Source organism: Citrus sinensis, chromosome 4 (genome assembly GCF_022201045.2).
Source record: "Citrus sinensis cultivar Valencia sweet orange chromosome 4, DVS_A1.0, whole genome shotgun sequence".
NCBI lineage: Eukaryota > Viridiplantae > Streptophyta > Magnoliopsida > Sapindales > Rutaceae > Citrus > Citrus sinensis.
Window position 1 is genome coordinate 28,856,274 of NC_068559.1, and position 60,131 is coordinate 28,916,404.

The 60,131-nt window shown below is 34.8% G+C and overlaps 11 protein-coding genes across 17 annotated transcripts; 4 read left to right on the top strand and 7 right to left on the bottom strand.

Annotated features, from left to right (window-relative positions):
- Positions 1-3,568: 3,568 nt before the first annotated feature.
- Positions 3,569-6,877, bottom strand: LOC102612882 (agamous-like MADS-box protein AGL15). Its single transcript, XM_006482888.4, has 8 exons — positions 6,364-6,877; positions 5,541-5,616; positions 5,089-5,153; positions 4,881-4,980; positions 4,731-4,772; positions 4,411-4,452; positions 4,133-4,305; positions 3,569-3,786 (listed from the first exon to the last, which is right to left on the bottom strand). The coding sequence occupies exons 1-8, from the start codon at positions 6,543-6,545 to the stop codon at positions 3,699-3,701; spliced, it is 768 nt and encodes a 255-aa protein (XP_006482951.1). The 5' UTR covers positions 6,546-6,877; the 3' UTR covers positions 3,569-3,698.
- An 8,973-nt stretch (positions 6,878-15,850) lies between these two features.
- Positions 15,851-19,329, bottom strand: LOC102612582 (potassium transporter 5-like). The gene is made up of 8 exons (XM_006482887.4): positions 18,844-19,329; positions 18,524-18,749; positions 18,150-18,401; positions 17,997-18,047; positions 17,605-17,865; positions 17,345-17,512; positions 16,996-17,250; positions 15,851-16,894 (listed from the first exon to the last, which is right to left on the bottom strand). Exons 1-8 carry the CDS (start codon positions 18,991-18,993, stop codon positions 15,987-15,989), a joined length of 2,271 nt encoding a protein of 756 aa, XP_006482950.1. The 5' UTR covers positions 18,994-19,329; the 3' UTR covers positions 15,851-15,986.
- Positions 19,330-19,761: 432 nt separating this feature from the next.
- Positions 19,762-23,136, bottom strand: LOC102611693 (uncharacterized). 3 transcript variants are annotated; one of them, XM_025101344.2, is made up of 9 exons: positions 22,730-23,136; positions 22,217-22,330; positions 22,038-22,106; positions 21,886-21,905; positions 21,705-21,757; positions 21,432-21,462; positions 21,261-21,342; positions 20,758-20,890; positions 20,205-20,364 (listed from the first exon to the last, which is right to left on the bottom strand). In XM_025101344.2, exons 1-9 carry the CDS (start codon positions 22,911-22,913, stop codon positions 20,349-20,351), a joined length of 702 nt encoding a protein of 233 aa, XP_024957112.1. In that variant the 5' UTR covers positions 22,914-23,136; the 3' UTR covers positions 20,205-20,348. The 3 variants fall into 3 exon arrangements, with proteins under 3 accessions (XP_006482946.1, XP_024957112.1, XP_052295953.1); XM_052439993.1 differs by lacking the exon at positions 20,205-20,364 and adding an exon at positions 20,378-20,624; XM_006482883.4 differs by lacking the exon at positions 20,758-20,890 and having other exon boundaries at positions 19,762-20,364; positions 22,730-23,133.
- A 1,641-nt stretch (positions 23,137-24,777) lies between these two features.
- LOC102611594 (glyoxylase I 4) lies at positions 24,778-25,851 on the top strand (the record flags this gene model as incomplete). Its single annotated transcript, XM_025101568.2, is given in 2 exon segments — positions 24,778-25,119; positions 25,369-25,851. Coding segments are annotated over 2 exon segments (630 nt in total), but the record flags the coding sequence as incomplete, so codon positions are not given.
- A 2,510-nt stretch (positions 25,852-28,361) lies between these two features.
- LOC102611220 (protein transport protein SEC31 homolog B) lies at positions 28,362-36,906 on the top strand. 2 transcript variants are annotated; one of them, XM_006482881.4, is made up of 22 exons: positions 28,362-28,901; positions 29,492-29,549; positions 29,671-29,793; positions 30,196-30,292; positions 30,417-30,453; positions 30,560-30,665; positions 30,752-30,809; positions 31,074-31,171; positions 31,319-31,438; positions 31,956-31,998; positions 32,254-32,363; positions 32,455-32,582; positions 32,689-33,247; positions 33,355-33,447; positions 34,002-34,187; positions 34,273-34,486; positions 34,668-34,768; positions 34,883-35,047; positions 35,277-35,411; positions 35,502-35,781; positions 35,914-36,152; positions 36,275-36,906. In XM_006482881.4, the coding sequence occupies exons 1-22, from the start codon at positions 28,585-28,587 to the stop codon at positions 36,368-36,370; spliced, it is 3,363 nt and encodes a 1,120-aa protein (XP_006482944.1). In that variant the 5' UTR covers positions 28,362-28,584; the 3' UTR covers positions 36,371-36,906. The 2 variants fall into 2 exon arrangements, with proteins under 2 accessions (XP_006482944.1, XP_006482945.1); XM_006482882.4 differs by having other exon boundaries at positions 34,883-35,038.
- Positions 36,907-39,796: 2,890 nt separating this feature from the next.
- LOC102610915 (serine/threonine-protein kinase-like protein At3g51990) lies at positions 39,797-41,968 on the bottom strand. The gene has a single exon (XM_006482880.4). It carries the CDS (start codon positions 41,446-41,448, stop codon positions 39,985-39,987), a length of 1,464 nt encoding a protein of 487 aa, XP_006482943.1. The 5' UTR covers positions 41,449-41,968; the 3' UTR covers positions 39,797-39,984.
- A 4,774-nt stretch (positions 41,969-46,742) lies between these two features.
- LOC102610604 (acyl-CoA--sterol O-acyltransferase 1) lies at positions 46,743-48,316 on the bottom strand. Its single transcript, XM_006482879.4, has one exon. It carries the CDS (start codon positions 47,924-47,926, stop codon positions 46,823-46,825), a length of 1,104 nt encoding a protein of 367 aa, XP_006482942.1. The 5' UTR covers positions 47,927-48,316; the 3' UTR covers positions 46,743-46,822.
- Positions 48,317-49,132: 816 nt separating this feature from the next.
- On the top strand, positions 49,133-49,915 carry LOC107177604 (E3 ubiquitin ligase BIG BROTHER-related-like). The gene has a single exon (XM_015531658.3). The coding sequence runs from the start codon at positions 49,133-49,135 to the stop codon at positions 49,913-49,915; it is 783 nt and encodes a 260-aa protein (XP_015387144.3).
- Positions 49,916-50,298: 383 nt separating this feature from the next.
- Positions 50,299-52,232, bottom strand: LOC102609773 (structure-specific endonuclease subunit slx1). Its single transcript, XM_006482876.4, has 3 exons — positions 51,927-52,232; positions 51,268-51,374; positions 50,299-50,649 (listed from the first exon to the last, which is right to left on the bottom strand). Exons 1-3 carry the CDS (start codon positions 52,154-52,156, stop codon positions 50,474-50,476), a joined length of 513 nt encoding a protein of 170 aa, XP_006482939.1. The 5' UTR covers positions 52,157-52,232; the 3' UTR covers positions 50,299-50,473.
- Positions 52,233-52,379: 147 nt separating this feature from the next.
- On the bottom strand, positions 52,380-55,686 carry LOC102610088 (pheophytinase, chloroplastic). Of its 3 annotated transcripts, none has more exons than XM_006482878.4 (5): positions 55,466-55,686; positions 53,993-54,996; positions 53,680-53,871; positions 53,417-53,573; positions 52,380-52,855 (listed from the first exon to the last, which is right to left on the bottom strand). In XM_006482878.4, exons 2-5 carry the CDS (start codon positions 54,973-54,975, stop codon positions 52,613-52,615), a joined length of 1,575 nt encoding a protein of 524 aa, XP_006482941.1. In that variant the 5' UTR covers positions 54,976-54,996; positions 55,466-55,686; the 3' UTR covers positions 52,380-52,612. The 3 variants fall into 3 exon arrangements, with proteins under 3 accessions (XP_006482941.1, XP_006482940.1, XP_052295546.1); XM_006482877.4 differs by having other exon boundaries at positions 55,460-55,686; XM_052439586.1 differs by lacking the exon at positions 55,466-55,686 and adding an exon at positions 55,152-55,384.
- Positions 55,687-57,886: 2,200 nt separating this feature from the next.
- LOC102609311 (basic leucine zipper 24) lies at positions 57,887-59,866 on the top strand. Of its 2 annotated transcripts, none has more exons than XM_006482874.4 (2): positions 57,887-58,094; positions 58,609-59,866. In XM_006482874.4, exon 2 carries the CDS (start codon positions 58,654-58,656, stop codon positions 59,455-59,457), a length of 804 nt encoding a protein of 267 aa, XP_006482937.1. In that variant the 5' UTR covers positions 57,887-58,094; positions 58,609-58,653; the 3' UTR covers positions 59,458-59,866. The 2 variants fall into 2 exon arrangements, with proteins under 2 accessions (XP_006482937.1, XP_006482938.1); XM_006482875.4 differs by lacking the exon at positions 57,887-58,094 and adding an exon at positions 58,113-58,285.
- The last annotated feature ends 265 nt before the right edge of the window (positions 59,867-60,131 follow it).

The window sequence follows — 60,131 nt, forward strand, 5'->3', positions numbered from 1 at the left end:
CATTTGGGAATTTCATTGTGTTGCCTAAAGTTTGAACTCATAAAAGAAAAAAAAAAAACTTTATAAGTAGATACCCTGTTCTCAAAATTATTTATACTCGTTATCTAAGATTGAATGCCATAGAAAAAAAGGGTATTTTCGACATTGTGGGGTAATATAATTAAAAAATGGGGGTTTTTAAATGATCTTGAAAGGGTGTCGATATAGTTCAAGTGGTCAAATTTTCTTCTTTTTATTTTTTTAATAAGAGTTCAACTCTATATATATATGTGTGTGTGTGTGTGTGTGTGTGACCCATGCATGTATATTTGCCACGGATGCTTTTAAAGATATGTTTGGCCGAAAGCAGATAAGAAGATATCATACAAATTTCAATTCAATTTAGTATTTTGTTTTTTTTTATTTTTAATATTTAAAGGGATGTTGTGCTTTAAATTGAAAATAAAATTATTATATGTCTAATGTGAATAAATGTCTGCTGAATAAACATAACCTTTGAAGTTTACAGATTTTATAATTTATGGAATAATTAGCATTAATTTTCATATTTTTATATTACACTGTGAGAAATAAAATTATGTAATTAACTCAGTTTTCATCAAACACTTATAAGCACAATTACCGAATCACATTGATGAAGTCGCACCTATACGGATCTCATACTTGATGTGCAACTGCTCCAATGCTTTGATGCAATTCTAATTATAGGAACCCATTACCATTAGGAGGACTTGGTCCTTAAAAAGCCGGCTCGCAGTAGAAGAGTGCACCTCAACTTATAGGCCCCCACGCACCAATATCTAAAGGTGGGGTTTTGTTAAATTACATCATATATAATTCGCAACAAACCAATGTGTGGTCACTCATAATCTTTCATTTCTTCTTTCATTTCTCTTACAAGCTGTCGTTTTCTTATATTAAGTTACTGCTTTTGAGTTGTTGTCTGTAACTTAACAACGGGTATGCACTGCCGTACAGAGCTTCCATTAGCTTCCCCTATAATTCAGGCTATTGACTCTGTAGTCTGTACCATCCCGCGTGATTTGCTCCAAAAATGAATTTGATTTTCCACATGACGCAGCAACTAATTCTGCTGCTACTGATTATTTCTCAAATATCTTTTCAAGTAGGAGATCTTGTTGCTTTCAAAGTCAACGATACATTCATTATCTTCCTAATCCGGAGATGCCATAAAAATGTAGCACGAATTTGAAGCATCTTGCACGCGGCATCTAGAAACAGGTTTTGATACTGGACCAACTGACCCCAAATTATCATTCTTTCTTCCATTCAATTAAAACCCAAAAGTCTAAGAAGTAAGAACGATTATAATAATAGCATAAGCCGACAATGGATACTTGAACCGATTTATAAACGAGAAACACATGCCGGCTGCAAGTGATTGCTTCGTTGAAACTACAGCAGACTCAACATGTGCTTAGCTTTCACAATCACAGACAGAGTCGCCAAAATATGTACTCACCACACCATTTCACCAATGTTGTAAATTGAGTGTAGTGACAAATTGAATATCCGTACAAGCAAACCCAACTAAAATTTTCATACTATGTTGCCTCTTCAATCACTCAAACTTTAGATGTAAACATTTGACTAAAATCAGTGGGCGTTATTAACTATTAATCTAGCCAGCCCAACAAAAGATTAATTTCTCTTCTGTTTTAAAATATTAACATCAAGCAACTGGCAATGAATATTTATTTAATGGCTGAAAATAGTTGCCATGTTTTGCGACAGTAGAGATCCGAAAAGGACCAAGGCAGCTTTCTTCAAAGTCTATCCAAAATCCAAAAGTTATGCAATTATTAAATGGTTAAAATTAATCTTTCTACCCACCTTCCTATCTTATCTTGCTTAGACTACAAGGCCGGGCCACAACAAGTGGACCCAAATGTCTCGAAGCGTGTGTGACTAAAATTGCAGACAACAAAAAGGAGATAAAGAAGCACATAGCCCATTGGGTGGCGGCCAATTGTTTGGAATATTCAAAGGGCCTAGCCGCGTTGTGAAACATAAGCTATTATGACATCTAATATAATATAATATAATATAAAACTATAAAGCCAAGCGTGAGCAAAGCTAAGCACCGAAACTGACCGAAACCAAAATAAAGCATTCGAAGGCAAAGCCGCTCTTGTAATTTTGTTTGTTAATTGTCATGGTACTCTTGGTAGAAAGGCTTAGCAAATTATACTGCAAACTGGAGGGTCATCTTCATCACAGCCATGAATCTGAAGCTTTACAAGCTTCTTTCCAAGCTTTTCAATCTAATCTCTCCGTTTGCTTGAACCAGCTGTCATTTACCACCAAACCCGGGTCAGAATTCTTCTCATTTCCGTGGATTCAACAATGTTTTGAGCTGCTACCGTCAATCAACAAGGCTTTTGCAAAGCTGGTGGTGGATATTGACTATCCGATGAGCAAATGGGAAGCTGATTCTGTTGAGGAGTATCTTAACTACAGCTTGTGTTTGTTGGAGCTTCTCAATTCAATTACCTCCACTATTTCTCATCTGGGACAAGCACGGCTTGCGCTGTCTCATGCCCTAGGTCTAGTGGAGAAGTCCCGTGCTTTGGCTATCAAGCGTTTGAGTGCAATTCAAGTGAAGAGTTCAAGTCCAAGAAAAGAGTTGAAGGAGCCAGAGGACAAGGAAGGTGACGAAGCGAAGGCTTTTGCAAACAAGGAAAGGGTGATTCATCAAGCTTTGATCGAAATAAAGAGCATCGGATTCTGGGCATGTGGTGTTATCTTGGCTGGATTATCAGGTGATGCTGAACACTTCTTAAAGATGAGAAAATCACAGGGGTTTTCAAATTCTGCTTTGAGCAAGTTGGATTCAAGTATCTGTGAAGTTATTAAGGGAAAAGGGGGCGTTTTGAAGGAGGTGAAGGAGTTGAATGATTCAGCTGCTTGCCTTGCGGCTGCAGCCGATACCAGCAAAAGCAGAGGTGTAGCAGAGGAACTGCAGAGAAGATTAGACGTGTTCGAGAAACTGCTTGACAGCTTAGGGAAAGAGGTTGATCATCTCTTCTCAAAGCTTTTGGCTGGAAGAAATGAATTGCTTGATGGAATTCGACATCATAACAAGTAAAAATAATTAGTTGCAATGGTAATTACAAACAATTGTGTAATTTTCTTTCTCTACTAAGCATTAGAAATATGTTTTATTATTTGTACATAAATTATGAGATTTCAATTTCTCTTTGTGGAAGTTTGTATGCGAACATTTGCCAGTTCTGTTCAAACGAGAAACATTTCTGCTGTAGAAATAGAGCAGTTATGAAGGTGTCCTTAATGATTCTTAGTTTGTTTCTAAAAACCGAGGCAGAATCCATGCTTCCTGGTCTCACTCTTCACATGGAAAATGAAGGATAAAGTTGCAAGAAAAGACAATGGCCATTTTTGTGAAGCAAGCGAAGAAAAGAAGGCCTTTGGTAACTGTTTGCAATTTTCTCTGACCATTACTTCAAAACATGGTAAGAGTAACTACAACATGTCTAATAACCACCATCTTAAAAGCTTATAATTTCTCCTTACAAAGAAACATATACACCGCCACTATCATGATTTTGCACTTTCAGCCAAACTTTTTGGTTCAGAAAACTGCTAAACTGTGAAAAAACCATTTCATTTCTGCTGTTTCTATCCAAAGCAAAGCAGAAACTCCAAGCAGCAAAGTATCACAGCACGCCCAATTGGCTCCTGGAGTCATTTGAATTGGTTTCCCTTTCAGGTGCCTTCCTCTTGTGGTAAAGATTGCTAGGCAGTCTACGCAACACGGAGAATACACATTAGACTAGAGAAAATGGATGAGTGGCGACAATTCAACAAAAACATCCAATTTCATTCATCAGTTCCATTAGTATGCTAGTGAAAAAAAAAAAAAAATGCCCCATACAATTTCCAAGGAAATGTAACTAGAAAAATCAAGAACTTTATGTCGATTCTGCATAAAAGAATCTCAATTACCTCAAAAGATTTGACTGTTGTATGTATTGTCTAAGTTGAAATATATTCAGTTTTTCAATTATCTTCGAATGCACAATGACAAAAGGGAGCAAGGGTTTCACAATTTAGTTACAGGTTGCATTTATATGTAGGAAAAGTAAATTACCCTAAATGCAGGGTAGTGTCCGAATCTCCTTTCTCAACCGCGCCATCAGAGGCAACATCAGGGGTTGCAGAACTGTGGTTCATAAGAGAATTCTTCCTTCCTAAAGGATAGTACTCGAGGTATGCTGGGACGGAGCATTCAGTGGGTGGAAAGAAACCTCGAAGTTCCTCAACCTACCGTGCCCAAAAGAAAATTTTAAAAGATCAGATTACAAATGTACTTATAAAAGAGTAATAAAATGAAAGTGACTTGGTTGCACAGAGAATGATATATCTTGCCTGTCTACGCAAAGTTTCATTCTCCAGGATAGCCCTCTGTTCCTGAAATCAAGATATTAGAGAAAGTGATTACTCATAATGAAGGGGCGAAAAGAAAGAGAGACAGCTTCATTAATGTAAAGTGGTACCACCAAAGATGCAGAGTGCTGCCAATGATGGCATCAAGCCCAAAGGCATAAAAAGTTGAGGGTTTTTGCATTAGGTTCAGAAAACTTTCGGTTGTATATCTCAGCTAATCATAGTTCTTTTTTCTCTCTTTTTCAAGTGTTTGATCACAGTCTGATCTAGTAAAGACATGCAGTCTTAATAATCATATGTACCTGTACCCTTGATTGCTCCAGTTGCTCCATCAGTAATTTCTCCTGAAATTGTGAAAGTTAACTACTACCACTGAATCTAGTAGTTTTCTGTTTGCAGGCAAATGCTGGTTTCAAAAGGCAAAAGAGAGATGAAAGGAAAATTATTTTAACCTTTTTTTCCTTCACCAACAACAACCCTTCATTTAGATCCTGTTCTAGGAGCTGCAACTCTTTCAAGCTCAAACCATTGAGGTCCTTACCTAACAGTCGTCTGCCATATCAGAGCAATGATCAGCATATTTATATAAATCTGTACAGGCAAGTTATTCTCAAAAAATTCTATATGTTGAACAATACTCAACTGGAATAAAAGACTTACAACTGCTTCATTTGTAGCTTTGCAATTTCATCTTTTAGACCATCCACCTCCTTTGAGTCTTGCTTCTGTGGAAAAAAGGAAAGAACAGTTGGAAACATCACTCACAAAAATGAATTTCTTATCATAACATCAATAACAAAAAAGAATTTCTGATCATCAGAAATGGATAGTGGAATAACAAAAGCTCTTCGTGCCTCGTAGTGTATCCCTTATCCCATTCCCCTTAAACAAGAAGAACATAGCAAAATGGACTTTTGAAATATCTCAAAGAAATTATTACCTAGTATGAAAAAAATTCTACACGAGCAGTTTCTTGATCAATATACTACTGTGAAAGCTAGAACCTAGAAGCCATTCTTTCATGAATGCTTCATTTTCGTGATACAGAAATATGTACCCAGTGCCATAAGTAGAACCAGCTTTCACAAGTGTAATCATGTATCAATTAGTACCTCTGTTTTGTATTCTGCCACAGCGGCCTCGGAAAAATCCAAACACTTGTTATATCTTGAAAGCGTTCTCTTCATACTACAAAAATAAGAAGAAATAAAATAAGTCAAATCTTCTTTAAAAAGACTCAGACAAATTCCCCCTCTTCTGTGTGCAGCCACCTTTCTCAAGCCTGTTTTTGAGATCCTGTAGTCCTTTTACTCGATCTATGATCAAATTATTTTGCATTGATTTTAACATTAACAATTCAGATCATCTCCTCCGAGAAATGCCCCACCATCAATTAAAAGACAATCGATAGACATGATAGAAAATAACTTTGAGAATTTCCCGAGTAGAGTTTATCAATAGAACAGTTCTGACTGAAGGGCACTTATACACGACAATTTCTATTGCAGTGGAGTACTAATTAACATGTATAATGATTTTAAAACAGCAAAAGACAGAGAAAGAGACTGAATTTGTTCATAGTTGTTGGACAAGATCGCAAATTCCTACAGCAATTTTCTTATTAACATAAGAATTTCTCAAATAAAATCCAGAAACACATACAAAAATTTAAGCAATTTTTCCTTAAAAAAACCCCAAATAATCTTAGTAAACTTAAAAAAAAAATCGACACAAGAAAATTAAAAATATATATATTACAAATTCATAACTGCACATGAACATTGTTAAAAAAAATGGAAAAAATCTAAAAGCGAAGAGAACCCATGAACAAGTAACATTGTTAGGAAAAAGGGGCAAATCTAAAAGCGAAAAGAACCCATCAACAAGTACGACCAAACACACACATGCAACCAGAAAACAAAACCCAGAACGTACCCAGAACTCGAAAACTCAAAAAGCTTGCCAGTGTTTGAGAAGATAATAACGGCAACCTCAGCATCACACAAAATAGCCAATTCCTGAGCCTTTTTGAGCAACCCAGCTCGTCTTTTAGAGAATGTAACTTGCCTACTGTTTGCGTTTTCGATCCTCTTTATCTCTATCTTCCCTCTGCCCATCTTTTATTTTTTTATTTTTAATTTCTCCAATTGATCACGAAACCCGGAAACAAAAAACCCAACAGAAACCAAAATTACTTCTCTTTGTCACAGTTCATAAATTTGTGTCAAATGTCTTAGGTTCTTGTCCTTGTGAAACATTTATGAGGCAATGGATCAATGTGGAGGAAAAGAAAAGGATTGCCAAATTTAGAGATGATAATAACGTGAGAGTTTTTTCTTTAAATAAATATATATAATTTTATTTAAGCGTTTTAAGGCTAGAAACGGCAAGTTTGCATGGCCGATGGCGCTGTCTGTTTGCTCTGTTTATTCTATTTTGGAGTGTTTACTGCGTTTGCATGAATTGATTCCTTATTTGCTTTTGCCACATTTGGAGTGTTTGGGTGCTCATGGGTCCCATCTCTCGTGGGCCCTACTTACCATTTTCTGACTTTCTTAGGTATCATGCGTGGGTCCCACTTAGGGCAGTTTCAGTTCTAAGACTTTGTCTTTTTAGGATTGTTTTATTAATTTGGCTTAGTGATGTGATTTTTTATCATCATTATCCTAGTGGTTTCACTGGCTACCTGTGGCAGCTGATTCTTTTGCTACATTTAAAATGGGGCTTGGGATTTTATTACTTTTACTGGGTTTTTCTAATTTTATTTTGTTTTATTTTGTAATATCTAGTCTAATTATATCTCTGTTGCCAGTTATAGCAAAAGAGTACTGGCACACTGACAATTTTAGAAGAAGAGATTTTTTTAACTAGTTCTTTTGCCAGATTTAGAACGAGGGCTTTGGTCTGTTGGGGTTTTCAGGAATCAAAATGGGTTTTAGTAAAGTAATTTGTTAATTTTAGAGTATGGGCTATTTTGACCAGTTTTGCTGGTTTTGTAGGGTGGTATTTTTGGTCTTCGGTGGGCCCCATTTGCTAGAGTTGGCAAAAGGATATTTGACAATTTTAGAGAAAGTTAGTCCCACTATTATATTGACATACCTTGCTGTTTTGGTAGATTTGATAAAGGCATTGCCAAAACTAGAAGATGGTTGATCTTTATAAATGGGTTATTGAGTTTCCATGTGGGCTTAAAATCTTTTCTAAATTTAGTGAGGGATTTGAAGAGATATGGTCAAGGATTATCAAATTTAGAGCAAGATAATGACTTTACAATTGCTTTTTGCCGTTTCTGAAGGATGAAATGGAAATATATGTGTATTCAAGTTTATAAAAAATAAGAAATAATTATCTTTTTATTAAAATATTAAAGTTATATTAGAAATTTTTAAAAAGATTGATAAATTATTTAATAAGTTTCTTATAAAAAAAAAGTTGTTGTCAAAATGTAAAAATTATTAAATGAGTAGCTTTTAAAAAATTTACCAAACATTATTTTTATAAAAAATTATGAAGTAAACTACTTGTTAATGTCAAAATCCGGTTGAGTTGGTTGGTGACTTGATATCAAATTCCTACATCAACATTATCGTCAAAAATGCCCTACGACCACTCGTAAATAACCTTCGAACACCTGAAATCACAGAGAACAATAAGAGGCGCTAGAAGTTTTTCCGGCATGAACTCTCCTACGCTCAAGTCAATTTATGGGTTTATTAGAATAAAAATAAATAATATCTATTTAAAACAAAAATAGAGATCAAAAGCTCCAAAAAAGAGAAAACCCAATACCCATCCCCTGACTAGATGTTATCCGCTTGGCCCAATCATCCTCTTAGAATTCTAAATAAGACCACTAATTTTCAGCCCACTAAGAATGTGGTCCCTAGTATTTCGGAGAAGTTTTGACTGAGTCTTGCTTCCTGGTGACTTAGTCTAATGTCTCTTCAAAACCCATCTAGTCGAGATAATTGAAATTACCTTCTAGTTGAGGTGACTTGCTCGAAATCACCAAACTCATCTCTCCTAGTCAAGGTGATGTGCTCAATTCATCAAATAACATCCTGGTCGATGTGATCTGCTTAAAATCACTAAATAACCTCTTGGTCAAGGTGACTAAATATCTGCTCGAGATCACTAGAATTACTTTCTGATCACCTATCAGCTCTATTGTTAACTTTTTACTTTTAGGAGAGCATGATAATGTTTGAGCAAATACCTTATCATGGTCACCATATTTCAATCCCCAAACACAAATCCCCTAATTTCTAGTGTTGAGAGTTTTAATGAATCAAGATTGGAAACTATATAAAGTTTAAAGTGACCTCAAGGTGACTTCTATGAGTTGACTCGAGGTTGCTGAAATTAACCTCGCCAGAGGCCAAAAAAGTTGAGCAAATTTCAAGTTTTGACGTGAGGTTTTGAGCTTATAAACTTTTACTCACTTAAGCAATTTTAAGCAACTCTTGTCAGTTTAAGGTTTTTTGCCTTATCTATAGCACATTTCAAGGCTTTTAACCTTCAACTACTTAAGTAATTTTAAGCAACTCTTATCAGTTTAAAGTCTTATGCCTTACTTATAATATGTTTTAAGGTGTTTTGACCTTGTAATGACTTATCAGTCCACTAAGAATGCAATCGCTAGTATTTCAGAGAAGTTTTGACTGAATCTTGCTTTCTGGTGACATAGTCTAATGTTTCTTCAAAACCCATCTGGTCGAGGTAATTATAATTACCTTCTAGTCGATCTCCTAGTCAAGGTGATGTGCTCGAGTCATCAAATAACTTTCTGGTCGAGGTGATCTGCTCGAGATCGCTAAATAACCTCCTAATCGAGGCTGTCTACTCGAGATCACCATCATTATCTCCCGTTCGCCTATAAACTCTTTTGCTATCTTTTTACTTTTAGAAGAGCACGATAATATTTGAGCAAATATCCTATTGTGGTCACTCTATTTTAATCCTCAAACACTATTTATAGTATTTCAACCTAAATTCTAATTGGGGTTTAAGTTGCAATCCCCAAATATGATGTGCATAATTGGAATCTAACATTTTATCTTGATTTTTTTAAAAAAAATTTATAGATAGACCTTTAACATACTTGGATAGAAAAAAAGTAAAAAAATGTAATGAAATTGCCATAATAAGATAATCATAACAACTAATATATATTTCTATAAAAGAAAAGCTACATATTTATTGATAAATTTTTAGCCATTCAATATCCTACACTTAAGTCGTGACTTTTCTAAGCTTAAAAGTGAGCAAGTTGTTCACCAACTTGATACTAAGTGATCATCTAAAGCTCATAAGTCATTCCCACTTTGAGCATGCGTTTATGAGGAATATCAAACACTTTGTCACTTTGTCTCAAATTTTTCTTCAAAAAACTGTATGCATAATCTATTATAATCCTCTTCGCAATTCCAGCTCTTTTTGCTGCAACCATTTCATTCTCATCAATCAAGTGAACAACACCAGCTTGCCAATCTTTTTCAATTGTCTCAATCTCTTTCCCCATGTCCTCTTTTTGTTTCTCTTCATGAATCATCACATCCTCACCAGGGTCACTCTCTTCATTATCGAATGCAACAGCCAAGTCTTTAACACTTGATCGTTGTTGATAGCTTCCTGATAGAAACCATAATCGTCTTTAATAAACTCCTTTAATTTTTCAACTAATACTCCCTCAAAAGGACCTCGCTCGTTGTGAACGTCCATGTATCCGTGTCTTGTAACACAACGATACATATTAATCTTCTTTGGTTCCATTATGCAGAAAATGAACCACTTCTTTTAGCTGAATCTTGCTAATAAGTAGAGATTTGATAAAGACGAATACAAGGATAGAGTGCACTGCAGGTATATTCTCAATGTAATGCCTAAAGATGAGTGGCACACCATGTTCTCAAATTTGTAGAGAACTGAAGTAAAATAAACAAACTCGACCAAAGCAATGATGCCAATATATAAGATTACGAATATTATGTGAGATTTCCATATCATTATCATGACAAGTACTAGGAAGCACGATGTCAATACCATCATATATACCACAACAAGCACTGTATTCATATACGCATATAGTTAATTAAATTTATCAATTGTTTCAAATGTCATTATTTTAAAGAGGCTAAAAGAAAAAAAGTTTTAAAAATTACAGGTAGAATCATTACTATATGCATTGTTCATCTTTTCAGAACTCCTGAAACTGAAAATAACGCATACACAAGCAAGCATGAGCAGGTAATTAGCCTCGGGAACGTAAACTTAACCTTTGTGTCTAGTTGATGTATGCACAATTTTGACTCAGGGGAAGCATCCTAATGCCAGGGATTGTTGGATTATGGAGAACGTTCTTGAAATTAAGAACTAACTTGCTATGATTGCCGCCAATATAGCCATCACAACCATCGACCAATATAGAGGATCTGAAATGTTTTACCACACACCCTTCCAAATCAAAATATATGCATATATAATTTGTAAATGATTAAGGAGCAATTAAGCTGAGCAATGCGTTGCATATAAGATATGAATCACCTAGCACAGATTTGTACAAGGCATCACTAGCGTATTCTGGGTGCTTTACAAGCACAAAAGCTTGTCCGATGTATTGCAAAACAAGAGCTGGGTAAAACATACAACAAGTGCTGATTTGCATGGAGAGAACAGTAAAGTGGCCAACGTCCGCAAATAATGCTTTGGCTCATGGTTTAATTCATTTGAAAAAAGTATAAATTCGCAAAAAATTGCCAAATTATGATGAATCAAAATGCTATTAGCTAGAGATACATGTAGTGCAGAGTATAGTGCCACCAAGAGTCATCCAAGCTGCTTTCTTGTTCCTTCTGAAATAATCAATGATAAACCATGGATTATAGCTCTGAGTATGGTTGGGTCAAAGTGTGTGATATTGTATAAGCCGATGCAAGCAATTAACACGAACCAAGTGAAAAGTATGGGACTAAATGTGTATCCTATTTTCTGAATTCCAAATCTCTTAATCATGAAAAGGAAGACCAAGTATGGGACTAAAGTATGGATGCTGCTATTCAAACAATTTTATCTGTATACAAAGAGAAATTTGGAATTCAAAGCCTAGATATTATCAAAATGCAAAATGTGTGCACCTGAGAATTCTTATCAAGTAGAGTAAAAATACCATTTGTGATTGTGGATGTTGCTTTTTTTATGCCTCCCACAGCCGATAAAACTGGCGGATGAAAATGTAGCAGAGAGAGAGAGAATGAATGTAATGTAATGTACTTCAAGGATGAAAATAATTAATTTTGCAAGCCAAATATTTGAGACGCAAGGAGTGAGGATACCATCTCCAATCAGTGTTGAAGTACCAAGCAAGGTAGTGAAGAATAGGAAATGCTTGGCAAAGCGACTATTCTCTAACTTTAAGATTGTAATTTTATTTATGGATATTTGTGCTTTGTTTTCAAAGTCTTCCATTGGAAAACAGTAAAATTTAATACATAAAATTTCCAAGATGCTTCAGTAAATTTTGATAGATAATTTTATATTTTTAAAATGTGTTTTATCATTATCGCATTGGTGATAAAACAAACTTTCTCATCCTTATTCTTTTTCGGTGTCCGCATGCATTCAGCGTTGGATATTAAAATTTTAAAATCCTGACAATTATGGATTCAAGCGAAAATTTAATGACATGCTGATAGAGATGGCCAATGGGCTGGACGGCATGAGGCACGACACAACACGATACAAACACATTTCGGTAGGGCATGCAGTACGACACGGCACGCACGTGGGCCATGCCGAGCCTAGAATTTTGGGCACGCGAAAAGACACATAATAAGCACGCTTCATTGGTGGGCTAAGCATGCGGCCCGTGTGCCATCAATAGCACGTGGGCCAAAGTATTTCAAAGTAAAATTTTTTAATGAAAAATAAATATAAAATATCATGATTTTACAAATATCTTAAAATTAAAATTTTTAATATATTTTTTTAGCATAGGCTTTTAAAAATTAATTTAAGTCCTAGTTTAAATAAGTATTCTAATTTTTTTATGTTTATAATTTATTAAATGGATAAATAAATATCATGACTTTATAAATGATAAATAAAAAATTTTACTACATTAATATTTCATTTATGAAATTGTAACTTAGTTAATAGTTAATGGAGATATGTTTCATTTGTGAATGAAATATTTTCATATTTATGCAATTATTAAAATAAAATTATGAACAAAATATTTTTATGATAAATTAAAAATTACATTTTTATTCAATGGAGTTCAAGTGCAATTATAATATTAGTAGTTCAAATAAAATTAGGTGTAATTGTTATTTTAGGATTGTAATTTTATTTTTCATTAATCATTACTATGATTTATGAAATTATTATTATTATTGGTGGGCTTAAAAAATCACATTAAACACGTGGGCTTGAATAAAACACAGCAGCCATGTTGACTTTTTTAAGTATACTGGACATGTGAGCTTAAAGAGGAAAAAATGGTTGGTGGGTTTTTTTTGGGCACAACAAGAGTGGGCTCGTGCCATGAGCCGTGTTGGGCCCTTATAAAAAAAGTGGGCACAACCCACTAAATTAGCGGGCCGTGCCGGCCCATGAGTCCGTGTGGGCCGATGTTGTCGGCACGACTTATTAGCCATCATTACATGCCGATACTAAAAATTAAGAAAATAAAAAAGCTGCGTCATCTACAAAACTAGTTACGTGTAAGATTTGTATTTTGATAAAGTAAATTTACATAAATTCATTTTTTTCTAATTATATATATATATATTATAATGAACATCTAATGATAAGTTGTATTACTTTATTTAAAGAATTAAAAAGATACTAACACAACATACAATTCATGTTAAGAAAACATTTATGATAAGTTATATTTGATGAAGTAATAAGCTAAGTGTCATACAGACTTTATTTTTGGAGTAAAAATTTTACACTTGTCATCTATGTGCTGAACAAGCAAATGGCACGTCATACATGATCCTAAATTGTAGGTGATGTCATCTATACTTTAAATTTATAAACTACATGACCCACATAATTTTGTTTACCCAATCGTGTTATAATACTTTGTTAATTCACGGGTGTATTATTAATTTTTAATAACTAGTAGTTTGAATACAACGAAACTAAAATAAAAGCATCCACTAGGGGTGGGCATAAACCCACAACCCATGAGTTTATCCAAACTCAAACCAAATTAAATGGTTTGGGTTGGGTAAATCATTAAAATGGGTTAGATGTGGGTTTTATGTAGAAAACCATTTCATTATGGTTTGGGTATGGTTTACCCATGGGTTATGGACAAAACCCCAACACTCAAATTTTCAAATGAAATAAATGAAAACAAAATAAATGAACACAAATAAGTGAAAGACCACCATTAAATTTTTTACGGCGTGATCAATTGTCAACAGTTAAAAAATGAAAATAACAGTAAAAATAAATTTAAATTAAATAAATATTGTTGTAAATAATATAAATTTTTTTTCTTATTTACAAAAATAATTCCTCCCACATGGAAGGATTATCATAGAAAGAGCAGGAGACTCTACTAATGATCAATAATAACTCGGCTTAGACTGGGTCCGATATGCTAGATGGCGGCTAATTTTTGGTCAATAATTGAATGTAATGCCCATATTAAGTATTAAAACAAGAAATATATGTTTTGATATGAGCAGAAAAATTAATAATAAATTTTTTTCTTGTAATTATTTATTTTGTGAACATTTTCTTATAATAAATATTTTGTAATATTTTAAAATTAAATGTAAAAAGTATAGGTAAAATATTTTATTATTTATCTTATAATAAATTTTTATTTGTCAATCAAGTTTTCTTATAATAATTTTTTTATCATTTGACTAATAATTTTCTTATATATTTATTATAAGAAATTTCCACAAAATAAATAAGTATAAAAAAATTTTATTATTAATTTTTTTGTTCATATCAAAACATATATTTCTTATTTTTAATGCTTTATTTTTTATTTAGTTTCTATTCATGTGATTTATTTAATTTAGAATAAATATAAATAAAAGAGTAGTTGAAAATAAGGGTAATATTGTAAACTTATACTATTAGAGGAATTTTTGGCCATTATAAAAGCAGAAGAGGGAAAAATAATATATGTTGATTACTGTAGGGGGGAAACTGGCAATCTCCCTAAAATTAAACATATAAGTAGACAACATAACGCAAAACTACCAAAACGATAAATAAAAACAAATATTGCATAATTAAATAAATAACAAGTGGCAAAATTTATTATTAGATTGTTAATGTCATGTTTGTAAAAGTTTATTATTAAAGTGTACGTTCTTATTTATTGAGAAATAATAATTTTTGTGATTAAACTTTATTTTGATTTTCTAGTATTCTTTAATTTAAGGATTAAGTTATTGTAAAATTTATAATTTTTATCCACTATATTTTTTTTATATTTTAATATCAATTAATAATTATTATAATTTTGATATAATTAAATTTTATTAAAATAAAAATTATTTTGATAATAAAATTCAAACCAAACCCAAACCAAACCCAAATGGTTTGGTTTGGTTTGGGTTAAAAATATTTGGGTTGGTTTGGGTTGGATCCAAATTTTTATGGTTTGGTTTGGGTTGACTTAAAATCCAACCCAAACCAACCCATGCCCACCCCTAGCATCCACACCTGTTATATGCACACATAATGTAACAATATAATGAAGCCTGCCAACTCTAGCGAAAATAATTCGGCAATTAATCTTATTATTGGCACAAAAGACCCAATTCCAAGGAACCATTATTCTACTTTCACGGTTAAATTCAAATCCAAAAGAATAATGATGTTTTGTATGGAAAAGAGTATAAATTACAAAACATTAAAAAACAAAAAAAAATTTGATTTATAGTGAATTTTTTTTATTATTGTTATGTAGTGTAATTTTTTTTTTTAATCCTATAATGATGAGATGCTACTTTTATGTTATTTTTTGCACTTCTATATATCATTAGTGAATCCAAAACGACCGCAATCATACAGCAAGTAAGCTCGAATTCCAGGGACTTTCTCAAACATACAACAAAATTACTTGTTTTGTACTTCAGGAACATAAACTTGCCCTTCATACTTGCACCACCTATCACACAATTTTTGCACGAGGAAAACTTGAGAGCTTGAATTGCTGCCATTGCCAAGCCTCCAAATCTTTGAAATAAGAAGAGGCCAGCCAGCCAGCCAAGATAGCACCCAAATTTCCAAGCAATCCTATCTGCACTAAAAGAGGAGACAAGCGCATCTGTTTGTTAAACGAGGCATAAAGATATATTCAACAAATTTGCCTTGGTGCCTCCCACGTCGGATAATAGCGTCGATATATGTAGCAGAAAAATTGCAGAATTAGATCAATAAACAGTAAATTGCAAGACTTGAGTTTCTAATTGGTAAATTATTAATATAAGAATATTCTAATTTACATATACATTCACCATAAGGCTTACAAGTCTATCAAACCAACTGCATCTGCATAGGTGCATATATAATGAAGTGATCTAAAGCTCATAAGTCATTCCCACTTTAACCATGCGCTTGTGAGGAATATCAAACACTGTCTCACTTCCTCTCAAATTTTTCTTCAAGAAATTGAAGGCATAATTTATCATAAGCCTCTTCCCAATTCCAGCTCCCTCGGCTGCAACCACTTCATTTTCACCAATCAAGTGAACAGCTCCAGCTTCCCACGCTTTATCAACTGCTTCAATATCTCTTTCCAGTGCCTCTTTTTGCACCCCATGGATGGTATCCTCGTCCGAGTCGTGAGCAGACTCCTGGCTCTGTGGAGAGAACTTGTAGTCATCTCTAATGAACTGCTTCAAATTTTCAACAAGAATTCTCTCGAAGGGCTCTTCCTGATCTCGTACATCCATGTAACCATATCTTCCAACACAACGATACATATTAAGCTCCTTTGGTTCCACTCTACGGAAAATGAATCGTTCATCTGCTGGAACCTTGCTAATAGGTAGAGATTTGATGGAGACGAAAACAAGGACCGAGTGCAATGCAGGTACATTCTCCACATAATGCTTGAATATAGGAGGGATGCCCTGAACAAGCTCAGAGTAGAACAAGGCAAGTCCAGGAATTCGACAAATGTTTGTGTTAGCAGCTATATCATTTATCCTTCTCGGTGAGAGTTTGTGCTCCACCTCATAAAAATACTTCCTTCGATACACATTGTTCCAAACATACATTATAGTCATTAGAACCGCAGCAAAGATCAATGGCAAGTATCCTCCTTGATCAAATTTGTAGAGAACTGAACTTAAATAGATGAGCTCCACAGAACCAATTATAAGAACATATGAGATTACATAAAGTATGTTGGATTTCCAAATCATTATCATGATAAGTACCAGATAGGATGATGTCAATGTCATTACAAACACCACCGCAATCCCTGCATTAGTATGATTACTAGCAGATTGAATATTGTGCATGATTTAGTTTTGTGAGTGAATAAAGCAGGAAATTGAATTATTTGAGTTGTCGATTAATTACCGTATGCATTGCCAATCTTTACGGTTGTCCTGAAACCCATAGTAACTCCTATGCAAGCGAGCATGAGTAGGTAATTGACTTCGGGAACGTAAACCTGTCCTTCATACTCAGACGAAGTATGTACGATTTTGACATGAGGGAAACATCCCAGTGCAAGGGATTGCTGGATTATGGAGAAAGTTCCTGAAATTAGAGCTTGACTTGCTATGATTGCTGCCAATACCGCCACCACGAACATTGGCCAGTACACAGGACCTGATAATTATTTCACCACACACCCATATATGTCACTACTTGATCAAAAGATAAAGAAGCGAGGACAATAAAAAATGAAAAAAAAAATCTTTACCTGGTACAGACTTGAAGAAGGTATCCGAGACAAGATCAGGATGCTTGCGAAGGAAGGAAGCTTGTCCGGTATAAGCCAAAATGAGAGCTGGATAGACCACACCGCAGGTGCTTATTCGTATCGACAGAACTGTGAAGTGGCCAACATCGGCGAATAGTGCTTCCGCCCCTGATTTAAAAATAAATAAATAAACAAAAAGCTTGGAAGATTGCTCAAGGTATTATTTAATTACTTTATATACTAATGGCTGGAAAGAGTACCTGTAGTGCACAGGATAATGCCACCAAGGGATATCCAAGCAGCTTGCTGGTTGTTTCTGAAATAATCAACGATGTACCTTGGGTTTAAAGCTTTAATTACTGTTGGATCATAGTGTATAATATTGTAGATGCCAATTCCAGCAATGAATGCGAACCAAACAAGAAGTATTGGAGCAAATGTGTATCCCACTTTGTCCGTTCCAAGCCTTTGAAACAAGAAAAGGCAAACCAAGATAGCTGCTGATATCCAAACAACCCTATCTGTTTAAGAAGAGGAGGCAGGCAAATCTTAGTAAACATATCATGTGAAATCTGTTTAGGCCACAAGATTGCCCACAACAGCTAGGAGGTGAAGGCACAATATTACTGTTTCCAGTTACACGAGAAAGTACCTTCTGTCATTGCAGAAGTGGCTTCCTTGATGCCTCCCACAGCTGATAAGACTGCCCTTTATGTTAACAGCAATAACAACAGCATGAGAGTTGCTATTGGATCGATGAGTTTAAAATTTAACATGATGAATCAAAGAGGTTGCGCAAATTAACCTGAGATACAAGGAGTTAGAACACCATCCCCGATGAGCATGGAAGTACCGAGTAAGGTGGCAAAGAATAAGAAAAACTTGGCAACCCGACTGTTCTCAAGCTTGGACTTGAGACTCGACGCCATTCTAGAGTGTTTATTGCCCGGCAACTCAAGCTGGAAATTGGAAACATTGCTGTCCTCGGCTTGTTGACTCGGAACCAAGCTCACATTAGCGTATCGGCATATCAAAGAGTAGAGAGCAAATGTCCCACCTTCATAATGTATATATCTCATCATCACACTTCAAATAAAATTACACATCCTCCTTTTGATCTTACTCTTATCTTATTTATATCGATTAAGGAGAATAAATATGAATTGATATCTATCTTACCATCACCATTGTCGTTGGCATGCAGGACGATGAACACATACTTGATGAGAGGGATCAAAGTGAGTGTATATAGAATCAATGAAAGCACGCCCAGAACATCATCTGCATGGTTGATTCCATTAGGAAAAGTGCTCGAGAACACGTACAGGGGCGACGTACCAATGTCTCCATACACTATGCCAATGCTTTGGAATGCTAGTTGCAGTATCACCGACCACTTCATAGCCTTGGAAACAAAAGAGGAAATTGAAACAAAATTATATAAATTTGAGTTAGTTTTCAAGAAATTAATAAAAGTTTATTGGGTTCCAGCCGATCACCTTTGAGCTACGGCCATGGTAACCGGAAACCGCACCGGATTCGAGGTCTAATGAGTCATATCTTTGTGGCAAAAGCTTATTTCCTTTGACATTATCCTGGGAAAGGGCAACCTGCCTCTCTCCCGATTCCACTCCACCGGAGCCAGACATTACTCAAAACTGATCAACTGACATTGGAGTCAGAATCAGCGTTTTTATACATATATATATGGAGAAACTAATTAATGGTGTGAGATGTGGCCTGTAAGCAAGAAATAGAAACTAATTAATGGTGTGAGCTGTGGCCTGTAAGCAAGAAATAGTCTTGCTATTTTGGAAAACGATAATAAATTTACTGATCCATAATTGGAAGGTGAAGATACACATACATAGAGAATTCTGAAAGACACTGAACCAAGAAACCAACCAAACGCGATAATCTATGTTCACATTATGCAGGTTATAAATGAATTACCCGCGTACTTAACGAGTAAGACATTTTTCTTAATTAGAGAAATAGTTGGTGGTGATAACTTTCACTTAACACACGAAAGACCTTGAGAGTCTATCAATACGTACGAAAGAAATGTGTAAATTTGTTTAATGCATACGATTCCCACCTGTTTTTCTTAGTTTTTTTTTTTTAATATGGAATGGCCTGTTTATTTATGGACCCTCAAATCTTAACAATATCAAACCTAATTACCTGCTTAGTTAGAGATAGCTTTGTTATATAACACAACTTCAGATACGGATGTCTCCTTACACACTGCACGCGGGCGAAGGGAGGAGGGAGGACTTAATTAATGAATGCTTTGAAATACGAATTCGCTGAGGAGAAGAGACTGATTCGAATAGGCTGGTATAGGTTACAACGGCTGTGAAAAGGGCCCCTCTCAATTTCTCTCTCATTTGTTTTGTCAGTAGCGGTAATGTCAATTATGTAAATTACAAATTCCACTAATTCAATCCAAAACTTTGAAATCTTTAAATATTCAATTCCAAGGATTCACCATGTTGGCTTAAATGCTAAAACTATTAAATCAAAATAAACTTCAATATTAACTCCCGACAAGTAATCAAGTCTGAATTTACTTAACTAATGTTGTCTCTCTGGTGGGGATTCATCATCTCGTTTCAATCTTATTTTTCAAATCCTAAAACTAAATGAACAAGTTGGAACATAAAGATAGAGTAATACTTATCTCACAAACACTGTAGGAATGCCTAATACTAGTTCCGGGTTGTACAAGAGGAGACTAATGGTACAGATCGCGAGGATACATGTTGAAGTTTGTTAAGCAAAGCACCTGGGAGCTTCATTGAAACGTGTTCCCTATAAAATATCACCTTTCAATGTATAGCTGGGTATATGATTTTCATCCATATCATTCATCTTTTTACACACGTATATAAAGTGAGAATCTGGATCTTCCAAAACAAATTCTGCTGGAAGTTGGCCGTCATCAGTGATGGGAACAGGTTCCAGAGATGATTTCATCGAAGAACTACAGCCTCCGGGCTTTTCAAATCCTGGTCTTGCTGCAAACAAATGAGAAAACTGATTGTTAAAACATAAATTAAGATTCCTTTCCCTCAACCAAGAATAAATAAATTAACCAAAAAAAAATCATAAATTGAAGGCAAGACAGAAGCATAAATCTCAAGGTACAACAAATCCAAGGACACCACGAGCTACTTGGAATTCATTTCCATTTCCTCAATGACAAAATCATCCATATTAGTCCTCCCATGTAATGGCAAGAGCCCTCGTAAAAGTGGTGCCCTATGTGTACTTGTCACTGGTGAAACCAATTAGGAAATAGAATAAGAAATCCTGTCCAAAACTCAGACTCCAAAGATCTGAACTCAAGACCATGAAAAATTGGGATTGGACTCCTACATCTTGCAATTCACTTCGACAAAACCACATACCGATCTCCTCGTGCACATGTATATTTGATATGAGTGGCGGTGTTTACCAACCAGATCCACAGCCATGTATGGTGATGGATCTCGTAGGTGCTTCCACCAGTCCCAAAGACATTATACGCTGTCTTAAATCTCACTTCCAGAATTAAAAAAATTAAAAATCAAAATTCTAGTAGGACTCCTTGAAATGAGCAAAAACAGAAACAAACTTTAGATTTTAGAATAAGATATCAACATATACATCAATCAAGTTGATCTCATTAAATTATCTGAATTCCATTCGCTTAAAATATAAGATTCATTGGATAATATTAAGCAACAAGTAGAATTATAACCTAAAGATGAATTATATGTATATGTATATTTGTGTGTGTGTGTATTTGTTTCATTTAAAGGATGATTTATCTAAAAGCACTAAAAGGTTCAGATACTCTCAAGTGATTAAAATCCTTTTGAATTGGTTGGTGAAAGAATATGAACAGCCAAAGGGGAAAAAGAGAACTTACCTATTATGTACAGTTCAATTTTCCAGTTGTAGACCTTCCATTTCAAATGAATCATCCTTGCTTTCGGGTCACCATAGGTTATCTGTTGACCGCAAATTTGAAACAAATCACATATATACAATGAAGTAAAAAATTACCGAAATAACGTTAATTCTCTAGGGGAATCGTTACCAACATATATATCCCTCTGGGTTTAAGAAGCCTGCAGGAGAAAAAAGAATGAAATTTAGCTTAAGATATAGCAATTGAAGACACACAGATTTGATGAAGACTGGGAGAAACAGTCGAAAATGAATACACCTACCCCTTCCCAGGAACACAATATAACGAAACCAACAATGAGATTATTCTAATTTTAGGATTAAGAAAAGTGAACCTTTAACATTATTGACAGTACAGATCAAGATCATCATAATTACAACTTCTGGTAATTAAGTCTACAACCTGCTCACTTCTCCCAGCATCTGAGAAGCACTAATCGGAGCATTGGTCCCACACTGGAAATCACAAGCATCAGGAAAGCATCAAAAAAACACAAAATCCTTATCTAGAATGGGGTGAAATATATGAAGTTGCTAAAAAATGAGTAGAAGCAATCGTAAGAAGATTTGTATACACATCGTACCATCAAAGAATCAAGAGTTCCTAGATTTTGGATAGGGAATCCACGAGTGAAGATTCAGCCGCAAAACAAGGTATCACCACATACCAAAAACTAACTTAACATCAATGTCCACAACTTAAAAATAAATAAATAACACAAATTTAAAGCCATACCTTTATCAATAACAGCATCAAAAGACTCGTCTTCAAAGAAGCTCATATCCCTAACATCCATTTGCAGGTCTGTTGAGATTGATAAAGAAAACAAACACAAAAATAGCCGTGGTTACTTCAGAGAAAGGGGAAAAATAATGTAACAGGAAATAGTAAAAATGTTTGTAAAAAGAGGGTACATTTTAGCTGAGGGATTTCCTCATATTTCATTTTCATCATGTCGATAGCCACTGAAGAAATATCAATGTTCACTATATCTTCATATCCATCCTTCACCATGTCCTCTGACATCACTACAAAGAAATTCAAGAACTTTCCATTGCAAGCACGATTCATAAAACAGTATCGAGAAAATATTAAAGATTTAAACTATCCAATAATTAGATAACATCTCATATGTGCTATTCCAGATTTGCAAGAATCCAACGGTCTAATTAATTCAAACCCTAGACTCTCAGAAGAGAATTCGCAATCACAAGCAAACTCAAATTCCTCCCCATTTTCCCGCGTTTTCTTAGCAATCAAACAGGACAGTAGTGGAAAGCAATTCAAATATATTATTTTTTAAAGAAAAAAAATAACAGCCGCGACCAAACAAACAGAGAAATTAAAAGAAATAAATTAAAAAAAGGGAACAACAAAGACAAAGTAGAAGAAACAGAAAAAGAGGTACGGAGTGGAGGAGAAATTACGGGCATTGCCACAGCCGACCATGAGGACGCGAGAAGAAGTGGGGATATATTTGCGAACAAAAGGACGGAGAGCAGAGTAACGCTGGTACCAATCGAAGGAGCCGCCCTCCTGCACGTATCGCGCGTTCCAGTAGAGGGCGTCGCCATAGTTGTATGTGTTGCAGCTCGACACGTCCCTGTACATGTTTGATTTGGTTGGTTTGGGTGAATCGTCAAGAGTGCGAGTGAACAGACAGCGGAGGAAGAGGCTAGAGAAACAGAACAGAAGTGATGTGATGTGTGATGCTGAGTGCGCGCGTGGTACGTGCCGTGCGTGTTGGTGAGTTTTGTTCGTGTTTGGGTTTGGTGGTGGGTCTCGAAGTGGAAATGGTTGCTGTTGTTGTGGTTATTGGTACCTGGCACTAACAAAGTAACAAACCTATTAATACGATGAAGTCAACTCAAATAAAAAGACGTACAAATCTTATGTAGCCAGGTAGGGCCGCGAAGGACTGATTTCAAGAAGTTAAAATTAATTTCAGTATTTAGTAAATTTTTTTAAGAATTATTTTTTTATAAATTACTTCATTATATTATACATTTTGAAAAGTAATAAAGAAGTAGTATTTTAAAATCTGATTTTAGAAATTACTTTTATATTTAATGCAGTTTTATATATATCCTAACATATATTTTAAATATAAAATTATCCTTGTTTATTAATAAATAAAATCATTAACTTTAAAGAAATTATTATTATTAACCATATTGAGAAAATAAAATAAATAATAATAATAATAAATTTTATTTTAGTTATCAATTTTTTATGTACATAATAAAAAATATTTTATGTATATTTTTATAAATATTTAAATAAATTTTGTTTAATATTATGTTCAATTTAGTCATTTATATTATTACAATAATTTAATAGTAAAATTTACCAAACACATAAACCATTTTTATAATCCATAACACTTTTAGAAATAAATTCTACTAATCATTTAACCGATTATCTTCACTACTAATTATTTTTACAGTAAAGTTAAGAGTATCACCAAAAGACTTTTTAAATGTTTATTTACTCACATATGTGGTAAATAGAAAAGTGGAAAAAAATTCGTCATCTCCCAAAAGACTCTTCGAATAAAAATATATTCATATTATTTTTATCAAATTTTTTTTCTTCACCAAAATAATAACAATTATAATACATCTCTCCTTTCAAGAGCGAGAAGATAAAAAAATAATATAATACTAAAATTAAAGGCTCCAAAAGGCTTTAAAAATAAAATTCTTCGAATAAGATTGTCCTTTTCTCTCTTCTATGACAATCTCATTTCAAGAATTTCATTTCCAAAGTCTTTTGGAATACTTTTTATTTATGTGACTCTTCAAATGAGAAGTAAATATTGTTTGAAGAGTTTTTTAATGATGTTTTAATAGCAATTATTTTAAAAAATATAGCATTACTAAACTCGTTCATAATGGCCAATAAATCACTTTAAAATAGAAAAAAATTATGAAATATTTCAAATTAGAAGTGAGGCATTGTTTATGGATTTCTTGGAGTTTTAAAAGTAATCGGTAAATATTATAAGTATTGTTTTATTTTGTAATAATTAAAATAAATTGTGTTATACTTTATAGTGCTTCAAATTTGAAACTTTTTATGATTTTTTAATACGATCGTATTTTTAAAAGATGTATTAACGCCGACACTAGAAATATGCCGCTAAAAACATATTATGAATATATTAAAAATAAATTTAAAAACAAAAAAAAACCCCCACTGTAGGAGGTAAGCCATGCACCGGTGACTACTGGCCTCAACAGAAAAGGCCTGCTTGTCATCACGGGACAGGAGGACAGGCGTCCCTCGGTAAAAACTCACACGGCAGATTAAGCACTTCATGCATTCCGCCACGTGTCATCTTGTATGTCTATTCCTCCACGTGCACGCGGCGACCTTCCTCCTAGCAGCTAATAATACAAATATATAGGTGGATCCGAACGGACTCTCAAACGTTGTTGCTAGCTGCCACGGTCAGTTGATGAGTTGACTGACAATAGTGGAGGAAAACAAAGAGGCCTGTAAATCGAATGGAGAAACGAGAGTAAACAAAGAGGACAATAACAAGAAAGAAGCTGATGAGAAGGAACCTGAACTTCCTTTAATGTCACTGAATCACGTTTCAAGACTCTGCAGAAACGTCGAGGATTCTAGTAATTTCTACACCAAAGTTCTTGGCTTTGTCTTGATTGAGCGACCTCCGGCTTTCGATTTCGCTGGCGCCTGGCTGTTCAATTATGGAGTTGGAATTCACTTGGTGCGGTCCAACAACGAAGATAAGTTGTCTCCACCTGATTCCGCCCACTTAGACCCCACGGATAACCATATCTCTTTTCAGGTACCATACCTTGAACCAATTAAAATAATATAAGTTTTAATATATTACATTATAAAACATATTGTATTAGAGTTTCCTTTATCTTTCAATTTATGTTTGAGTTTACTACACACACATATATGTACAGTTTAACTAATACGCGTTTCACCTTTTTTTTTTTTTTAAATTTCGTTTTTGTTTGCTGTTGTTTGCCATTGTGTAATATATATATATCACATAATACGTACGTATGTGTTGGCATGCATGCAGTGTGAGAACATGGAGGCGATTGAGAAGAGATTGAAGGAGTTGGACGTCAAGTATATTAAGAGGACGGTGAAGGATGATCAAAGTGGAAATGCGATTGATCAGATGTTCTTCGATGACCCTGATGGATTTATGATCGAGATTTGCAACTGTGAGAATCTCTAGCTTGCTCCTGCTCGTTCAATAGGCAAAATCAAGCTTCCGTTTGGGAGGCATAACCCGCCGCTTGATTTGGGAAATGATGCTGATGCTGATGCCGATGCGATGATCAGGAACAAACAGAGCGCATGAACTTGCAGAAATAGTACTGGATATTTAAATTAATTACACCACGCTAGCTTGTAGATTTAATATCATCCATTAATATTTGTTATGTTTAATTTGTCTGCTTTTTATCGATAGGATTTTGGGGCTCACATGCACTCGTTCATTTTAATGAATGCTGAAGCATTGGGTGATATATATGATTCTTAGACCTTCAGTGTGTTTGTACGTGCAATGCTATATTTTTGAGCCAATAAATTATAAGGGATATGCGATTTTTTTACAAAATTTTTATGTGTCTGTAAAGTACTTGGATAATATTCAAATAATTCATTTGATTAATTATGTATTTTATTAATTACTTCTAAATTTATATTTATGAAACTAATAGTATATATATTGAGTATTGACACATCAATTTTTAAATTAAAAACTTTAAACTAATGTTGCGAATTTATTTATCGTCCTTTTGAATTTATTTCTATTAGTTCATTAAGTTTTGAATTCTGGATCTTGAATTTTAAATTTTGTACTATAAGTTTTGAATTCTGTATTTTGAATTCCGAATTCTAATGGTCCATTGAACTCAGGATTTTAACAGTGATTTCAAAATTCAAATGGTCAGTTACATTTTCCTATAAATAAGAGCTATGGTTATTGATTGAAAATGAAAGTTTGTTCCTTTTTTTTTTTTATGTATCTCCATTTTTCCTTGAATATTAAAATACTTCCACGTATATTTATAATAACTAAGAGTCTATATTCTCAATCACAATTTTTTTTTTTGAAATGTCTGTTTTCAAGAATAAGAACGCAGTTTTAATTCAAAATAATAAAAAATACAACTAAAAGAAAAATAGAAGCAACTGATGAATGATAAATTTACATTATTATAAATACAACGCGCCACAAAAGATATTGGGTAGAAAGTAAATGAAATAAAATAAAAATTAGATGTGAATCAATCACCTTATCGACAGCTGCTAAGAGTCTTTAATCGACAATTTTTTAATCTTTTTTAAAATACAAAAATATGATTATTATTAGATAGACGTGTGAAATTTTAACTTTAAATTGTTAGAGTTTATATTCTATCTGATTTGTCTAAGCATAGTTCTCAGACAATTTCAGTCCAACTTTCTTCCTCGCAATGGGTTTTAGTCTTTCGCAATGCTTGACAATCATATGACATATTAGATAATTACTTAACACGTGGCGGTTTGAAAACCATACTGTTTTTTTTTTTTCATTAAGTTTAACGACAACTTATTTCTCTTCTTTCAAACTTCTTATTTTTAATATTATTATTTTAATATGGAAAAATTTTAGAATACATATGATATTTTACATCGGCAGATGATCTAGAATCACTAACTAATATTTTTCATCCTCATATGTAAAAATGCATAAGTGAATGGAGGGCTGGAGATGTTTCTTGGAGAGAGACTTGCAAAGGTATTTTATTCAATTTATTATTTTTGCAGTTTTTAATAAATTAATATTTCTTAATTTTTTATTCTTGAAATTTGAAAGAGGAAAGATGAATTTTTGAAGACGGAGGAAAGGGAGAGAACTGTTCGACTTGTAATAAATTAATTTTTAGGTTTAAAAGTTATTGACATGTATTAAAAAATTATTAGTTAATAGTTCTACATCATCTAATGACATGAAAAATTAAATGTATTATATATTCTCAAGATTATGATTTAGTGCTGAGTTAAGTTTTTATTAAGCACTAAATCAATTATTAGAATTATTTTAAATTTTTATTTATCTTATTTAACTACCATATTGAATCCTTATCCATGTTCTCAACCACTCAAAGAATATTATCGTACAAAGTATAATATAAATGTTTTACTTCGAATTTCTAAGCGTGGCATTATTCTAAATATTAACTAAACAATCTTTTTCTTGTAAGTACTATTTCGTTGGAATCATAATTGAACACAAAAAATGAAACCTATAAATTGCAAACATGGTCATCTTATCCACAGATACTATTAATCCATTATTTTTTTTAACCATTAAAAAATCATTTTAATTTGTTTCTAACCTAAAAAATTGTCACAATTAACCTAAAAACTATTGTTTTGACCGCCAAATTATAAACAATTTTCGCATCTACTAAAAAAAAAAAAATGAAACAGGGGCAAAATTATGTTGCAATTGTGATATGGTACCATAATTGCAATCGGTCATTGAATCCACAATTGTACAGTTGCATTAGTTGAATTCAATGACTGAAAGCAACTGTGGTGCCGTACCACAGTTATAACATAACTGAACCCATGAAACAGAGAAAAAGTATTATTTTTTTCTGTAATTTGTATCCGGTTCATTAAAAGAACAAAATCAACTGATGACGGTAACGGAAATGAAGTGAAAATATAAAATTCAAGATTTTGTAAAAACATAAAATATTCAAAACGGTGGCTATTCCGTCGTTTCATTAATGTAATTTAAACACCAAACCTTAAAATACACACGTCATTATTTGATTCGAGAGGCTGAAATAAAACGCCTGAGTTCGTTTATGGAATAGATAGCCTGCGAGTGGTCACACTAATCCCTTGCTACGCTTCGTTGTACAGGTGAGAATGAGACTAATCAGTAACCATTCCCTGTACCCTCGGCTTACAAAACTATCCTCAACGGCTGGGTGCAACTTACAACCGAGAAAGCGCGAGTTAAAAATAAGCGCAAGTGCATCGTAACACAAGCACCCCCCAAAAACGAAGAAATAAAACAACAAAACACATTAAAATTCCACGACACACTCACTAGGCCAAGGGGAAAAAGAGAGATAGATAAAGAAGAGATCGTGTGTTGGCATTTCCTTTCTTATTAAAATCAGATCAAATTAAATCAGAAACCCCAATAAAATTACAAAACCAAAACTCATTTCTTAGATCCACTCTAATAAACAGATCGAATTGGAGTGAAATTAGTGCGATGGCGTGTATAAAGGGGATTAATAGATCGGCGTCGGTGGCGTTTGCGCCGGATGCGCCTTACATGGCGGCAGGAACGATGGCGGGAGCAGTTGATCTGTCGTTTAGCTCCTCGGCGAACCTTGAGATCTTCAAGCTTGATTTCCAATCAGAGGATCGTGATCTCCTCCTTGTTGGTGAATCGCCGAGCTCGGAGCGATTTAATAGGCTTGCTTGGGGAAAGAATGGATCCGGCTCTGAGGATTTTTCGCTAGGACTTGTTGCTGGTGGGCTTGTCGATGGGAGTATTGATATTTGGAACCCTTTATCTCTAATCAGGTGATTTATGTTTTTTTTTATTGCTTTTGTGAAAAGTTGTAATTTGGTTATTGGATTTGTTTTGTTTACAAATACTGGTACTTTGTGGGTATTTTATGAATTAGGTTAATTGTAGGTGATGATTTGTTTTACTGACGAAGGGATGTTAGAGGCTATGTAGTAATTATTGCACTTGTAAAATTAGAACGAATTGGAAATTTAACTGATTATATGGATCTACTAACTGTAGTTTTGCAATGTCGAGCATTGGAGATGCTTATTCTAACACTAGGAAGTAGAATGAGAATTTCATAAGAAACCACAATATAGTTTCTGTTGTGATTTGTCATGTCAATCTGCTGAATCGGACAACAGTTGATTCTAACTTTTGGAGTCATAAAGATTTCTGATGCTGAATTTGTTTCCTCATGTTTCCGTTTGCTTTTATTTATTGTTTATTTTGGTATTGTCTGTTTATGTCGATAAGGTAGAGTTTAAGTAGTGATAGCTGCATTCTTTTTTTAACCCTAAATGTGTAAATTAAACTGGAGCAGTAGTAGTATATATACTTACGGAATTAATTTTGCTGTCCACCTGTAATTTTGGCTCAGTTCCGGGGAAACTGGTGGAAATCCTCTCATTGCACATCTTTCAAGGCACAAAGGACCTGTGAGTTTCTTTTTTCTGATAAGCCTAGTATTATTTGGTTGTTAGATTTGCCCATGAGATATCTAATGAAGTAATGTTTGGATGGTGAGATTAATTCTTTTATTTTTTTCCCCATTTTCAGGTTCGTGGTCTTGAGTTTAATTCCTTCACTCCCAACTTACTTGCCTCTGGTGCTGATGATGGTGAAATCTGCATCTGGGATTTGTCAGCACCAGCTGAACCTTCTCATTTCCCACCTCTCAGGGCACGTAGCGATCTTTGTTACTCAATTAATATGCCATCTTATACTTGCCTTTGGCTGTTTACCACTTCAAAAAGCTTTTCATTTGACTTTTCTGTGCATATTGAATGTTAACTGGTAGATTTTATTATATGCAAAATTTTATTACAATATGAAGAGGTGTTTGATGAGCATTATCTGCATTTACTATAGTATAAGTTTGATTTTTCCTTTGCTGTTATTGTTCCCCCTCCCCCACCCCCCAGGTTTGGGATAAAATATATTATTTTACTTTGTGAAGCATCTCTGCCTACAAGTCTGTCCTAGAAATATTTGTTTTCCTGAGACAGAATCTCTCTTTCCTTCCAGTTACGTTTTTCTAAATCTTTCGGGGCATTTGACACGGTTTGTGCAATATTTGCGCAGGGTAATGGTTCTGCAGCTCAAGGTGAAATTTCATTTGTTTCATGGAATAGCAAGGTTCAACACATTTTAGCATCCACTTCTTACAATGGGACAACTGGTGAGAAAAGAAAAAGACATCTGATTTATAAGTTCTCTGAGATTTTTTTTTGTGTCTAGGAATATTTAATCTCTGTGTGTGTTTGTGTGTGTGTATATATATATATATATATTTGTTTTCTCAGTGGTTTGGGACTTAAAGAAGCAAAAACCTGTAATAAGGTGAGTGATTTTCATGTTTGCTGTCAAAATTTTCTTATTATTTTTTTCTTGATTATTGTCCAACAGCTTCTTTAAGATAAATTAATGTTCTTATGTTGACTGGCAGCTTCTCAGAGTCAATTAAACGGCGGTGCTCTGTTCTGCAGTGGAATCCTGATGTTGCCACTCAGCTTGTTGTTGCATCAGACGAAGATAGTTCACCTGCTCTGAGGGTAATGGGTTTGCTTTTGCAGAGTCTTTTGTTTTTAGTAGAATTGCTTTGCAAACTATGTGAATGTATAATGATGTTTGCACACAGCTTTGGGACATGCGAAATACAATGTCACCAGTAAAAGAGTTTGTGGGGCACACCAAAGGTATGGCACTCCACAACATGATTCTTTATTGCATATTTATTGATGTTCTACCAATTTATGTATATTCTTGGGATGTTACACCTATGTACTTTCGATTGATGGTCAATTTTTGGCTGGCTTGATAAATATCCTAAGCTTTTATGATGCAACATATCCCCTTTGGCTACTATGCATATGCCTATTGTTACAGCAGTACTATGCTTTCTTGATGTAACTGCACATAGGTTTAAATATCTGATATTTTTACTGCTTATCTGACTCCAGGTGTAATTGCAATGTCCTGGTGTCCAAATGACAGCTCGTATTTGCTCACTTGTGCAAAAGATAATCGTACTATTTGCTGGGACACAGTCAGTGGTGAGGTAAATTTGGTAGTCTTTAACTTGCATTGAATTTATTTGGAATAACTCCTTGTATTTTTATTTTGTTTCTTCTTCACACTGTCAAGAGTAACTCTTTCTGTGTTAACACTTTTCTTTTTTGTTTTTCTTATAAAAATGTTGATGCAGATAGTCTCTGAATTGCCAGCTGGCACCAACTGGAATTTTGACATACACTGGTATCCGAAGATTCCTGGAGTGATATCTGCATCATCATTTGATGGAAAAATTGGAATTTATAATATTGAGGTGTGCTCTATTGTGTTTTTGTAAAGATTTATTTTGTAAAGCTGTTTTGGTTTTCTTTAGCAAATGTTGTCAGAAAAGAAACTATCAGAATGGTGGACATTGATTGAGCGTGGTTCTACTAAAGTCCACTTATTGTTTTCTGAATGCAAACAATGTCGAAGAGTTGTATGGTCATAACCAGCTGATAGTCTTTGCCGCTTGTATCTTTTTGGTGAATATATTCGTTTAGGCACTTCATTGGAATGTGTAGATAAGGCTGGCTTTCATTCGATGCATGGCTAGAAAGAACTGATAAATTTTGGTCCTAGGAGAATTGTACAAGCATAGAAATCTTAAAGCTAATTGAAAAATGAGAAATTTGTCATACTCTATTATTATTATTATTATTGTACCTTGTTTACCTTACTTGTTTCCCCTCCTTAACATGGTAGAGATACTGTATTCTCCTTTGATGGTGTCGTCAAAAGAATGTTTTGGCCTTACTTCTCCATGCATATTTATTTCTCTCTTTCTTCAGGGTTGCAGCCGGTATGGTGTTGGGGATAGCAATTTCAGTGCAGGTAATATAGTTCTTTCAACAGTTGTCACGTATTTTGTCATAGAATTGACTACTATAGAGTTTGTGGATTTTCAGTTAGCTTTTAATTCAGAAATCTGTCTCAAACCATAGGATGAAGTTTTTGGCTCCATTGCTATTCTGGCCTTGGCATCCATCTATAAATTTGACTTTCGTTTCTTCACAAGTCATCTGTTGGAGATGCTTTGGAGAATTTTACTTTTGACATCTCTTCTAACATGCTATCCTTTTGATGCAGCACCTCTGAGAGCCCCAAAATGGTATAAACGTCCAGCTGGGGCATCCTTTGGATTTGGAGGAAAGCTTGTTTCTTTTCATCCCAAGTCATCTGCTGGACGTACTTCAGAGGTAACATTTCTGCGAGTTGTCTGTACTCTTCTGCTTTAATGACAGTTTTCATCATCTACTTAATTATCTTCTCCATGTTTCCTTGTTCAAGGTTTTTGTGCATAATTTAGTTACAGAAGACAGTTTGGTTGGTCGCTCATCTGAATTTGAAGAATCAATACAAAATGGGGAGAGGTCTTCATTGAGAGCTTTGTGCGAGAAAAAATCACAAGAATGCAAGTACGTCAGCAGTTCTGAGACATGCAGATTCTTTTCTTCTTCTGTCTAGTGCTTCAAATTAGAAATTGACATATTGACATCTCTCTTCATTTGACTGTTAAAACAGATCTGAGGATGACAGAGAAACATGGGGCTTCCTAAAAGTTATGTTTGAAGACGATGGCACAGCTAGAACGAAGTTGCTTACCCACCTTGGTTTTACTTTACCAACTGAAGAAAAAGATACTGTACAAGATGATCTTTCCCAGGAAGTAAATGCGATTGGACTTGAGGATAAAGTAGCAGATAAAGGGGCACATCAACGTGATAAAGAAGCCACCATCTTTACTGCTGATAATGGAGAAGATTTCTTTAACAATCTTCCAAGTCCAAAAGCAGACACGCCTGTATCAACTTCTGGTAATACTTTTGCTGTTGAGAGTTCTGTTCCTAGTACAGAAGAACTAAAAGAAGAAGCTGATGGAGTGGAGGAGAGTTCGGATCCATCATTTGATGATAGTGTTCAACGTGCTTTGGTTGTTGGAGACTATAAGGGGGCAGTTGCACTATGCATATCTGCAAATAAAATGGCTGATGCTTTAGTTATTGCTCACGTCGGTGGTGCTGCTTTGTGGGATCGTACTCGAGATCAGTATCTTAAGATGAATCGTTCGCCTTACTTGAAGGTAGCTTATGCTCTCACAAAACTGTTAGTCTTTAACCTAATAAACATTGTATTTGTACTATTGTTTATGATTGAACGTTCACTTTGTACTTGCCATTTTGCTTTCAGGTTGTTTCTGCTATGGTGAATAATGATCTGTTGAGCCTTGTGAACTCCAGGCCTCTGAAATTTTGGAAAGAAACACTTGCTCTTCTCTGTACTGTAAGTATTTTAATCACTGGAAGAAGATCTAGATTTGTGGTTGTGTGAGAATAGATTGCCTGCTACATGATGTAGGACATTATTAGAAGATTAATAATGTCCTACATAATTACTTTTTTGCAATTTATTGTTATTTTGTTTCCTCTAATGTTCCTCATAGGATAAATGCCAACAGTAATTGAATATTGGAATGGAATGAAAGTGCCTGACTTGATCACTCACCTGTACTTGGTGAAATGCTTTTAAAGTTCGAGTGCTTATGATATATTACCTATTAGGCTGAATTGTTGGTAAAAATTTCTTGCAGATGATATGATCTACTTGACTTGATACCACTCATACTGCTTTTATTTATACTTGCACAGGCCTATAAATCCTGATTATTACCTTATTAGGTGGAGAAAACAGGCTATCTACCTTATCATGTGGAGAAAACAGGCTGTTATTATTAGTTGTTACTGAAAAAGAATTTATAATGTTTGAATGCTTGAAAATTGGACTTGAGCTTGGAGTTGTATCACTCACTATGTACTTCTTGTCGTCATGATAAGCAGTTCGCTCAGAGAGAGGAATGGACTATGCTTTGTGACACACTTGCTTCAAAACTATTGGCTGCTGGTAATACTCTGGCGGCAACTCTTTGTTATATATGTGCTGGGAACATTGACAAAACAGTCGAAATTTGGTCAAGGAGCCTGGCAGCTGAGCATGAAGGGAAATCCTATGTTGATCTTCTTCAGGTTAGTGTGCAGCTTTTACAAGTATATTCAAACATGTCTTTTGCGTAGAAAGTAATCAATGTTGACATAATATTTATTAATTTAGGATTTGATGGAGAAGACTATTGTCCTAGCTTTGGCAACTGGGCAGAAGCGATTTAGTGCAGCTCTGTGCAAGCTTGTTGAGAAGTATGCGGAAATTTTAGCTAGTCAAGGGCTTCTAACCACTGCTATGGAGTATCTCAAACTATTGGGATCAGATGAATTGTCACCTGAACTTACGGTCTTAAGAGATCGTATTGCTCGATCTATAGAACCTGGTAAGGACTTCCGAGGATTTCCTTTTTAGTTAGTTAATTATTTATTTTTTGCATGCCAATAGGTGATCCCATTGCTGGTTTCAGCATAACCTCACTGGAATGAGGTTTATTGTATAGCCTTCTATTTTGCTGCTTACTGCATCAAGTACCTCTGATGGTTTCTTCTGATTTATTGTCCCAGAAAAAGAAGCTGCAGCTATGGCTTTTGAGAACTCTCAACATGCACCAGTGCATGGTGTTGATCAGTCCAAATATGGCATGGTTGATCAGCAATATTATCAGGTGAGTGCAGGTTTTTGTGTAATTTTCTTTTTTTCTAATTATAGTCGCTATTTGATTTTTTCGCTGCCTTGCTTTTGAACAGAACTTCAATTATTTTCTTGTGTCTTGCTATAGGAACCAGCCCAATCGCCATTGCATCAGAGTGTTCCTGGAGGTACATATGGTGACAATTATCAGCAGCCATTGGGCCCTTATAGCAATGGAAGAGGATATGGTGCTTCTGCTGCGTATCAACCTGCACCACAGCCTGGTTTATTCATTCCACCTCAGGCAACTCAAGTACTTTGAATTATTTTTTTCATCTTTAACTCTTTATCAACCTTACTCTGAAAAGGTTTCTCTTGTTATCTGTAACGTTTTTGGCACTCAAAATATAGCCTTTCATTATCATGCACTAGACTTCACTAAGACTTGTCTTGTTTAGTTGTCTATTACTTATCATTTAATGAAAAATGTTCTGTTCAAGTGAGCTTTATGAGTAATTTTGTTTCATCTGTTTTCATTGTAGCCTAATTTTACTGCTTCCGCCCCTGCTCCTGTTACCTCTCAGCCGGCCATGAGACCCTTCATTCCTTCTACTCCTCCTGTGCTGAGAAATGCAGAGCAATATCAGCAACCCACATTGGGTTCTCAGTTGTACCCTGTCTGTATAAGTGTATTCAATTTCCTTTTTTTGGGTCAACGTTGTTCTCTTGACTGGCAGACTGAATATCTCTTTGAATGAATGTTTCAGGGAGTTTCTAATCCGGGCTACCCTGTACCTCCTGTTTCTGATGCACGGGGCTCTCTCCCATCACAAATTGGGGCTGTTCCAGGCCCAAAAATGCCCAATGTTGTGGCTCCCACACCCACTCCTACGGGATTCATGCCCATGAGTGGTTCAGGAGTTGTCCAAAGACCTGGCATGGGATCAATGCAACCAGCCAGTCCTCAGTCAGCACCCGTACAACCAGCTGTAACACCTGCAGCTCCACCACCTACAATACAGACTGTCGATGCTTCAAATGTACCCGGTAATTGTTTCTTCAACTTATTTATGAGATTTAATCCCACTGCTTAATTTGGTAGCATTCCATATGCTGTGATAATTTTTTCTTACGCAGTTATCTTATTAATCTGGCTTGTTTTTGCATGATTTCCTCCAGCCCATCAAAAACCTGTCATCAATACATTGACAAGACTCTTTAACGAGACATCAGAAGCACTTGGAGGCTCACGTGCAAATCCAGCAAAAAAGCGGGAAATAGAAGACAATTCAAGGAAAATAGGTGCTTTGTTTGCCAAGCTTAACAGCGGGGACATCTCTAAAAATGCTGCTGATAAGCTCGTTCAGCTCTGCCAGGCTTTGGACAATAACGATTTTGGTACAGCCCTACAAATCCAGGTAAACCACTGGAAATGAAAATAAGATAATTTTACTTTTGCCGACTATTCCATGCGAGTGTTGGAAAGCTGAAAATGAGATTGAAGCTTCAATTGTTTTTTTTTTCTTTCTGCCTGCAACAGGTGCTTCTTACAACTAGTGACTGGGATGAGTGCAACTTCTGGTTGGCAACATTAAAAAGAATGATCAAGACAAGACAAAATGTCAGATTAAGTTGAGAAATCTTGAAATCCTTGGGAGATTCATCTCAAGTTTGAACATTTTTCACATATTTGGCATACTTTGCTGGGGCACTGATCCTTAATTCATTGTACACACAAGAACTGCTCCGCAGGTTGCTACTACAGGATTTTGGTTCTTTGGTTTCCTTACAAAGATATTGTCTGGCTTTTACATCTCATGTGCTTTTTCTGGATGCAGTCTAGTGAGGATAGTTTTCAGAACATCAATGATCTCGTAGGTGATTTGTTTTTCAGTTGATATTTTGTAGTATTGAGATAAGAGTTTATTTTTCCCCTTCAATTTTTTTTTTTTTTTTTTTTGTTTTACTTTCTTTTTGGCCCAACAAAGTCCATTAGTTATATTTCTTTACTTTTCCAAATTGATCTGGTTATTACTGCTACCTTGTTTGATATTTGCATGGGCAACATTTTACCAGCAATGTTATTTTTATGGACGGACTCTGGAAGCCTCAGTAAGAAGCTTAGTGCTGAGTTGACAATTATTTGTGTTAAATATATATATATATTCCTCATCTGATAGTATTTCGAGAAACACTTTAGAATTTTTAATGGCTTATTACATTTTGTTTAATTGAGCCGATTTTTGTGCCGGAATATGACCAAATTTTCAATTCCCGCAGCATAAATCGTTGAATGGAATGGTAGTAGCTTTGAAAATAATTTTACGTTGCTTTTACTTCTTGGGTTAGGGAAGTAGAACTTGTTTATTTTGCAAAATATAATTAGAATTATGAGGTCCATCATAATTTGGAATGAGAAATGGGAGACTTATTTAGACGGGGAGGTGGGAATGAGAATGAGTCTCTCATTCCTAAGAATGACTATTTTGTTCTTTTTTGAAATTAAAAATGTCCATATTGTTCTATCTATAATTAATTAATATATTATTAACAATAATTATTAATAATTATAAATTTTTAATAAATAATTATAATAATTAATATATAACGATTATAATTCATTCATATATTATTATTAATAATTAATAATAATGTTAATGAATTAATATATTAATATATTATTAACAATAGTTATTATTATTTATAATTTTTTATAAAGTCACAATAATTAATATATTAATTAATTAATCAATATACTACTATAATAATTATATTAACAATTATAATTAATTAATTAATATATTATTAACAATAATTATTAATAATTATAATTTTTGATAAATAATCACAATAATTAATATACATTGTTATAATTAATTAATTAATTAATATACTATTATAATAATTGCTAATATAATTATTTTAATTAATTAATCTATTAATATATTATTCACAATAATATATTGATAATTATAAGTAAATAATTAATTTATAATTTTAATGATTATTAATACAATTATTTTAATTAATTCATACATTATTATTATTATTAATTAGTTAATATACTATTATGATAATTATTAATATAATTATTACTATTAATTAATAATTAATATATTATTAACAATAATATATTAATAATTATAGTTTTTGAATAAATAATTACTATAATTAAAGTATAAAATAATAATTATGACAATAATTCATTAAGTATGTTTTAGTAATTTGTTACAATGTAACTCATATCCGATTCTGATTTCTGAAGGTCAAGTAAATAAATTATTCTTATGTGTATTCTCATTCCAGCCCATTCCGATTATTGACAAGTAAACGCAACATTAAATAAAAAAGAGATTCATATGCAAGAAGCCAAAGGTGTGGAGACAGAAGATAACAATAGGAATTTTTGTGCCTTTTGACGTTTTCTTTGGTAAATTTTCCTCTAGATGATAGTTATGATGGCACTTGTTTCTCTTTTCAAAAGTGGCACTTCTTCTCACGATTATAACTAAATAGGAGTTGTAGACAGATTGATCGATAGATTATCCCCTTTTTAAAATTGTACTTTGGTCAAACTTCGATATTTTCTAATTTCACATATATATGATAACAGAGTATCCAAGTTATGTCTTAGCAGTTGAAAAGGAAGGGAGGCACATGCGCTTAGAATTAGTGAACTATAAAGCCTTGATTTACGGAAACAGGAATATCAATTGATTTTCCTGCTTGCTTGCCGCTGTCCACTACAACTGTGTTACACATTACGTTGTTCTCTCCTAGTTTTTGAAGTTTGAAACCAGCTTCTTCTTTGTTTTAATAATTGAGTACAACATTATGCCAAAAACAAAACATTTGAGTAAAAATTCCAAAACTTGTCTCCATCAACTGGTTAATTTTGGCTGCAACAATATTTCTAGCCGTATGCAGTTGGCTTGGTGTTTTGTGTTTTCCCTATCTTTCTTGGTCTTGCACCCGATATAAGGTCTCAAATACCCCCATCTTATTTTATTATGCCGGTCAGGTTCTTGTTTCATTATCTTCGAGAAAATGAATTTTAAGGTAAGTGGAAGCAGGCAGAGAGTCTCCAATTCAAGATCTCAATAATAACATAAGATTACTTGTTAATGACACAAATCATAGAATTTTACAAGTTAGCTAATTACAGAAACACCAGCAACAATTATGTTGATTCTGAATTTTTTAGCCCAAGTTTGGTAATGTAATGATGCCCTACATCAAACCAGTTTTAGTGTTGATAGAGACTAATTTGTGTCACCTGTATTGGTTACCAACCTCCTTGACAATGACGCTAGTCTCAAATCACGTGTTATGCAGAGAGAAAATAAATTACTAGAAAATATAACTTGTACACCAAATTAAAATAACCAAATGACAAAATCCAAAGATGCAGCAAAGTAACCCTTTAATCTTCAAGAGTTTCTCTAAGGGTGCTGTTCCTATTTCAAGTTGGTGCATGACAGATAGGAGGCGCACTAATGTCAAATGTGATGCAATTCTTGACTAGAATACACAAAGAAGAACAAATTATTTAGATAGTGACAACAATTGTAGCAGAATGCATTGCAGGTATTTGTTTTTAATGTTCTTTTTTTGTTGTCAATCTGCAGTTATATGAGATTGGATAAGATCATTCATTCATATGCTCCACATTTGCTGAAAACCAATCATCTAACAACAGTATGTATGGCCACATGATGTGGCTGAAGATCCAGCTCTTGATAATGCATAATGGATTTTATATATCAGTTTGGGGAAAGTTGGGTATCCTTTATCCTGTTAACTGAATCAAACTTTATTTGAATCCTTTATGCAAAAACAAGATACAAATCATTCAATATCTACCGCTCTCTAAGGGCAAAATTAATTAAAGCGAAAGATGACTTAGCGACTTCAAAGAACAATAATCCAACTTCAAAGAACAAAAATTGGATTAGCACTCAGCTGATGGATTTTGAATGAGCTTTATGTATGTATTAACAACAATTTCTATCATACACAAGCTTTGCATAAGGAAGATGAAAAAAAAAAAAAAAAAAAAGAATTGGCAATAACAAGGGACATCGGCTATGTCCATTTGATCAGGATACATGCTCAAATTGACAATACACAAACAATTTAAAAGAAGAATGAAAAATATCCGCGATGAATGTTATTTGCAAGAAAGAGAAGCTTACAAGCATGAGCTTCTCTCCATTGCCAAACCACTTCGATCAAATTAGTTCAAGGAAACTAAATATTGTTAGCTGTCCGAGAACTAAAACCTATAGGAATCATTGCATCATCTCTTCCAGAAAACAACTCTGAACCATCCCCAATAGATAGGTTTCTCCTCAAGCGAGAACCTCTACCTTTGTCATTGCCATGAGCATGTGACCTAACTCGTCCTTTGTAAAGGTATCTTCCACTACCATGGCTTGAACTAGAAACCTGTTTTGCAGACTTTATGCTGGGCTCAACACCGTCAGCCTCTCCCCGAAATTCATGCTCCTCATCCATACCAGCCATGAGTTCCATCAAATTGCTCCTCAACCCTAAATCTGAATACACTCTCCGTGAGTCCTTCATTGACATCCTACTCAATTTACCATCCAGCAGATCCAAATTTTCTCCTGCAATTCCACCTTCTTGGGTTTTTCTAACTTCAACTGGGCGCCCCACAGTCTCCACCATCAAACATGGATTGTTAAATCCATTCCATGAATGTAGAGGAACCAATTTACTCAACCCAGTTAACCAATCAACAATCTCCTTCATCGAAGGCCTCCTCTCCCTGCAAGACCTCACACACCTCACGGCAATAACTGCTAACTGTTTCCTAACAATAGGGTCCTTAGGAGGTGGAATTCTTGGATCAAAAACTGAAAGAATCTTCCCTTTCTTTATCAGTGGAGCAGCCCAATCCACAATGGAAGGCGGTGAAAACCCAATATCAATGGCTTTTCTACAACTAATAATCTCCAACAACAAAATCCCAAAACTGAAGACATCAGTTTTTGTACTCAAATTATCAGGAGTCACATAACATGGATCAAGGTACCCAATAGTCCCAGCTGGTGGAGTTGATCTAAACCTAAAATTATCAACACCACACCTTAAAGCTAACCCAAAATCACCTAATCTTGCATTGAAATTCCTATCAATCAACACATTAGCTGATTTAATGTCTCTATGAATAATAGGTGGCATTTCTGAATGAAGTATCTCTACAGCTTTAGCAACTTGTAGAGCTAATCTTATTCTCCTGCCCCAATTCAATGGCCTATTATTAGAATGAAGAACATCATATAAAGTACCATTAGACATAAACTCAACAACTAATAAACGATCTTTAGAGTCATTGGAAAAGCCTAACAGATTCACCAGCCGGGGGCTATGAATCTTGGATAGGATTTCAATCTCATTGTCAACTTCCTGGCTGATTTCTTGATTCTTGGATGGTTTCTTGACAGCAACTTGACGCCCGCGTAGCACAGCCTTGTACACAGAACCATGACTGCCCTTTCCCAGAAGCTTCTGCTCAGAGAAGCCATTGGTGGCCGCTTCAAGATCACTGTAATCAAAATGCTGGATCTTGATGGGTTTCTCTTGCTTTTGACTAGTTTTTGAGGACTGTGTTTGATGGGTGGCAACAGAGTTAGAATTTGTGGAGATTACGGAAATGGCTGATTCTGCTTTGCAAGAAAGGTAACCCATCAAGATTATTGTAACTTTACGAGATGGGTTTGTGATAATTTGATGTTCTGATTAGAAAATAACCAAAAGATTTACTACATGTGAATTCAACAAGAGCTACAGTTTTAAAAATTGAAACTTTGAGTTGTGAACAAGTTATTTGAGATTCAAGTCAGAAGAGGAAATTGCTTTTAATTGTATGTGCTGTAAGAAATTGGGAGGGGGGAGACCCGAGAGAGAGAGAGAGAAGATTGATGAACTGAACAGGGAGCCCACCAAAGTAGAATCTCTAGGCTTCTTATCAATTAGTGAGCCTTTTTGGTTTTATTTATTTGGTAGATGAAAAACTAATAGGTAAATTTAATTACAAGTTTCAACCTCCAGTCAAGGCCAAGATCATGGAAAAGTATGATGAAGACGAAAGAAGAAGAAGAAGAAGAATCAAATCTTGATATGTATGTGTTTAGAGACTACTTTGACTTGGAACTCCATTGTTGCGAAACTTAAGGGGTAAGAGAAAAATAAAAATAAAAATCTTATTTCGGAGATACATGCGTTGCTTATGTCCATTACATACCAAAAATAGTATTTTATCAAGAAAGTATAAAGTGAAAACTACTCGGAAATATATTTTCAACAACTGACTGAATTTTCTTTGTATTATGAACCGTCCGGCCCAATCTCATGTGAAATTAATAATTAACAGTTTTAAGATGAAATTAAGAACTTCTCTGTGAAATTTATGTCTTCTTATTTAGCTTTAATTATAATGTGATGTAACCAGCTATTTTATAATGGGTCTTGAGCATCACCAAAAGACTCTTCAAATAAGATTTTATTAATTATTTAAAGAGCCACCTCAATATTTAAGGCTCCAAAAAACAATCCAATTAAGATTTTTCAAATAAAAAATGATTCTCTCTCTTCAATTTTAGAAAATTGATTTCTCACTCTTTAATTTATACTTTATTACTTTTCATTGGAGAAAAAGAGAGAAGTGTTTTAATTGCTATTGAATTTTTCTTTAAAAAAATAATTATTTGATTAAAATAATATTAAGTTATTTTTATTTGAAGAGTCTTTTGGAGAATATCATATTTTTTTACCTTTCTATTTGCCACATAGGTAAGCAAATAAATATTTAAAAAATAAAATTTATAGTGTTTTGGAGATGCTCTTAGGTGCCCATATTTTCTCGTTTAGTGATTTAAACATTGGATCCTCTTTCTCAAATTCTTGAACTATACATTTTTTTGGGATTTTTTTTTTAAATTTATATGAATGACTATTTTTGTGTGAAATAAAAGATAACACAGATAGAGAACAAATAGTTATAAATTACATAGATTTATACTTTGTTCTTAATAGTAATTTAATGAATGGACTTTTTTTTTTTGTAAAATGAATTATTTAATTAAAAGGTGGTACAAAGAGTATTTTTAGGGTTTATCTCATCCTTTGATTATTTTTTCATAAGAGTAAGAATGACAATTCAAGATTATATTTAAATTTCCTTCGTGGTCAACTATGGTCAAGGATATAAGTATACAAAAAAATTAAAATGAACTACATTCATGTGTTGAAATTTAGAAATATTTTTTGGTCATTTACCGCATTGGTAGTATAGTTTTGTCTTATATTATGGCTTCTCTAAATTTATTTTCAAGCTAAATCCTTAAATCAATTTTTTTTTCACTTCAACTAAATTTCTTATTGATTCATCTATAATTTCAATATTATTCATAAAAAGTTATAGAATTTTATCACATGTCTATATATATACTTAAAATATGATGAACATGATACATATTAAATCATTAAATTGCAAGGTAGACTTCGACATCATTTAACTTAGATTTTTAAATCATGCTCCACAACTATAGTTGTATGAACTTAAAACTGTTGGTATATATTTTTTTTTAATTATAACGTCGGTTGATCGTAATTAGGGATGGCAATGGGGAGGGGAGGGGAGGGGACCAATCTCCCCGTACCCATCCCCGATATTTTGCGTATGTCCCCATCTCCTCCCCGAATAATAACAGGGGATCCCCGAGGGTCCCCGATTCCCGAATAACTAATACATTTTTTTTGTTTTCGATTTTGAATTAAAATAAAAAATTCAAATAAAAGTAAAGTTCGAAATATATCTTACATTAATATCCATTACAAAAGTCACATACATTAAATTAGTAAGTAACGCAGCATGCAACGGATACAAACTTCTTTTACAAATTATCATGAACAAATTAATAGTCTAATACAAAATTGTTACAAATAAAATCGAATTTAGATTCAAAATTAACTTTTTCAATGGTGGCGTGGACACTTTATAAATGTAGAATATTCTCTTTACAACACAATAGTTAAATCAGAGCAAATCAAGAGCAAATATTAGATTATATTAGATTAGATATTAAAATTGTGATTCGCTGTGGGCAATTATAACATCTTAAAATAAATAAAAAATAGATTTAAGTTTAAAATATTTAAAGAATATTAAAATTAAAAAATATTTTGGGCTAATAGAATCTACTCAGTCTTTTTAATGTCCTAAATAAAAATTTAGGACTTTAATTAGTTAATTAGGCCTAAAAGTTTAATAATATAAATATTTTGATATTTTTTATTTTTACCAATATTTATAATTTTATAATATAAATTTTATCATTTATTTACTAGTAATTTTAAAAAATTAAAATAAAATTAAAAATTAAAATGGGGAAATGAGTAGGGGATGAAGATTCCACCTCATCCCCGTCCCCTCCCCGAATAAGAAATTGGGTAAAAAAATTTCTCTGTTCCTTCCCCGAATAAAAAATTGAGTATGAAATTATCCTCGTACCATCCCCGAATGAGAAAAATCTCCGAAAATACCCATCTCCGTGGGAATTTTTGCCATCCCTAATTGTAATATAATTAAAGAATAATACTTGATATTTGAAGGTGGGTGTGAAACAAAAATACCCCCATGGTCCCCGTATATGCGTTAAACAAGTAGTCCGTCTTGCCACGCAATTTTATATTTATAATGTGCGGTTAATGGACCCCAAAAATGCGCTTTCATCATTGGGCACCAAACGTTTCCCATTTTACCCGAAACCGAAAGCGGTGCCACAACCCCCACGGAATTGGCACGTGAGAGTTCATCCATTTCTTAATTTCTATTGGTCACATAGACCTGTATACACAATGGATTGTCCCACCCAGATTATTAGGGTTTTGGTTTTGCCAACAGGGCATTACATTATCAACATTTTTCTCAATGCATAGCTATTGGCTATTGCAATCATCAAAATTAACGTTCACCCAACATTCCAACTGATTCCATAACAGGTCATAATACAGTCTCTCTCTCTCTCTCTCTCTCTCTCTTTAATGCTCAACTAATGGTTAAATTTGTCATTGGCATACGATTACAATAGTGGGTTTATATAAAGCCGGGAAAAAAAAAAGGGTTCTTGGGATTTTTAAACTAATGGGAATAAGGAAAGGTGTTTGATAATTTCGGAGAAAGGCCAAGCAGTAAGATTTTGTGGGAACTCTTAAGAAGACAGGGCAGTAGTCAGCCTTCTAGTTCTGGCTAATAAATAAAACACACTCGAGTCGAATGAATGTTTCTTATATGCTGTTTTTGCGTTGTTAAACGTTGCTTTTTACCCCAAATACGAATTCAGTCCCACTCATATGCTTCAAATGTTTCGAGGGCTTTGTTGGACAATCTCGTTTCATTATGTGCCAGAGGCCCAAAATAATGGGCCAGACTTGTAAGTCCCCCATAAAGTGGCAGGCCTGACAAGGACAGCTTTGAGAGGCCAATTAATTCTCCTCATTGCAGATATATACCCTTCGACTTGGGATTTATTTGAGACTGCGGTGTCTCGGCTTCGAAGGCAAAATTCTAGTTGTCAAATAGTGTGAGTGGTTGGATTATGCATTAACAATTCTCATTCTCTCCGTGCGTCCAACGGTGAACAAAATAAGCAATTTAAACTTTAATATTACTATAGCAGTTACATGAGAGGACGACTAAGGACCAAACGTAACCCGCTAACCAGTAAGCATAATAGATCAAGGGAAAATTAATTATTTGTCTCCAATTTATACACACGCACGCGCGCACACACACACACAGCGAATCAGTCATTTCCATGATATTTCCATTCTCATTTAGAAACATACACCAACTTCTATGGAAGCGAGCCCTCTTAGATATATTCAACTCACATTCTATCCTTTTTTCTAAAAAAAAAGAAAGAAAAAAATCATTTTCTATTCAACCGAATTGAATTGAACAGTAGAACGCCTTTAGTAGGCAGGTAAATAATCACCAAAGTTTGCAACATGAAGAAGCATATAATCAAAGAAAAAAAGTCGAGGAAAAATTAGTAATTTGCGGTAATAGAGATCTCCTCACCTTCTTAGGGGTTGCTTTTCCAATAAACGGTGGTTACATTTTTTTTAAAAGTTATTTATATCAGTATTCAGTTTATGGATGTGTGCTCTTAGAGTAATCTGACTAGCCTTAAACCTACGTGTTAATGAGTTCATTTCTCAAAAAAGCTGTGCAGCAAAATATCTTGAATTTGAGACTTCCTTCCAAAAAAATTCTTTTAAACAAGGTATTCATACTTGGATGGCGCATTTGAAACAATATTATCCAATTTTGGGTCAAAATAATGAACTTATCTGAAATGGCTCATTTCGTACTACAAAAACTCATGTATAAAAAAAGATTAATTTTACTTCCCCACCTAGTTACTTTGGGTAGTAGCTTTTAAAAAAATTTGATGAAATTAAATTAATTAGAGTAATATAATTTTTTTTTTTAATCAAACACTTATGAAGTAAGATCAATTTTGCTTCCAAAATAAAATTAAAAGTTTTATTTTTCCAAAATAAAATCCAAACGACGCGTGTTACTAATAGTAATTAAGAAAAATGTTTCATTTCAGTTGCGTATGACCAAAACAATGATATGTTAATTTCATTTTCCTATCTAACATATGTTACATATAAAATCATCATTGATGCTATGTATTTAAAATACAAAAGCGACGTCTGAAAAGGGTGTGTGTAGTCACTTAAACTTTTCCTAAATCAAACAAATGACAAAGATGTGGTACCTGTTGCAAGGTGGGTGGATCCAAGAGTTCATTGTTGGAGCAAATTTATAACACACAAAGTGACAAATGAAATGAGTAGGGATTGCCACTTATTAACCCTAAACAAAGTCAATGGGTTGATTGATTCCTATTAGTTTAACTCATAATTTAAAAAAAAAAAACAAACAAGCCAAAATAACGATGTACTCATCAGCTGCAAATCTTCCAGGGAAGATTTTTTTTTTTAATTGTTTTTCTATGTAGTTGAAAAAAAAAAGATTAAAAAAAAATTATTTAGCCTTGCAAGCGCGTACAAAACTTGACCAAACATTTCTGAAGAACGCACCCAAAGCCGCATACTCTTCAAACGCCCTTTCATCCAGTTTACAGTGAGTGAATTGCGGAAAAAACAGCCAACAGCCGGTAACCATCACGAATGCAACGGTCAACAAACCCGATATTATCCTCGGTAACCGGAACCTACCGGTAACCGCTTTCTTCAAAGCCAGTTCGACCGCCAAACAAACCCCATGCAGAACGAAGAACCACGTGACTCCCCACGTGGGTTTCAAGCCGGCGCCGCGGCCCAAGTAAAAGAACATGAGCTGATGCATGAAACCGGATACCAAAAACGTGGCGAAAACAGCTGGGAGTGAAGCCCACTTCCGACCGGTTACACGTGTAAAGATGTGTAGGGTGGGTTTGTATACGGTGGGGCGTAGGATGCCGGTGACCATGAGGTTCCATCTCTTGCCCCAGAAGTCTTGTAATGAAGTGGAAAGATACGGCTCCTTTAACTGAGGCTCCAGTTCTAACCCTAGCGTGGCTCGAGCCACGGCTGCACTGGCGGCTAATATGAGTTCAAGGAGAAAATACATGTGGATGGAATAGACAAGCAAGATGAGTTTCGGATGAACAAAGAGTACATAGTCGCTGTATTCATAAGCTAGCTGTAGCTGAACCAAAATCGCCACTAGCAGACCCTTTATTGCATAATTCAGAGGGCCTTCTCGAGCGCCAGGACTAGGGTTGTTATTTTGAGATGGGTTTGGTTTGCTGTTGTGGTGGTTGTTATTTTGGATCTTGATGGGGAGGCAAGAAACAATTACAAAAAGAGGAAGAGAGATTGGTGGATGCGACGACAAGGGGCCTAAGCCAAAGGCAAAGAGTAAGAGCTTGAAATTGGCAAGCCAAGCAATGAAAAATGCTGTGGTGCCACCAATATGAACAGAAGTGAGACAAAGCGGAAGATAAAGGAAGATACATACAACTGGGATTAGACAAATGAGTCTTTTGATGCCTTTGGAGGCCATTTTACCAATGGCATAGCAATAGTATAAAGATATTGTAACCGAGAGCCATACCTTTATGAAATTTTTCATCTCGCCCTCCATTGATCTCGAATGTTCGTCTGATCTTCTACCTTTCCTTTCTTTTCTTCGGATCTATATTAACTAATCATGCTTTTTGGCTTGATCGATGGGCACTTTTTTTTTTTCTAGGTAGAAGAAGACTATACTTTCTTTAATTTTCTTCTTTGGGATCCAAGAGTCATGAAAGCGGACCCTATGGTATTTTATATTATTTAGTTTAATAAACTTATAAACACCATCTTTCAGCTCCTGATATATAAAAGGCAATGTTCACTTTTCTTTTCTATTGAGGTTGGCTTGAAATTGTCGAAGCATTTTGATATATACAGTAGGTCTAATATCAGAAGTTTGATGATGATTGGAGTGCATATTCTGATTTTTTTTTCTTTTTTATTAATTATTATTGCTTTTTGAGTAGTGAGCATCATCACATCACGCACATCTTTTCTCAGCTTCCAGTTTTTGACTTTGTATTTTTTGATTGGAAAATGAATTTTAATGAAACTGGGTACACGATTCTAGCTCATGTGAATTCTGGATTTGTTTAATTATTGAAGTAAAAACACAAAAAAAAAATTGTCCCTGCTTTCTCTGCCTTTCTCAAATATCATTATCTTTTCAAATTAAAATCAAGGTCAAGCAACTTGCGGCTTTCAATGTGTGATAGTTCCCTAATTGAAACTATCACAAAATTATTCAATTATTTCTCTTTGCCTTAAGGAGGTCATTGGCACACTGTAAATTAAACAAAATTAATTTTGACAATTTAGAAAAAGAAGTTTATAATTTTAGGTTGACAATACAAATCAAAAAATGATTGTTTACCTTGGCATAATCTTATTCAAAATGGATTAGTACTAGTACATATTTATTAAACTTGAAATTAACAAAAACCGAACGAACAAGTATGTCAAGGTTAATAAGGAAATTAATGCATAATATCTGAACATATGTCATGATTACCGACACCAAACGACATACTGTTTTTTGACGAATAATACCCGAACCGGATTTTCTATTAATTTTTTTTTTCAAATATACGATCCGTATTTGATATTGCAACCTAAAATGGATTAGGAAACTAAACTGCGTTAGGAAACATAATAGTTTCCTTGACAAACAAGGAATTCTCTGCCACTACAAAAGTAAATAAGTACTCAGCTGCCCGATCTACAGATTGCTGCTTGCTTTAAGGTTCCCGATCAATTAAAGAGCAAAAGGAAATCAATGGAAGAAGCAACGAGTTTCTTGTTCGATATGTGGCAGGAGCATGGCAAAGACGTTGCTCCACCAAAACCAGATCAGCCGGCTACCTTTTTTGTTAAGTTTTATGTTAATTTTGTAGTGGAATACCTTCCACATCGCTGCCACATGAATGTACGTTCAGTGAAGGAGACAGACTTTCTTGCTCGAACTATTCTGCTTGATGAAATCAACACGGTTCATGATAACATGTTCATCCGTATGTTGGAGTTGATGCCGCTCACTGAAGTTGATAAAGAGAGCATCAAAAAGATGGTTGCAACAAAAGCTAAGTTGGTGGACAATGACCCTCGAAATACTGCCCGTGATTGCATACCTGTTGTAATGTCGCTTAGGGTCTTTTACAAGAAGCCGTACACTCAAGGTTTAGACCTTGCTTGGACTGAGAGATTGGGCAGATCAATTCACAACAGCGTTCCTGCTTTAGAATCAGCTGTTGGGGATTTAGATAATGTGGTTTATGAAAAGGGTTCTTGCCTGGAGGACCAGTGTGCTATTTGCTTGGGAGGGTTTTGTGACGGAGAGGAGATTACTCGGCTGCCTTGCTTCCATGATTTCCATGGAGCCTGTTTAGAAAAATGGCTGGATAAGAGTCACCTGTGTCCATTCTGCCGGTTTCCCTTGCCAGTTTGCCGAGACACAGAGGCCTTCTGGCCACGAAAGATACTTAAATCAAGAAAGAGAGTTGGGATGCCATACCGGCATCGCGTTCCTGCCGTTCGTACTAGGCCAGATGGTGTCTTATAGAATTAATAGAAGGAATTTCTTTCGACAACACATGAATTTTTCCTTCCTTGCATCTATCTATATATATTTAGGGCGAATGTTGCACCTTCTGATGTTCCTGGAAATTTTCTTTTCGTACTCTGCTTGTTAATGGCACGCCCATAGAATTACTCTGTCTTTATGTTACACAAAATTTGCAGCTCTCCATGTGGCGATGCAATTTTGACATACTGATTTGTTTATTTGAAAATTTATTCAACCAAAGAATTAATAACAACAAACGATCGCTTGTTTTGTTCACTGGTCAATTAGGTTCTCTGTAGATGGCGCCGCAAGTAAAAAGAAGTTTATTTGAAGCATCAACTTTTTGGAGCCAACGAACATGAAATTTTGAGAAATAACCATCAAATCAACCATTTCTGTTGCTTTATACAACAAATGTTTTTCACTATTTGAGTGCAAAAACAATGGTTTATAGGGATGCATTTTCGCCTAGGTACATTATGATTAAATTAGCACATCAAATTACCTTTCAAGGTCAAAGGAATATTGCCAACACCACGGATTATACCGAACAATTCAAAGAGGATTCAGTTTCCAATCAATTTGCAAGTGACTGCAATTACACACTTCTTTCACTCTATTTAGAGCAGTTTGCCTGTGTTGCAGCAGGTGAAGTGAGCTATCTTCACTCTTCTTCCTTTTACGGGGCAGTCTCCTCGAGATACTTTTCCACTTTGATTCAAACTCGCAGGCTACAAGTAGAAGATAAATGCTAAAGAATCAGTTGCATGAACCATTAAATAAGAAGATAGCATCATAGATCAAATTGTAATAGAAAGTCAAGCAACTACTCACTGCATCACCATCACTGACGGATCCTACCACCTAAACCACAATCTTTGCATATCATAAGAAGGATTAATTCAGGCAGACACTTCTACCTTGACAGTGCATCCACTACAAAATGGCTGTTATTTAAATTTTTCGATTGAACACGTTTCTATTCAATATATAGCTTTTTACAATAGATTAGAACTGAATGAAAATACCCATGGTAATCCGACTACCCTAATTTTTTGCTTCAAACACCATGCATATACTATCTTTGAGAGAATTTCTTGAATGTATAAATGAGAAACTTGGGGATTTCTTTTCATCTCGGACATTCTATACCGGTCATTATTCAAGGAAAAAAAAAATACATTGTCATAAAGAGAGCTGCAAATTTTAAGGAACATCGGACCAACATAATTCTAAGGGCATGCCATGTTCACGAGCAAAGCACAAAAATAAAGTTTCCAGCAACATCAAAAGGTGCAAAATTTTTCACTAAACTTCAATTTTGAAGATGGTGGATATGAGATGATTACCATCACTTTGGTCATGAAAGCCTTGAATTATGCATGCAGAAATCCATGGCCTTCCTGCTTGGGATGCTTTCGCACCACCTCTAAGTTCACCATTATGTTGTTTCAAACTGCGTAAGAGCTTCCAGTTTTCAGCAAAAACTGTCCATGTAAATATTGCGCCAATGATAAACAGAATAAAATATCTTGAAAATTCAGAGTAACAAAATATAATCAAATTGCAACTTTGAGCAGCAGCGAGATTCTTTACATAATAAAAACAGAACAAAACACAACCCATATTTTTTTTTGGGGGGTGGGGGGGTTGGTTGGGGAGGAAAAAAGAAAAAGGAGCCAATTTAATGGGACCCAGAAAAGCATAATTTTTCGAACAAGTTTGCCTGCAGATTTCCTCGTCAAACAGGAAGGCAAAAGAAATTGAACTACCCCAATTATACCCAATCAAATTAAGGATTAGAGAGAATGAAATCGTAAGAACAACAAAATCTGTGATTTGAGATCAAATCCAAAATATTAGAATTATACAGCATTCAACGAATTATCGGATACATAAATCTGAACAACTAAAAAAAAACAATTACAAATTTCAAATTAGACCCAGATAACCATTTTCTATGGCCATACGGAATAATGAGTCAAAAAAGAATTAAATTGCAACTTACCGACGAGGAAAATTTGTGGTGGTACCGACGTAGGTCTTGATCGGCGGGTTGGTGGAGATGATAAGATACACACTCCATGACCTTGAGTTTGAATTTGGAGTCCGTTTTGACTGTGATTGTGATCTTATGGGTGTTGGGGATGAAGATGATGATGATAATTTCGAAGGGTTAGGGTTTCGATTCTTAACAGCGGGAAATTTCCCTGATAATGACATTGATACCATCCTCATCTCGTCAGATTCCTTAAAAACCCGTCCACTGCAATTTTGTAGCTTGTCAGATCCGCTAGTCTAACTCTGACCGTTGGCGCCTTTAAAATTCTGTTACCCCTTTTTCTTTATTTTATTTTATTTTATTTTTCAATGAAAACTGGACTTACTGGATAAATTATTAAACATCGAAACTAAACCTCCTTTATCTTTCACACAAGAAAGAAAATTTGGTTGCTCCAGATTAAAGAGGTTTGAAATTCGTACTCTTCCAACTCCAGAATTAGAATATGGAGAATATTTCAAAAGCATAAATATCCGTGACATCTATGCATTAACAAGATGACGTGGACAAAATAATTTATACAATGAATGCGTCTATTGAACGATTTCTTTTATATGATACATTTAAGAATCTACACCATCTCCCCCCCCCCCCCCCCCCCCCCCAAAACAAAGGAATAGTTAGCTCGGTCATCAAGAAGAGTTCATTTCTACTTTCCTGAAGCGAGATTTGATAAAAGAGCCAATCCAGTTCCAGAGTGAGAACCTGGATCCGTAGATGCGGACTCTGACTGATTTCTTTGATTCTTCTCTTACAAATTCCAAGTCCCTGGCAATGACAGACTGAATGTTTTCTTCATCATCAAGCAGAGGTAATGCCACCGAACCTTGGGACTCCAAGTTTTTAATCCACCCACGTAGTAAGTAGTTCACAACCTATAAATGCGATGATAAAAGCAAATGTCAAATTACTAATCAGAAAAGCTCCCAATGAATGCTAAGAGGAAAAAAATGCTTGTCCCATTGAGTCCTACGACAATTGCTGGTTTTGTTCTCTGGTCATGAATTGGCAGTACAACAATGCAACGAAGTACTAAAATTTCTCCCCAAATGAATTCCTTATTATCTTTCAAGTTTACAAAATGGAGTCTCCTGGAGATTAAAAAACGAATAATACCAATTTACTGGAATGCTAAAACTTTTCACCTGCATACTCTCACTGTGTTCACTTCTATTCACACTCTATTCTTAAATTTCTACTACCACTATTCTTGCCCATATGTGAGATGGTGTTATTCCTCTTTCCCGAGTGACCAATTATCAACTATGCATCACCACAACTTGTCTAACTCTATCTGTTGATCTTGAGGAATTTAAACTGAGAAGATATCACAAAAGACCTGACATCTACATTTGCAAGACAGCAGAACAGCAAACCTGTAAGACTTTCATGCTAGTTACTACTTTTCACAGTCAAAGGAGACACAGAGAGCATACCTCAGGAACTTCATCATGAGGACAGTGACCAGCTGGGCTGATCTCATAGTAAGGAGCTTCAGGTACCTGCCTTTTCACCTGAAGACCCCATACAGGCTTCACCCAGGGGTCTTCTTTTCCGTATATGAGACAGATGGGAACACCATTCATCTGACACCTACCGAGGAAAGGAATTGGAAGTCCTTAACTTGGAGCAAAAGCAAACAGGGAATGCATAAGCAGAAGTTCTTTATATTGCAGCTGGAAATTTTGGTACTACCTACCTAGATAAAGCTTCCCTGAAGGATAGATTCCCCTGAGGAGCGAACATAATTGAGGCAAATGATGCTGCCGCCGCAGGATGTTGGGTTGTCTCAAGGATACGAGTGAAGACTGTGTCGACATTAGTAGCGTGGTCTGCATAAACCTGTTTCAGCACCTCTGCAATACTCTCAGGATCACTTATTTTCTGCCAACTGAAACCACAGAAGAAAGCAACAATAAATTAGAGTTTCGAAAAGAAACAAGGACTCTGCTTCTTCCAATTAATACTTAAACATCATATGACCTAACTGGCCAATAAATAGAATATCATACATGAATTCTATGAGCTTTCTCACACTAGCAGGCAGAGGAAATGTTCCGGACCATGGAAGTATCCTTGCCAGTTTTGGAGACCTTATTGGATTAGGTGAAAAACCCCAAAAAGGGGTGGCGTTGAGCAATGTAACACCCTTCACCAAGTGAGGGTTGCATGCAGCAAAGTAAACTGCAACAAATCCTCCAAGTGAGTTCCCCACAACATAGACGGGTTCACGAATGACCTCTTTTATGAAATAACAAACCTGATCCTGCCACAAATCCACCGAATAGGCAAGCTCACTTGCCCATGGCTGAGCTTTATCTCCGAAACCCCATAAAAAGTTCTTCTCTTCTGTGCTATCTCCTTCCTTAGAACGTGGAGTAGGATCCTCATCTGGTAGTGACATGCCTTGCCCAAGAAAGTCAATTGCCCACGCTCTATAATCCTTTCCTAAATCTTTTAGTTGCTTCTCATAATGAAAAGAACCAACACCAAAGCCAGGAAGAAATAGGACAGGTGGGGAATTCACATTTTCACACCCAGCCTTCTCATAATGCACATTAAATTTAGGCTTCCACTCCCAAAAAGAACTAGTTATTGGTGCACCACTTTCACCATTGTATTCATCTGGCAAGCCCGGAATTAAAACCTTAGGTATCGCCTCCCTCTCTTTTGGGAAACTACCTGCATCCTCTTCCCCACCAATTACATAACCATCATAGCTCCCACTCAAGACCTGTGAATTCAGATTTCTGAAACCTTGAACTGCATTTGATGAATTAGAACCTTTCTCACGATCGAGATTCTTTGAGAAACACCAACTGCTAATAGAATATCCTGAAAAGCCACTTCTAAAGTCGCGCCTAATACACAAAATTCTGTGTTCTCTAAATGACGGGGGCTTTGATTCGCACGATTGCGAGGCTTTCTTGACTAATTTCCACCTCAAGTTTACAACTTGGCAGTTTGGAGGGCAATTATAGGAGAGAATTTCCATACCCAGATAACTTTTTTTCCCCTGTCATGATCAAGCAGAGCAAATACTTCAGCAAAGATTTAAGTCTTTACCATTTATTTGGTTGCAAAAGAATTAGAAGAGGAAAAGAAAGCTCCAAAAAATAGCAGAATCAAATCAAATCAAATTCTCAGGCCCAATTCAACAGAAAATCATACTTATAAAGTTATAAATAAATAGACAGTTATCAGAATCTTAATTTCCTTCTTGCCCATAGATTTCCAGGCCACCAAACACAGCTTCAAGAATGATAAGAAAAGAAAACCAGGTATGAATTAAAGAAAAGTCTAAACTTGACTGCCCAGAAGATTTAAGGCCACAAACTTGTTAAAAGCTGATTCACTGCAGCATGCAAGCACTATAACTTGTTAGCAGATCAAGCATAACTAAGCCAAGTACGCAAAAACAAATAATTAATACTAAACAACATTGAAAAAGATTTTAAAGAAAGTTATTTATTTATTACCTTTACCTTGGAGGTAGAAGTGTCATCAGAGGTTTTGCAATATTGGTGCGAAACTATATGCAGAGAATTATTCGATTTGCTTCTTCTTCTTCTTCTTCTTCTTCCTTTATAAGAAAAGAAAAGAAAAGAAAAAACGACTTTATCGTATTTTTGCAAGTTTCCGGGTGAATTTTGGAAGAGTAGCTATCCAACTAGAAAAATCTAGCCTTCCTTCATGCATCTGCTTGTGATGTGAATGCTTGTATTTTCTGCTGCCATTTATATTTTTCCATGTAATTTTTTCTTTTTCTTTCTTGTGACTTTTATTTTTGGGATCCACGTGTTCCCCATTCTATAAATAAATAATGAATTTTATATTTGTTATAAATTTCAAGGAAAAAAATTCTTATCGGCTATTATTCTTACCTTAAACGTAATCGAACATTTATCAATATGAAAATATTCATTCTGATTATACCGATGTGAGAGTGAGAAAACATAAATTTTTTTACTGAACTTAACTTTACTGAACTAAATAATTTTATTTATTTATTTATTGAGAATTTTCGTATATGAGGCGGGTTCAGACATTGTTTTTAATTCTGATTTTAGTTGATTCCTGTCCCGAACCTTAATCCGCCCCATTACCATTTTTAAATCTACTCAACTTAATAATAAGCAAACACCTACCTAAATACTGCATTTTCACTTTAAATCTTTACTGTTAAACCAGATGGAACAGTCGGCAAAAGGGCAAAAAAAAAAAAAAAAAAAAATGTTAAACCGTGATTTTAACTCTGTTTTTTTTTTTAATTGATTTTAACTCAAAATTGAGTCATAAGTCACAAGGAAAATTTTCAAAGAGTTTTGGAAGAAAGAGCATGTGCGGCACATGGGACATGGCATTCCAGAATCCAGAGAGTATAGAAGCTTTGAAATTATTTTTCTGGAAGACGTGAGAGTGAGATGGCAAAAAACCAGTGGCGTGTGGCATAATCCTTTGATGTGATTATGCTGATTTTTTTTTTTTTTTAATCTCAGTGCAGCAGGCCAATGGAAAGTTAGTCACTAGTCAAGTCTACAAAAATTGGATGACAAAGAATTAGGGAGCGCGGCAAAATCATGAATTTGGGTACAGAGAAGTTGAATCCTGAAGAGACAGTTAGCCGTACGCAAAGGAAACCATCATGCTCACGTTAAGATTGATTAGTTGAAACTTGCGTGCATCTGTTGTTGTTCAGACTTCGTTGTCATAAAATGGGACTCGGTCGGTGGAACAAAAAACAAATGAGCTTTTACCACTGGTTCCTCAATTTTAGGGAGAAGCATACGGGCCAAGGACTAGCTGAAAATAAAATATTAAAAAGGAGTGGAGCTATTAGCACCCCACTGATTGCCTCTTATAAAACTCTTTATTTTGAATGCACCCATTAATTAAAGAACTAAAATTATTATGTTTACTAGTAAAATTCATTTTAATTCCTCCTCAAATGACCTTATCCTGTTCCTTTCCATTGAACCTTTAATTAACTTACAAAATAATAGTAACAACAAAATAAAATTCTCATGGCCAGGAATCACATTCAACTGCTTGTAAAAGTCAACAGACGTAATTTTCCATGAGCGGCAAACAAACTTTAAAGAAGAGGCCACAATAACTAATAACCCTACACTTTTCCTTAATTCGTTTTTATTTTATCTGTTTATTTTATATTCATTATTAAACTTGAAAAAAGCTTTCTTCCCCAAGGAAACGAAAAGCTTCCCAATGAAAGTCTAATTGATCCAACCAAAGGATAGGCTCGTTGTTTTATGGCTCAATTTGATATCTTTTTTTTTGGTAAAATATTTTGTTCCTCTTAAAAATATGAGGGTATAAAGAATTCCTGTGATTTCAATCAAGGTTAAATGTGTAAACACCAGCAGTGGAGTTTTAAAAGAACTCTTGAGGGGTGCCAATGGTACCACTCCGTTGAAAGAGCCCGGTATTCCATACAAGCAAACGGTTGATCATCAACATAACAAATCGATGGCCCATGTGAGCAGCACGCCACCATATCCAGCCCAACACATGCAGCTGCTTCGGGGCAGTGTGGGCTCACAGCCTGTATTTATTTATTTAAGTTTTAAAAAAATAGTAAAATGAGACAAATAATGATTTGCGGCCTCAAATATCTTGTATCTTTCTAAAAAGAATAAATGATTATGCGATATTTTTAACTCAATATGTACGAACTGTTTGACTGTTTGTAATTGTATTATTTGTATTATTATTTCATAATGAAATAAACTATCTTCCAAGAACTACGTATATCAAGTCAATCCTATTATAATGATAAAATTATTATAAAAAAGAAAAGCAAAAAAAAGAAACTGATGGAACCTTTCAATATGAAGGGGAAAGTGGGCGGTGCCTCAAAATTTCACTAAAATGATTTCATTTACACGTTCAGAATAAATTGATAACGTGAGAAGTAAAAACCAGCTAGATTAGGCCATCTGTTTGTACAGATGTTGACTTAGCATTCAACTCTAGTTGTACGCCTGTTACGGATAAAAAGAGATGCTTGTTAATTGCTGTTCACTTAAGAGTAAAAGTTGGGCTGACAAGTGAAACAATCGTGGTGCCTGAGCCAGAATCTTTACCCAAATTTAGGTAATTTTACTAATCAAATCTACAAACTAATGAGCATTCCAGATTTTTCTGCTTGTTCTTTTTTGTTTTTGTTTTTGTTTTCTCTCTCTCTCTCTCTCTCTCTGTACATTTGAAGCCCATGGTCGGTCATCTTTCCCCCACTCGAAGCTTGGATTCTCTTCGGTGGTTGTTGAGTGGTTTCAACATCGAAGGTCCTGCCTCATTAGCTTTTATATTTCTTGTGAAGAATCTCCATCTGGGTGTTCTTTGGATTGCTCAAAGAGTTGCATTTTTGTTATGTTGTACTCAAACCATTAAACTTTTGTCCTTTGAAATTTGACTGAGTCTAGGGTTTTGTTCTGCTTATTAGTCTTGAATATCAAGTGTTCTTAGCTAAGCATATATTCTTGAATTATCATATCATTTGCAATCACAGAATCCTACTTTTGGTATTGAAATGAGAATTCTTTGATTCGGTTCCATGTAAGTATCATTAGTTATTCTTGGTCCAATAAGTGAGATTTTGGTGTTGCAGATAAACTGCTGCTTGTGTAGCTGCATATAGTTTTTGTTTGTAGTTATGAGACAAAACATGGATGATGGAGAGGTGGAGCTTTCAGATCATGCTCTGTTGTTAAATCAGGAGTTCTCTGGCAATTTTCATAATTCGGCATCTGTAGACTCATTTCTTGATGAATTTTTGAAGAACACAAAAACATGCACCCACACTCACACTTGCAATCCTCCTGGGCCAGATGCGGCACATACGCATACATGCTACCACACACACACCCAAGTTATTGCATCAGAAGAAGATAATCACTCGAATAGCAAAGAAAATTCTGTTTCGAAACCAAGGAGGTCATCGGGTAACAGAGAAGCAGTTCGGAAGTATAGGGAGAAAAAGAAGGCACACACAGCTTATTTAGAAGAGGAAGTCAAGAAATTGCATACATTGAACCAACAACTGGTTAGGAAATTACAGGGGCAAGCGATTCTTGAGGCAGAGTTCTTGAGGCTTAGAAGCCTTTTGGCGGACTTTAGAGGAAAGATTGATGATGAGTTGGGTGTTTTTCCATACCAAAAGCAGTGTAATGGTGTTGCTATTTTGAAGGAAGGTGATTGTGGCTTGCAGTCTAATGGTGAGGCAGTTGGCCTAGGGTGTCAGGCCAAGCTTCCGTGCTTCCATCCACAAGCAGGGTCATCATCGCATGCTGGAACTGATGGAAGTGAAAAAATGTTGTCATCAACGGAAGGAAATTGCCAGCCTGCAGTTATAGATTGTCAAGCAAGCACATACGATGTTGTGAGTGCTGAAGGACGGACCTTGGATGCAGTTGAAGCCTTGGTGTCACCTTCATCTCAAGCGGAATTAGCAGACTGAAAGGCTTTGTAAGTTTGTCTTTAATCTCCTAATGTAGATAATTTGTTTGTACACTAGCTTTCAATATACCATCAAATGTTGTGGATAGTAATACTCTGATATAGAGCTCAAAGGTTGAGTGTCACTCTAGAATACAGAACATAGGCTTCATTTTGCAATACAGCTGTAGAGCCATAGTGGGACCTGAGTACTGGCTGTACTCAGAGGACTGAACTTTGGTTTTTGACATCAATGGAACTGCTTGTAAAACACCTCATGTAAAGAAGTACTTTATCGTTTCTCTGGTCCATCTGTATATTAAGGTTGTGAATAAAATCCTGCCGGCTGGCTTATGGTTATTATTTATCTACTAAAAAAAAAAAAGGTAAAGCTGGCATTTTCCTGCCCACTTGATTACTCTTTATAACTCTTTCAAAGTGTCGGACTCCATTTGATAATTGGCAGTGGCTACGGTGGAACTGCTCTGTGGAGCACTGTTAGATTATACCAGTAAGTGCAGATTTAATATTTATCTCTATAATTGTACAGTCATCATCAGTGCTCCACCATGGAGTGAGTCCAATATAATCCGACCCTAATTATATTTATATATGTGCCTATATGTGTGTCAATCAGACAATCATCTTTGTATGTAGTAGTGGTGGATGATAAATGAGATGTGAATATGTGCAAGG

What these genes read in the sequence shown, in the direction of transcription:
- LOC102610915 (XM_006482880.4), bottom strand. Translation starts at nt 41,448, where the DNA reads ATGGGTTACCTTTCTTGCAAAGCAGAATCAGCCATTTCCGTAATCTCC.
- LOC102611693 (XM_006482883.4), bottom strand. Translation starts at nt 22,913, where the DNA reads ATGTACAGGGACGTGTCGAGCTGCAACACATACAACTATGGCGACGCC. An exon ending in GGTCGGCTGTGGCAATGCCC is followed by an intron (nt 22,331 to 22,729) that starts GTAATTTCTCCT and finishes ATTTCTTTGTAG; the next exon opens with TGATGTCAGAGGACATGGTG. An exon ending in AATTGAACTGTACATAATAG is followed by an intron (nt 20,365 to 21,260) that starts GTAAGTTCTCTT and finishes ATTTGTTTGCAG; the next exon opens with CAAGACCAGGATTTGAAAAG.
- LOC107177604 (XM_015531658.3), top strand. Translation starts at nt 49,133, where the DNA reads ATGGAAGAAGCAACGAGTTTCTTGTTCGATATGTGGCAGGAGCATGGC.
- LOC102610604 (XM_006482879.4), bottom strand. Translation starts at nt 47,926, where the DNA reads ATGGAGGGCGAGATGAAAAATTTCATAAAGGTATGGCTCTCGGTTACA.
- LOC102612582 (XM_006482887.4), bottom strand. Translation starts at nt 18,993, where the DNA reads ATGTCTGGCTCCGGTGGAGTGGAATCGGGAGAGAGGCAGGTTGCCCTT. An exon ending in TGCCAACGACAATGGTGATG is followed by an intron (nt 18,402 to 18,523) that starts GTAAGATAGATA and finishes TACATTATGAAG; the next exon opens with GTGGGACATTTGCTCTCTAC. An exon ending in CTTCTTCAAGTCTGTACCAG is followed by an intron (nt 17,251 to 17,344) that starts GTAAAGATTTTT and finishes AATAATTATCAG; the next exon opens with GTCCTGTGTACTGGCCAATG.
- LOC102612882 (XM_006482888.4), bottom strand. Translation starts at nt 6,545, where the DNA reads ATGGGCAGAGGGAAGATAGAGATAAAGAGGATCGAAAACGCAAACAGT. An exon ending in TGGAGCAATCAAGGGTACAG is followed by an intron (nt 4,453 to 4,730) that starts GTACATATGATT and finishes TCTTGATTTCAG; the next exon opens with GAACAGAGGGCTATCCTGGA. An exon ending in GACACTACCCTGCATTTAGG is followed by an intron (nt 3,787 to 4,132) that starts GTAATTTACTTT and finishes CGTGTTGCGTAG; the next exon opens with ACTGCCTAGCAATCTTTACC.
- LOC102611220 (XM_006482881.4), top strand. Translation starts at nt 28,585, where the DNA reads ATGGCGTGTATAAAGGGGATTAATAGATCGGCGTCGGTGGCGTTTGCG. An exon ending in CACTTGCTCTTCTCTGTACT is followed by an intron (nt 33,448 to 34,001) that starts GTAAGTATTTTA and finishes CATGATAAGCAG; the next exon opens with TTCGCTCAGAGAGAGGAATG. An exon ending in TTGATCAGCAATATTATCAG is followed by an intron (nt 34,769 to 34,882) that starts GTGAGTGCAGGT and finishes GTCTTGCTATAG; the next exon opens with GAACCAGCCCAATCGCCATT.
- LOC102610088 (XM_006482878.4), bottom strand. Translation starts at nt 54,975, where the DNA reads ATGGAAATTCTCTCCTATAATTGCCCTCCAAACTGCCAAGTTGTAAAC. An exon ending in TTCAGGGAAGCTTTATCTAG is followed by an intron (nt 53,574 to 53,679) that starts GTAGGTAGTACC and finishes TTTCCTCGGTAG; the next exon opens with GTGTCAGATGAATGGTGTTC. An exon ending in CTCATGATGAAGTTCCTGAG is followed by an intron (nt 52,856 to 53,416) that starts GTATGCTCTCTG and finishes TCGCATTTATAG; the next exon opens with GTTGTGAACTACTTACTACG.
- LOC102609773 (XM_006482876.4), bottom strand. Translation starts at nt 52,156, where the DNA reads ATGAGGATGGTATCAATGTCATTATCAGGGAAATTTCCCGCTGTTAAG. An exon ending in ACCACAAATTTTCCTCGTCG is followed by an intron (nt 51,375 to 51,926) that starts GTAAGTTGCAAT and finishes GCTCTTACGCAG; the next exon opens with TTTGAAACAACATAATGGTG. An exon ending in CTTTCATGACCAAAGTGATG is followed by an intron (nt 50,650 to 51,267) that starts GTAATCATCTCA and finishes TTCTACTTGTAG; the next exon opens with CCTGCGAGTTTGAATCAAAG.
- LOC102609311 (XM_006482874.4), top strand. Translation starts at nt 58,654, where the DNA reads ATGAGACAAAACATGGATGATGGAGAGGTGGAGCTTTCAGATCATGCT.